The sequence below is a fragment of the Phyllobates terribilis genome, unplaced genomic scaffold, assembly GCF_046119375.1.
Source record: "Phyllobates terribilis strain yellow unplaced genomic scaffold, ASM4611937v1 Scaffold_366__1_contigs__length_1906876, whole genome shotgun sequence".
In the NCBI taxonomy this organism is placed as follows: Eukaryota; Metazoa; Chordata; class Amphibia; order Anura; family Dendrobatidae; genus Phyllobates; species Phyllobates terribilis.
Genome location: NW_027363126.1, coordinates 1,281,094 through 1,353,182, shown reverse-complemented (window position 1 = coordinate 1,353,182; position 72,089 = coordinate 1,281,094). Strand labels below are relative to the sequence as shown.

At 47.9% G+C, this 72,089-nt stretch overlaps 2 long non-coding RNA genes across 2 annotated transcripts; one reads left to right on the top strand and one right to left on the bottom strand.

The window, feature by feature from the left end:
* Nucleotides 1-48,542: 48,542 nt before the first annotated feature.
* On the bottom strand, nt 48,543-48,911 carry LOC141222900 (uncharacterized). Its single transcript, XR_012290617.1, has 3 exons — nt 48,856-48,911; nt 48,688-48,782; nt 48,543-48,588 (listed from the first exon to the last, which is right to left on the bottom strand). It is a non-coding gene; the product is annotated as an uncharacterized lncRNA (long non-coding RNA).
* Nucleotides 48,912-50,752: 1,841 nt separating this feature from the next.
* LOC141222902 (uncharacterized) lies at nt 50,753-51,121 on the top strand. The gene is made up of 3 exons (XR_012290618.1): nt 50,753-50,808; nt 50,882-50,976; nt 51,076-51,121. It is a non-coding gene; the product is annotated as an uncharacterized lncRNA (long non-coding RNA).
* The last annotated feature ends 20,968 nt before the right edge of the window (nt 51,122-72,089 follow it).

The window sequence follows — 72,089 nt, the reverse complement described above, 5'->3', positions numbered from 1 at the left end:
CTCTGCATGATGGACCACAGCAGGAGAACTACAGAAGCACAGATCTAAATGCAATACAGCCTGCAGGCACCGCAGAGCTATGATAGAAGAAACCAGCTGAGGGACCCTGCACTCTGCATGATGGACCACAGCAGGAGAACTACAGAAGCACAGATCTAAAGGCAATACAGCCTGCAGGCACCGCAGAGCTATGATAGAAGAAAACCAGCTGAGGGACCCTGCACTCTGCATGATTGACCACAGCAGGAGAAATACAGAAGCACAGATCTAAATGCAATACAGCCTGCAGGCACCGCAGAGCTATGATAGAAGAAACCAGCTGAGAGACGCTGCATTCTGCATGATTGACCACAGCAGGAGAACTACAGAAGCACAGATCTAAATGCAATACAGCCTGCAGGCACCGCAGAGCTATGATAGAAGAAAACCAGCTGAGGGACCCTGCACTCTGCATGATTGACCAGAGCAGGAGAACTACAGAAGCACAGATCTAAATGCAATACAGCCTGGAGGCACCGCAGAGCTATGATAGAAGAAACCAGCTGAGAGACCCTGCACTCTGCATCATTGACCAGAGCAGGAGAACTACAGATGCACAGATCTAAATGCAATACAGCCTGGAGGCACCGCAGAGCTATGATAGAAGAAACCAGCTGAGAGACCCTGCACTCTGCATGATTGACCACAGCAGGAGAACTACAGAAGCACAGATCTAAAGGCAATACAGCCTGCAGGCACTGCAGAGCTATGATAGAAGAAACCAGCTGAGAGACCCTGCACTCTGCATGATTGACCAGAGCAGGAGAACTACAGAAGCACAGATCTAAAGGCAATACAGCCTGGAGGCACCGCAGAGCTATGATAGAAGAAACCAGCCGAGAGACCCTGCACTCTGCATGATTGACCAGAGCAGGAGAACTACAGAAGCACAGATCTAAATGCAATACAGCCTGCAGGCACCGCAGAGCTATGATAGAAGAAAACCAGCTGAGGGACCCTGCACTCTGCATGATTGACCAGAGCAGGAGAACTACAGAAGCACAGATCTAAAGGCAATACAGCCTGCAAGCACCACAGAGCTATGATAGAAGAAAACCAGCTGAGAGACCCTGCACTCTGCATGATTGACCACAGCAGGAGAACTACAGAAGCACAGATCTAAAGGCAATACAGCCTGCAGGCACCGCAGAGCTATGACAGAAGAAAACCAGCTGAGAGAACCTGCACTCTGCATGATTGACCACAGCAGGAGAACTACAGAAGCACAGATCTAAAGGCAATACAGCCTGGAGGCACCGCAGAGCTATGATAGAAGAAACCAGCTGAGAGACCCTGCACTCTGCATGACTGACCACAGCAGGAGAACTACAGAAGCACAGATCTAAATGCAATACAGCCTGCAGGCACCGCAGAGCTATGATAGAAGAAACCAGCTGAGGGACCCTGCACTCTGCATGATGGACCAGAGCAGGAGAACTACAGAAGCACAGATCTAAATGCAATACAGCCTGCAGGCACCGCAGAGCTATGATAGAAGAAAACCAGCTGAGAGACCCTGCACTCTGCATGATGGACCAGAGCAGGAGAACTACAGAAGCACAGATCTAAAGGCAATACAGCCTGCAGGCACCGCAGAGCTATGATAGAAGAAACCAGCTGAGAGACCCTGCACTCTGCATGATGGACCAGAGCAGGAGAACTACAGAAGCACAGATCTAAATGCAATACAGCCTGGAGGCACCGCAGAGCTATGATAGAAGAAAACCAGCTGAGAGACCCTGCACTCTGCATGATTGACCACAGCAGGAGAACTACAGAAGCACAGATCTAAATGCAATACAGCCTGCAGGCACCGCAGAGCTATGATAGAAGAAACCAGCTGAGAGACCCTGCACTCTGCATGATTGACCACAGCAGGAGAACTACAGAAGCACAGATCTAAATGCAATACAGCCTGGAGGCACCGCAGAGCTATGATAGAAGAAACCAGCTGAGGGACCCTGCACTCTGCATGATGGACCAGAGCAGGAGAACTACAGAAGCACAGATCTAAATGCAATACAGCCTAGATGCACCGCAGAGCTATAATAGAAGAAAACCAGCTGAGAGACCCTGCACTCTGCATGATTGACCACAGCAGGAGAACTACAGAAGCACAGATCTAAATGCAATACAGCCTGCAGGCACCGGGGAGCTATGATAGAAGAAACCAGCTGAGAGACCCTGCACTCTGCATGATTGACCAGAGCAGGAGAACTACAGAAGCACAGATCTAAATGCAATACAGCCTGGAGGCACCGCAGAGCTATGATAGAAGAAACCAGCTGAGACCCTGCACTCTGCATGATGGACCAGAGCAGGAGAACTACAGAAGCACAGATCTAAAGGCAATACAGCCTGCAGGCACCGCAGAGCTATGATAGAAGAAACCAGCTGAGAGACCCTGCACTTTGCATGATTGACCAGAGCAGGAGAACTACAGAAGCTCAGATCTAAAGGCAATACAGCCTGGAGGCACCGCAGAGCTATGATAGAAGAAACCAGCTGAGAGGCAGTGCACTCTGCATGATTGACCAGAGCAGGAGAACTACAGAAGCACAGATCTAAAGGCAATACAGCCTGGAGGCATCGCAGAGCTATGATAGAAGAAACCAGCTGAGAGACCCTGCACTCTGCATGACTGACCACAGCAGGAGAACTACAGAAGCACAGATCTAAATGCAATACAGCCTGCAGGCACCGCAGAGCTATGATAGAAGAAAACCAGCTGAGAGACCTTGCACTCTGCATGATTGACCAGAGCAGGAGAACTACAGAAGCACAGATCTAAATGCAATACAGCCTGGAGGCACCGCAGAGCTATGATAGAAGAAACCAGCTGAGAGACCCTGCACTCTGCATGATTGACCACAGCAGGAGAACTACAGAAGCTCAGATCTAAAGGCAATACAGCCTGGAGGCACCGCAGAGCTATAATAGAAGAAACCAGCTGAGAGGCCCTGCACTCTGCATGATTGACCAGAGCAGGAGAACTACAGAAGCACAGATCTAAAGGCAATACAGCCTGCAGGCACCGCAGAGCTATGATAGAAGAAACCAGCTGAGAGACCCTACACTCTGCATGACTGACCACAGCAGGAGAACTACAGAAGCACAGATCTAAATGCAATACAGCCTGCAGGCACCGCAGAGCTATGATAGAAGAAAACCAGCTGAGAGACCCTGCACTCTGCATGATTGACCAGAGCAGGAGAACTACAGAAGCACAGATCTAAATGCAATACAGCCTGGAGGCACCGCAGAGCTATGATAGAAGAAACCAGCTGAGAGACCCTGCACTCTGCATGATGGACCAGAGCAGGAGAACTACAGAAGCACAGATCTAAATGCAATACAGCCTGCAGGCACCGCAGAGCTATGATAGAAGAAAACCAGCTGAGGGACCCTGCACTCTGCATGACTGACCAGAGCAGGAGAACTACAGAAGCACAGATCTAAAGGCAATACAGCCTGGAGGCACCGCAGAGCTATGATAGAAGAAACCAGCTGAGAGACCCTGCACTCTGCATGATTGACCACAGCAGGAGAACTACAGAAGCACAGATCTAAAGGCAATACAGCCTGCAGGCACCGCAGAGCTATGATAGAAGAAACCCGCTGAGAGACCCTGCACTCTGCATGATTGACCAGAGCAGGAGAACTACAGAAGCACAGATCTAAAGGCAATACAGCCTGCAGGCACCGCAGAGCTATGATAGAAGAAACCAGCTGAGAGACCCTGCACTCTGCATGATTGACCACAGCAGGAGAACTAGAGAAGCACAGATCTAAATGCAATACAGCCTGGAGGCACCGCAGAGCTATGATAGAAGAAACCAGCTGAGAGACCCTGCACTATGCATGATTGACCAGAGCAGGAGAACTACAGAAGCACAGATCTAAATGCAATACAGCCTGGAGGCACCGCAGAGCTATGATAGAAGAAACCAGCTGAGAGACGCTGCACTCTGCATGATTGACCAGAGCAGGAGAACTACAGAAGCACAGATCTAAATGCAATACAGCCTGGAGGCACCGCAGAGCTATGATAGAAGAAAACCAGCTGAGAGACCCTGCACTCTGCATGATTGACCAGAGCAGGAGAACTACAGAAGCACAGATCTAAATGCAATACAGCCTGGAGGCACCGCAGAGCTATGATAGAAGAAACCAGCTGAGAGACCCTGCACTCTGCATGATTGACCAGAGCAGGAGAACTACAGAAGCACAGATCTAAATGCAATACAGCCTGCAGGCACCGCAGAGCTATGATAGAAGAAAACCAGCTGAGAGACCCTGCACTCTGCATAACTGACCAGAGCAGGAGAACTACAGAAGCACAGATCTAAAGGCAATACAGCCTGCAGGCACCGCAGAGCTATGATAGAAGAAACCAGCTGAGAGACCCTGCACTCTGCATGATTGACCACAGCAGGAGAACTACAGAAGCACAGATCTAAATGCAATACAGCCTGGAGGCACCGCAGAGCTATGATAGAAGAAAACCAGCTGAGAGACCCTGCACTCTGCATGATGGACCAGAGCAGGAGAACTACAGAAGCACAGATCAAATGCAATACAGCCTGCAGGCACCGTAGAGCTATGATAGAAGAAACCAGCTGAGAGACCCTGCACTCTGCATGATGGACCACAGCAGGAGAACTACAGAAGCACAGATCTAAAGGCAATACAGCCTGCAGGCACCGCAGAGCTATGATAGAAGAAACCAGCTGAGGGACCCTGCACTCTGCATGATTGACCACAGCAGGAGAACTACAGAAGCACAGATCTAAAGGCAATACAGCCTGCAGGCACCGCAGAGCTATGATAGAAGAAACCAGCTGAGAGACCCTGCACTCTGCATGATTGACCACAGCAGGAGAACTACAGAAGCACAGATCTAAAGGCAATACAGCCTGGAGGCACCGCAGAGCTATGATAGAAGAAACCAGCTGAGAGACCCTGCACTCTGCATGATTGACCAGAGCAGGAGAACTACAGAAGCACAGATCTAAAGGCAATACAGCCTGCAGGCACCGCAGAGCTATGATAGAAGAAACCAGCTGAGAGACCCTGCACTCTGCATGATGGACCAGAGCAGGAGAACTACAGAAGCACAGATCTAAATGCAATACAGCCTGGAGGCACCGCAGAGCTATGATAGAAGAAAACCAGCTGAGAGACCCTGCACTCTGCATGATTGACCACAGCAGGAGAACTACAGAAGCACAGATCTAAATGCAATACAGCCTGCAGGCACCGCAGAGCTATGATAGAAGAAACCAGCTGAGAGACCCTGCACTCTGCATGATTGACCACAGCAGGAGAACTACAGAAGCACAGATCTAAATGCAATACAGCCTGGAGGCACCGCAGAGCTATGATAGAAGAAACCAGCTGAGGGACCCTGCACTCTGCATGATGGACCAGAGCAGGAGAACTACAGAAGCACAGATCTAAATGCAATACAGCCTAGATGCACCGCAGAGCTATAATAGAAGAAAACCAGCTGAGGGACCCTGCACTCTGCATGATTGACCAGAGCAGGAGAACTACAGAAGCACAGATCTAAATGCAATACAGCCTGCAGGCACAGCAGAGCTATGATAGAAGAAAACCAGCTGAGAGACCCTGCACTCTGCATGATTGACCACAGCAGGAGAACTACAGAAGCACAGATCTAAATGCAATACAGCCTGCAGGCACCGGGGAGCTATGATAGAAGAAACCAGCTGAGAGACCCTGCACTCTGCATGATTGACCAGAGCAGGAGAACTACAGAAGCACAGATCTAAATGCAATACAGCCTGGAGGCACCGCAGAGCTATGATAGAAGAAACCAGCTGAGACCCTGCACTCTGCATGATGGACCAGAGCAGGAGAACTACAGAAGCACAGATCTAAAGGCAATACAGCCTGCAGGCACCGCAGAGCTATGATAGAAGAAACCAGCTGAGAGACCCTGCACTTTGCATGATTGACCAGAGCAGGAGAACTACAGAAGCTCAGATCTAAAGGCAATACAGCCTGGAGGCACCGCAGAGCTATGATAGAAGAAACCAGCTGAGAGGCAGTGCACTCTGCATGATTGACCAGAGCAGGAGAACTACAGAAGCACAGATCTAAAGGCAATACAGCCTGGAGGCATCGCAGAGCTATGATAGAAGAAACCAGCTGAGAGACCCTGCACTCTGCATGACTGACCACAGCAGGAGAACTACAGAAGCACAGATCTAAATGCAATACAGCCTGCAGGCACCGCAGAGCTATGATAGAAGAAAACCAGCTGAGAGACCTTGCACTCTGCATGATTGACCAGAGCAGGAGAACTACAGAAGCACAGATCTAAATGCAATACAGCCTGGAGGCACCGCAGAGCTATGATAGAAGAAACCAGCTGAGAGACCCTGCACTCTGCATGATTGACCACAGCAGGAGAACTACAGAAGCTCAGATCTAAAGGCAATACAGCCTGGAGGCACCGCAGAGCTATAATAGAAGAAACCAGCTGAGAGGCCCTGCACTCTGCATGATTGACCAGAGCAGGAGAACTACAGAAGCACAGATCTAAAGGCAATACAGCCTGGAGGCACCGCAGAGCTATGATAGAAGAAACCAGCTGAGAGACCCTGCACTCTGCATGACTGACCACAGCAGGAGAACTACAGAAGCACAGATCTAAATGCAATACAGCCTGCAGGCACCGCAGAGCTATGATAGAAGAAAACCAGCTGAGAGACCCTGCACTCTGCATGATTGACCAGAGCAGGAGAACTACAGAAGCACAGATCTAAATGCAATACAGCCTGGAGGCACCGCAGAGCTATGATAGAAGAAACCAGCTGAGAGACCCTGCACTCTGCATGATGGACCAGAGCAGGAGAACTACAGAAGCACAGATCTAAATGCAATACAGCCTGCAGGCACCGCAGAGCTATGATAGAAGAAAACCAGCTGAGGGACCCTGCACTCTGCATGACTGACCAGAGCAGGAGAACTACAGAAGCACAGATCTAAAGGCAATACAGCCTGGAGGCACCGCAGAGCTATGATAGAAGAAACCAGCTGAGAGACCCTGCACTCTGCATGATTGACCACAGCAGGAGAACTACAGAAGCACAGATCTAAAGGCAATACAGCCTGCAGGCACCGCAGAGCTATGATAGAAGAAACCCGCTGAGAGACCCTGCACTCTGCATGATTGACCAGAGCAGGAGAACTACAGAAGCACAGATCTAAAGGCAATACAGCCTGCAGGCACCGCAGAGCTATGATAGAAGAAACCAGCTGAGAGACCCTGCACTCTGCATGATTGACCACAGCAGGAGAACTAGAGAAGCACAGATCTAAATGCAATACAGCCTGGAGGCACCGCAGAGCTATGATAGAAGAAACCAGCTGAGAGACCCTGCACTATGCATGATTGACCAGAGCAGGAGAACTACAGAAGCACAGATCTAAATGCAATACAGCCTGGAGGCACCGCAGAGCTATGATAGAAGAAACCAGCTGAGAGACGCTGCACTCTGCATGATTGACCAGAGCAGGAGAACTACAGAAGCACAGATCTAAATGCAATACAGCCTGGAGGCACCGCAGAGCTATGATAGAAGAAAACCAGCTGAGAGACCCTGCACTCTGCATGATTGACCAGAGCAGGAGAACTACAGAAGCACAGATCTAAATGCAATACAGCCTGGAGGCACCGCAGAGCTATGATAGAAGAAACCAGCTGAGAGACCCTGCACTCTGCATGATTGACCAGAGCAGGAGAACTACAGAAGCACAGATCTAAATGCAATACAGCCTGCAGGCACCGCAGAGCTATGATAGAAGAAAACCAGCTGAGAGACCCTGCACTCTGCATAACTGACCAGAGCAGGAGAACTACAGAAGCACAGATCTAAAGGCAATACAGCCTGCAGGCACCGCAGAGCTATGATAGAAGAAACCAGCTGAGAGACCCTGCACTCTGCATGATTGACCACAGCAGGAGAACTACAGAAGCACAGATCTAAATGCAATACAGCCTGGAGGCACCGCAGAGCTATGATAGAAGAAAACCAGCTGAGAGACCCTGCACTCTGCATGATGGACCAGAGCAGGAGAACTACAGAAGCACAGATCAAATGCAATACAGCCTGCAGGCACCGTAGAGCTATGATAGAAGAAACCAGCTGAGAGACCCTGCACTCTGCATGATGGACCACAGCAGGAGAACTACAGAAGCACAGATCTAAAGGCAATACAGCCTGCAGGCACCGCAGAGCTATGATAGAAGAAACCAGCTGAGGGACCCTGCACTCTGCATGATTGACCACAGCAGGAGAACTACAGAAGCACAGATCTAAAGGCAATACAGCCTGCAGGCACCGCAGAGCTATGATAGAAGAAACCAGCTGAGAGACCCTGCACTCTGCATGATTGACCACAGCAGGAGAACTACAGAAGCACAGATCTAAAGGCAATACAGCCTGGAGGCACCGCAGAGCTATGATAGAAGAAACCAGCTGAGAGACCCTGCACTCTGCATGATTGACCAGAGCAGGAGAACTACAGAAGCACAGATCTAAATGCAATACAGCCTGGAGGCACCGCAGAGCTATGATAGAAGAAACCAGCTGAGGGACCCTGCACTCTGCATGATTGACCACAGCAGGAGAACTACAGAAGCACAGATCTAAATGCAATACAGCCTGGAGGCACCGCAGAGCTATGATAGAAGAAACCAGCTGAGAGACCCTGCACTCTGCATGATTGACCAGAGCAGGAGAACTACAGAAGCACAGATCTAAAGGCAATACAGCCTGCAGGCACCGCAGAGCTATGATAGAAGAAACCAGCTGAGAGACCCTGCACTCTGCATGATTGACCAGAGCAGGAGAACTACAGAAGCACAGATCTAAATGCAATACAGCCTGGAGGCACCGCAGAGCTATGATAGAAGAAACCAGCTGAGGGACCCTGCACTCTGCATGATTGACCACAGCAGGAGAACTACAGAAGCACAGATCTAAATGCAATACAGCCTGGAGGCACCGCAGAGCTATGATAGAAGAAACCAGCTGAGAGACCCTACACTCTGCATGATTGACCACAGCAGGAGAACTACAGAAGCACAGATCTAAAGGCAATACAGCCTGGAGGCACCGAAGAGCTATGATAGAAGAAACCAGCTGAGAGACCCTGCATTCTGCATGATGGACCACAGCAGGAGAACTACAGAAGCACAGATCTAAAGGCAATACAGCCTGGAGGCACCGCAGAGCTATGATAGAAGAAAACCAGCTGAGAGACCCTGCACTCTGCATGACTGACCACTGCAGGAGAACTACAGAAGCACAGATCTAAATGCAATACAGCCTGGAGGCACCGCAGAGCTATGATAGAAGAAAATCAGCTGAGAGACCCTGCATTCTGCATGATGGACCAGAGCAGGAGAACTACAGAAGCACAGATCTAAATGCAATACAGCCTGGAGGCACCGAAGAGCTATGATAGAAGAAACCAGCTGAGAGACCCTGCACTCTGCATGATTGACCAGAGCAGGAGAACTACAGAAGCACAGATCTAAATGCAATACAGCCTGGAGGCACCGAAGAGCTATGATAGAAGAAACCAGCTGAGAGACCCTGCAATCTGCATGACTGACCAGAACAGGAGAACTACAGAAGCTCAGATCTAAAGGCAATACAGCCTGGAGGCACCGCAGAGCTATGATAGAAGAAACCAGCCGAGAGACCCTGCACTCTGCATGATTGACCAGAGCAGGAGAACTACAGAAGCACAGATCTAAATGCAATACAGCCTGGAGGCACCGCAGAGCTATGATAGAAGAAACCAGCTGAGAGACCCTGCACTCTGCATGATTGACCACAGCAGGAGAACTACAGAAGCACAGATCTAAAGGCAATACAGCCTGGAGGCACCGCAGAGCTATGATAGAAGAAAACCAGCTGAGAGACCCTGCACTCTGCATGATTGACCACAGCAGGAGAACTACAGAAGCACAGATCTAAAGGCAATACAGCCAGGAGGCACCGCAGAGCTATGATAGAAGAAGCCAACTGAGAGACCCTGCACTCTGCATGACTGACCACAGCAGGAGAACTACAGAAGCACAGATCTAAAGGCAATACAGCCTGGAGGCACCGCAGAGCTATGATAGAAGAAAACCAGCTGAGAGACCCTGCACTCTGCATGATTGACCACAGCAGGAGAACTACAGAAGCACAGATCTAAATGCAATACAGCCTGGAGGCACCGCAGAGCTATGATAGAAGAAAACCAGCCGAGAGACCCTGCACTCTGCATGATTGACCAGAGCAGGAGAACTACAGAAGCACAGATCTAAATGCAATACAGCCTGGAGGCACCGCAGAGCTATGATAGAAGAAACCAGCTGAGAGACCCTGCACTCTGCATGATTGACCAGAGCAGGAGAACTACAGAAGCTCAGATCTAAATGCAATACAGCCTGGAGGCACCGCAGAGCTATGATAGAAGAAACCAGCCGAGAGACCCTGCACTCTGTATGATTGACCAGAGCAGGAGAACTACAGAAGCACAGATCTAAAGGCAATACAGCCTGGAGGCACCGCAGAGCTATGATAGAAGAAACCAGCTGAGAGACCCTGCACTCTGCATGATTGACCACAGCAGGAGAGCTACAGAAGCTCAGATCTAAATGCAATACAGCCTGGAGGCACCGCAGAGCTATGATAGAAGAAACCAGCCGAGAGACCCTGCACTCTGTATGATTGACCAGAGCAGGAGAACTACAGAAGCACAGATCTAAAGGCAATACAGCCTGGAGGCACCGCAGAGCTATGATAGAAGAAACCAGCTGAGAGACCCTGCACTCTGCATGATTGACCACAGCAGGAGAGCTACAGAAGCACAGATCTAAATGCAATACAGCCTGGAGGCACCTCAGAGCTATGATAGAAGAAAACCAGCTGAGAGACCCTGCACTCTGCATGATTGACCAGAGCAGGAGAACTACAGAAGCACAGATCTAATGGCAATACAGCCTGCAGGCACTGCAGAGCTATGATGGAAGGAACCAGCTGAGAGACCCTGCACTCTGCATGATGGACCAGAGCAGGAGAATTAAGAAGCACAGATCTAAAGGCAATACAGCCTGCAGGCACCGCAGAGCTATGATAGAAGAAAACCAGCTGAGAGAACCTGCACTCTGCATGATTGACCACAGCAGGAGAACTACAGAAGCACAGATCTAAATGCAATACAGCCTGCAGGCACCGCAGAGCTATGATAGAAGAAAACCAGCTGAGAGACCCTGCACTCTGCATGATTGACCACAGCAGGAGAACTACAGAAGCACAGATCTAAATGCAATACAGCCTGCAGGCACCGCAGAGCTATGATGGAAGAAAACCAGCTGAGAGACCCTGCACTCTGCATGATTGACCACAGCAGGAGAACTACAGAAGCACAGATCTAAAGGCAATACAGCCTGGAGGCACCGCAGAGCTATGATAGAAGAAACCAGCTGAGAGACCCTGCACTCTGCATCACTGACCAGAGTAGGAGAACTACAGAAGCACAGATCTAAATGCAATACAGCCTGCAGGCACCGCAGAGCTATGATAGAAGAAACCAGCTGAGAGACCCTGCACTCGGCATGATTGACCAGAGCAGGAGAACTACAGAAGCACAGATCTAAAGGCAATACAGCCTGCAGGCACCGCAGAGCTGTGATAGAAGAAAACCAGCTGAGGGACCCTGCACTCTGCATGATTGACCAGAGCAGGAGAACTACAGAAGCACAGATCTAAATGCAATACAGCCTGGAGGCACCGCAGAGCTATGATAGAAGAAAACCAGCTGAGAGAACCTGCACTCTGCATGATTGACCACAGCAGGAGAACTACAGAATCGCAGATCTAAATGCAATACAGCCTGGAGGCACCGCAGAGCTATGATAGAAGAAACCAGCTGAGAGACCCTGCACTCTGCATCACTGACCAGAGTAGGAGAACTACAGAAGCACAGATCTAAAGGCAATACAGCCTGCAAGCACCACAGAGCTATGATAGAAGAAAACCAGCTGAGAGACCCTGCACTCTGCATGATTGACCAGAGCAGGAGAACTACAGAAGCACAGATCTAAAGGCAATACAGCCTGGAGGCACCGCAGAGCTATGATAGAAGAAAACCAGCTGAGAGACCCTGCACTCTGCATGATGGACCACAGCAGGAGAACTACAGAAGCACAGATCTAAAGGCAATACAGCCTGCAAGCACCACAGAGCTATGATAGAAGAAAACCAGCTGAGAGACCCTGCACTCTGCATGATTGACCAGAGCAGGAGAACTACAGAAGCACAGATCTAAAGGCAATACAGCCTGGAGGCACCGCAGAGCTATGATAGAAGAAAAGCAGCTGAGAGACCCTGCACTCTGCATGATTGACCACAGCAGGAGAACTACAGAAGCACAGATCTAAATGCAATACAGCCTGGAGGCACCGCAGAGCTATGATAGAAGAAACCAGCTGAGAGACCCTGCACTCTGCATGACTGACCACAGCAGGAGAACTACAGAAGCACAGATCTAAATGCAATACAGCCTGGAGGCACCGCAGAGCTATGATAGAAGAAAACCAGCTGAGGGACCCTGCACTCTGCATGACTGACCAGAGCAGGAGAACTACAGAAGCACAGATCTAAATGCAATACAGCCTGCAGGCACCGCAGAGCTATGATAGAAGAAACCAGCTGAGAGACCCTACACTCTGCATGACTGACCAGAGCAGGAGATCTACAGAAGCACAGATCTAAATGCAATACAGCCTGCAGGCACCGCAGAGCTATGATAGAAGAAAACCAGCTGAGAGACCCTGCACTCTGCATGATGGACCAGAGCAGGAGAACTACAGAAGCACAGATCTAAAGGCAATACAGCCTGGAGGCACCGCAGAGCTATGATAGAAGAAACCAGCTGAGAGACCCTGCACTCTGCATGATGGACCAGAGCAGGAGAACTACAGAAGCACAGATCTAAATGCAATACAGCCTGCAGGCACCGCAGAGCTATGATAGAAGAAAACCAGCTGAGAGACCCTGCACTCTGCATGATGGACCAGAGCAGGAGAACTACAGAAGCACAGATCTAAAGGCAATACAGCCTGCAGGCACCGCAGAGCTATGATAGAAGAAACCAGCTGAGAGACCCTGCACTCTGCATGATTGACCAGAGCAGGAGAACTACAGAAGCACAGATCTAAAGGCAATACAGCCTGGAGGCATCGCAGAGCTATGATAGAAGAAACCAGCTGAGAGACCCTGCACTCTGCATGATTGACCAGAGCAGGAGAACTACAGAAGCACAGATCTAAATGCAATACAGCCTGCAGGCACCGCAGAGCTATGATAGAAGAAACCAGCCGAGAGACCCTGCACTCTGCATGATTGACCAGAGCAGGAGAACTACAGAAGCACAGATCTAAAGACAATACAGACTGCAGGCACCGCAGAGCTATGATAGAAGAAACCAGCTGAGAGACCCTGCACTCTGCATGATTGACCAGAGCAGGAGAACTACAGAAGCACAGATCTAAAGACAATACAGACTGCAGGCACCGCAGAGCTATCATAGAAGAAACCAGCTGAGAGACCCTGCACTCTGCATGATTGACCAGAGCAGGAGAACTACAGAAGCACAGATCTAAAGGCAATACAGCCTGCAGGCACCGCAGAGCTATGATAGAAGAAACCAGCTGAGAGACGCTGCACTCTGCATGATTGACCAGAGCAGGAGAACTACAGAAGCACAGATCTAAAGGCAATACAGCCTGGAGGCACCGCAGAGCTATGATAGAAGAAAACCAGCTGAGAGACCCTGCACTCTGCATGATTGACCAGAGCAGGAGAACTACAGAAGCACAGATCTAAATGCAATACAGCCTGGAGGCACCGCAGAGCTATGATAGAAGAAACCAGCTGAGAGACCCTGCACTCTGCATGATTGACCAGAGCAGGAGAACTACAGAAGCACAGATCTAAATGCAATACAGCCTGGAGGCACCGCAGAGCTATGATAGAAGAAACCAGCTGAGAGACCCTGCACTCTGCATGATGGACCAGAGCAGGAGAACTACAGAAGCACAGATCTAAATGCAATACAGCCTGGAGGCACCGCAGAGCTATGATAGAAGAAACCAGCTGAGAGACCCTGTACTCTGCATGATTGACCAGAGCAGGAGAACTACAGAAGCACAGATCTAAATGCAATACAGCCTGGAGGCACCGCAGAGCTATGATAGAAGAAACCAGCTGAGGGACCCTGCACTCTGCATGATGGACCAGAGCAGGAGAACTACAGAAGCACAGATCTAAATGCAATACAGCCTGCAGGCACCGCAGAGCTATGATAGAAGAAAACCAGCTGAGAAACCCTGCACTCTGCATGATTGACCACAGCAGGAGAACTACAGAAGCACAGATCTAAAGGCAATACAGCCTGCAGGCACCGCAGAGCTATGATAGAAGAAACCAGCTGAGAGACCCTGCACTCTGCATGATTGACCACAGCAGGAGAACTACAGAAGCACAGATCTAAAGGCAATACAGCCTGGAGGCACCGCAGAGCTATGATAGAAGAAACCAGCTGAGGGACCCTGCACTCTGCATGATTGACCAGAGCAGGAGAACTACAGAAGCACAGATCTAAATGCAATACAGCCTGCAGGCACCGCAGAGCTATGATAGAAGAAACCAGCTGAGACACCCTGCACTCTGCATGATTGACCACAGCAGGAGAACTACAGAAGCACAGATCTAAATGCAATACAGCCTGGAGGCACCGCAGAGCTATGATAGAAGAAAACCAGCTGAGAGACCCTGCACTCTGCATGATGGACCAGAGCAGGAGAACTACAGAAGCACAGATCTAAATGCAATACAGCCTGCAGGCACCGCAGAGCTATGATAGAAGAAACCAGCTGAGGGACCCTGCACTCTGCATGATTGACCACAGCAGGAGAGCTACAGAAGCACAGATCTAAATGCAATACAGCCTGGAGGCACCGCAGAGCTATGATAGAAGAAACCCAGCTGAGAGACCCTGCACTCTGCATGATTGACCAGAGCAGGAGAACTACAGAAGCACAGATCTAAAGGCAATACAGCCTGCAGGCACCGCAGAGCTATGATAGAAGAAACCAGCTGAGAGACCCTGCACTCTGCATGATTGACCACAGCAGGAGAACTACAGAAGCACAGATCTAAATGCAATACAGCCTGCAGGCACCGCAGAGCTATGATAGAAGAAACCAGCTGAGAGACCCTGCACCCTGCATGATTGACCACAGCAGGAGAACTACAGAAGCACAGATCTAAATGCAATACAGCCTGGAGGCACCACAGAGCTATGATAGAAGAAACCAGCTGAGAGACCCTGCACTCTGCATGACTGACCACAGCAGGAGAACTACAGAAGCACAGATCTAAAGGCAATACAGCCTGGAGGCACCGCAGAGCTATAATAGAAGAAACCAGCTGAGAGACCCTGCACTCTGCATGATTGACCACAGCAGGAGAACTACAGAAGCACAGATCTAAATGCAATACAGCCTAGAGGCACCGCAGAGCTATGATAGAAGAAAACCAGCTGAGAGACCCTGCACTCTGCATGATTGACCAGAGCAGGAGAACTACAGAAGCACAGATCTAAATGCAATACAGCCTGCAGGCACCGCAGAGCTATGATAGAAGAAACCAGCTGAGGGACCCTGCACTCTGCATGATTGACCAGAGCAGGAGAACTACAGAAGCACAGATCTAAAGGCAATACAGCCTGCAGGCACCGCAGAGCTATGATAGAAGAAACCAGCTGAGAGACCCTGCACTCTGCATGATTGACCACAGCAGAACTACAGAAGCACAGATCTAAATGCAATACAGCCTGGAGGCACCGCAGAGCTATGATAGAAGAAACCAGCTGAGAGACCCTGCACTCTGCATGATTGACCACAGCAGGAGAACTACAGAAGCACAGATCTAAAGACAATACAGCCTGCAGGCACCGCAGAGCTATGATAGAAGAAAACCAGCTGAGGGACCCTGCACTCTGCATGATTGACCAGAGCAGGAGAACTACAGAAGCACAGATCTAAATGCAATACAGCCTGGAGGCACCGCAGAGCTATGATAGAAGAAAACCAGCTGAGGGACCCTGCACTCTGCATGATTGACCACAGCAGGAGAACTACAGAAGCACAGATCTAAAGGCAATACAGCCTGCAGGCACCGCAGATCTATGACAGAAGAAAACCAGCTGAGAGACCCTGCACTCTGCATGATTGACCACAGCAGGAGAACTACAGAAGCACAGATCTAAATGCAATACAGCCTGGAGGCACCGCAGAGCTATGATAGAAGAAAACCAGCTGAGAGACCCTGCACTCTGCATGATTGACCACAGCAGGAGAACTACAGAAGCACAGATCTAAATGCAATACAGCCTGGAGGCACCGCAGAGCTATGATAGAAGAAAACCAGCTGAGAGACCCTGCACTCTGCATGATGGACCAGAGCAGGAGAACTACAGAAGCACAGATCTAAATGCAATACAGCCTGGAGGCACCGCAGAGCTATGATAGAAGAAACCAGCTGAGAGACCCTGCACTCTGCATGATGGACCAGAGCAGGAGAACTACAGAAGCACAGATCTAAATGCAATACAGCCTGGAGGCACTGCAGAGCTATGATAGAAGAAACCAGCTGAGGGACCCTGCACTCTGCATGATGGACCAGAGCAGGAGAACTACAGAAGCACAGATCTAAATGCAATACAGCCTGCAGGCACCGCAGAGCTATGATAGAAGAAACCAGCTGAGAGACCCTGCACTCTGCATGATGGACCACAGCAGGAGAACTACAGAAGCACAGATCTAAATGCAATACAGCCTGCAGGCACCGCAGAGCTATGATAGAAGAAAATCAGCTGAGAGACCCTGCACTCTGCATGATTGACCAGAGTAAGAGAGCTACAGAAGCACAGATCTAAATGCAATACAGCCTGGAGGCACCGCAGAGCTATGATAGAAGAAAACCAGCTGAGAGACCCTGCACTCTGCATGATGGACCAGAGCAGGAGAACTACAGAAGCACAGATCTAAATGCAATACAGCCTGGAGGCACCGCAGAGCTATGATAGAAGAAACCCAGCTGAGAGACCCTGCACTCTGCATGATTGACCAGAGCAGGAGAACTACAGAAGCACAGATCTAAATGCAATACAGCCTGGAGGCACCGCAGAGCTATAATAGAAGAAACCAGCTGAGAGACCCTGCACTCTGCATGACTGACCAGAGCAGGAGAACTACAGAAGCACAGATCTAAATGCAATACAGCCTGAAGGCACCGCAGAGCTATAATAGAAGAAACCAGCTGAGAGACCCTGCACTCTGCATGATTGACCACAGCAGGAGAACTACAGAAGCACAGATCTAAATGCAATACAGCCTAGAGGCACCGCAGAGCTATGATAGAAGAAAACCAGCTGAGAGACCCTGCACTCTGCATGATTGACCAGAGCAGGAGAACTACAGAAGCACAGATCTAAATGCAATACAGCCTGCAGGCACCGCAGAGCTATGATAGAAGAAACCAGCTGAGGGACCCTGCACTCTGCATGATTGACCACAGCAGGAGAACTACAGAAGCACAGATCTAAAGACAATACAGCCTGCAGGCACCGCAGAGCTATGATAGAAGAAACCAGCTGAGAGACCCTGCACTCTGCATGATTGACCACAGCAGAACTACAGAAGCACAGATCTAAATGCAATACAGCCTGGAGGCACCGCAGAGCTATGATAGAAGAAAACCAGCTGAGAGACCCTGCACTCTGCATGATGGACCACAGCAGGAGAACTACAGAAGCACAGATCTAAATGCAATACAGCCTGGAGGCACCGCAGAGCTATGACAGAAGAAACCAGCTGAGAGACCCTGCACTCTGCATGATTGACCACAGCAGGAGAACTACAGAAGCACAGATCTAAAGGCAATACAGCCTGGAGGCACCGCAGAGCTATGATAGAAGAAAACCAGCTGAGAGACCCTGCACTCTGCATGATTGACCACAGCAGGAGAACTACAGAAGCACAGATCTAAATGCAATACAGCCTGGAGGCACCGCAGAGCTATGATAGAAGAAACCAGCTGAGGGACCCTGCACTCTGCATGATGGACCAGAGCAGGAGAACTACAGAAGCACAGATCTAAATGCAATACAGCCTGGATGCACCGCAGAGCTATAATAGAAGAAAACCAGCTGAGGGACCCTGCACTCTGCATGATTGAACAGAGCAGGAGAACTACAGAAGCACAGATCTAAATGCAATACAGCCTGCAGGCACCGCAGAGCTATGATAGAAGAAACCAGCTGAGAGACCCTGCACTCTGCATGACTGACCACAGCAGGAGAACTACAGAAGCACAGATCTAAAGGCAATACAGCCTGCAGGCACCGCAGAGCTATGATAGAAGAAAACCAGCTGAGAGACCCTGCACTCTGCATGATTGACCACAGCAGGAGAACTACAGAAGCACAGATCTAAATGCAATACAGCCTGGAGGCACCGCAGAGCTATGATAGAAGAAAACCAGCCGAGAGACCCTGCACTCTGCATGATTGACCACAGCAGGAGAACTACAGAAGCACAGATCTAAAGGCAATACAGCCTGCAAGCACCGCAGAGCTATGATAGAAGAAAACCAGCTGAGAGACCCTGCACTCTGCATGATTGACCACAGCAGGAGAACTACAGAAGCACAGATCTAAAGGCAATACAGCCTGCAGGCACCGCAGAGCTATGATAGAAGAAACCAGCTGAGAGACCCTGCACTCTGCATGATTGACCACAGCAGGAGAACTACAGAAGCACAGATCTAAAGGCAATACAGCCTGCAGGCACCGCAGAGCTATGATAGACGAAACCAGCTGAGAGACCCTGCACTCTGCATGATTGACCACAGCAGGAGAACTACAGAAGCACAGATCTAAAGGCAATACAGCCTGCAAGCACCGCAGAGCTATGATAGAAGAAAACCAGCTGAGGGACCCTGCACTCTGCATGATTGACCAGAGCAGGAGAACTACAGAAGCACAGATCTAAAGGCAATACAGCCTGCAAGCACCGCAGAGCTATGATAGAAGAAAACCAGCTGAGGGACCCTGCACTCTGCATGATTGACCACAGCAGGAGAACTACAGAAGCACAGATCTAAATGCAATACAGCCTGCAGGCACCGCAGAGCTATGATAGAAGAAACCAGCTGAGGGACCCTGCACTCTGCATGATTGACCAGAGCAGGAGAACTACAGAAGCACAGATCTAAAGGCAATATAGCCTGCAGGCACCGCAGAGCTATGATAGAAGAAACCAGCTGAGAGACCCTGCACTCTGCATGACTGACCACAGCAGGAGAACTACAGAAGCACAGATCTAAAGGCAATACAGCCTGGAGGCACCGCAGAGCTATGATAGAAGAAACCAGCTGAGAGACCCTACACTCTGCATGATGGACCAGAGCAGGAGAACTACAGAAGCATAGATCTAAAGGCAATACAGCCTGGAGGCACCGCAGAGCTATGATAGAAGAAACCAGCTGAGAGACCCTACACTCTGCATGACTGACCAGAGCAGGAGAACTACAGAAGCACAGATCTAAAGGCAATATAGCCTGCAGGCACCGCAGAGCTATGATAGAAGAAACCAGCTGAGAGACCCTACACTCTGCATGACTGACCAGAGCAGGAGAACTACAGAAGCACAGATCTAAAGGCAATATAGCCTGCAGGCACCGCAGAGCTATGATAGAAGAAACCAGCTGAGAGACCCTGCACTCTGCATGATGGACCAGAGCAGGAGAACTACAGAAGCATAGATCTAAAGGCAATACAGCCTGGAGGCACCGCAGAGCTATGATAGAAGAAACCAGCTGAGAGACCCTGCACTCTGCATGATTGACCACAGCAGGAGAACTACAGAAGCACAGATCTAAAGGCAATACAGCCTGGAGGCACAGCAAAGCTATGATAGAAGAAACCAGCTGAGGGACCCTGCACTCTGCATGATGGACCAGAGCAGGAGAACTACAGAAGCACAGATCTAAATGCAATACAGCCTGCAGGCACCGCAGAGCTATGATAGAAGAAACCAGCTGAGAGACCCTGCACTCTGCATGATGGACCAGAGCAGGAGAACTACAGAAGCACAGATCTAAATGCAATACAGCCTGCAGGCACCGCAGAGCTATGATAGAAGAAACCAGCTGAGAGACCCTGCACTCTGCATGATTGACCAGAGCAGGAGAACTACAGAAGCACAGATCTAAAGGCAATACAGCCTGCAGGCACCGCAGAGCTATGATAGAAGAAACCAGCTGAGAGACCCTGCACTCTGCATGATTGACCACAGCAGGAGAACTACAGAAGCACAGATCTAAATGCAATACAGCCTGGAGGCACCGCAGAGCTATGATAGAAGAAACCAGCTGAGGGACCCTGCACTCTGCATGATGGACCAGAGCAGGAGAACTACAGAAGCACAGATCTAAATGCAATACAGCCTGGATGCACCGCAGAGCTATAATAGAAGAAAACCAGCTGAGAGACCCTGCACTCTGCATGATTGACCACAGCAGGAGAACTACAGAAGCACAGATCTAAAGGCAATACAGCCTGGAGGCACCGCAGAGCTATGATAGAAGAAACCAGCTGAGAGACCCTGCACTCTGCATGATTGACCAGAGCAGGAGAACTACAGAAGCACAGATCTGAATGCAATACAGCCTGGAGGCACCGCAGAGCTATGATAGAAGAAAACCAGCTGAGAGACCCTGCACTCTGCATGATGGACCAGAGCAGGAGAACTACAGAAGCACAGATCTAAATGTAATACAGCCTGGAGGCACCGCAGAGCTATGATAGAAGAAACCAGCTGAGGGACCCTGCACTCTGCATGATGGACCAGAGCAGGAGAACTACAGAAGCACAGATCTAAATGCAATACAGCCTAGATGCACCGCAGAGCTATAATAGAAGAAAACCAGTTGAGGGACCCTGCACTCTGCATGATTGACCAGAGCAGGAGAACTACAGAAGCACAGATCTAAATGCAATACAGCCTGCAGGCACCGCAGAGCTATGATAGAAGAAACCAGCTGAGAGACCCTGCACTCTGCATGATGGACCACAGCAGGAGAACTACAGAAGCACAGATCTAAATGCAATACATCCTGCAGGCACCGCAGAGCTATGATAGAAGAAAACCAGCTGAGAGACCCTGCACTCTGCATGATTGACCAGAGCAGGAGAACTACAGAAGCACAGATCTAAATGCAATACAGCCTGCAGGCACCGCAGAGCTATGATAGAAGAAACCAGCTGAGAGACCCTGCACTCTGCATGATTGACCAGAGCAGGAGAACTACAGAAGCTCAGATCTAAAGGCAATACAGCCTGGAGGCACCGCAGAGCTATGATAGAAGAAAACCAGCTGAGAGACCCTGCACTCTGCATGATTGACCAGAGCAGGAGAACTACAGAAGCACAGATCTAAATGCAATACAGCCTGGAGGCACCGCAGAGCTATCATAGAAGAAACCAGCTGAGAGGCCCTGCACTCTGCATGATTGACCAGAGCAGGAGAACTACAGAAGCACAGATCTAAATGCAATACAGCCTGCAGGCACCGCAGAGCTATGATAGAAGAAAACCAGCTGAGGGACCCTGCACTCTGCATGACTGACCAGAGCAGGAGAACTACAGAAGCACAGATCTAAATGCAATACAGCCTGCAGGCACCGCAGAGCTATGATAGAAGAAAACCAGCTGAGGGACCCTGCACTCTGCATGACTGACCAGAGCAGGAGAACTACAGAAGCACAGATCTAAATGCAATACAGCCTGCAGGCACCGCAGAGCTATGATAGAAGAAACCAGCTGAGGCTGAGAGACCCTGCACTCTGCATGATTGACCACAGCAGGAGAACTACAGAAGCACAGATCTAAAGGCAATACAGCCTGCAGGCACCGCAGAGCTATGATAGAAGAAACCAGCTGAGAGACCCTGCACTCTGCATGATTGACCAGAGCAGGAGAACTACAGAAGCACAGATCTAAAGGCAATACAGCCTGGAGGCACCGCAGAGCTATGATAGAAGAAACCAGCTGAGAGACCCTGCACTCTGCATGATTGACCAGAGCAGGAGAACTACAGAAGCACAGATCTAAAGGCAATACAGCCTGCAGGCACCGCAGAGCTATGATAGAAGAAACCAGGTGAGAGACCCTGCACTCTGCATGATTGACCACAGCAGGAGAACTACAGAAGCACAGATCTAAATGCAATACAGCCTGGAGGCACAGCAGAGCTATGATAGAAGAAAACCAGCTGAGAGACCCTGCACTCTGCATGATGGACCAGAGCAGAAGAACTACAGAATCACAGATCTAAATGCAATACAGCCTGCAGGCACCGCAGAGCTATGATAGAAGAAACCCAGCTGAGAGACCCTGCACTCTGCATGATTGACCAGAGCAGGAGAACTACAGAAGCACAGATCTAAATGCAATACAGTCTGCAGGTACCGCAGAGCTATGATAGAGGAAACCAGCTGAGAGACCCTGCACTCTGCATGATGGACCAGAGCAAGAGAACTACAGAAGCTCAGATCTAAATGCAATACAGCCTGGAGGCACCGCAGAGCTATGATAGAAGAAACCAGCTGAGAGACCCTGCACTCTGCATGATTGACCACAGCAGGAGAACTACAGAAGCACAGATCTAAATGCAATACAGCCTGGAGGCACCGCAGAGCTATGATAGAAGAAACCAGCTGAGAGACCCTGCACTCTGCATGATGGACCAGAGCAGGAGAACTACAGAAGCACAGATCTAAAGGCAATACAGCCTGGAGGCACCGCAGAGCTATGATAGAAGAAACCAGCTGAGAGACCCTGCACTCTGCATGATTGACCACAGCAGGAGAGCTACAGAAGCACAGATCTAAATGCAATACAGCCTGGAGGCACCGCAGAGCTATGATAGAAGGAACCAGCTGAGGGACCCTGCACTCTGCATGATTGACCAGAGTAGGAGAACTACAGAAGCACAGATCTAAAGGCAATACAGCCTGCAAGCACCACAGAGCTATGATAGAAGAAAACCAGCTGAGAGACCCTGCACTCTGCATGATTGACCACAGCAGGAGAGCTACAGAAGCACAGATCTAAAGGCAATACAGCCTGCAGGCACCGCAGAGCTATGATAGAAGAAAACCAGCTGAGAGAACCTGCACTCTGCATGATTGACCACAGCAGGAGAACTACAGAAGCACAGATCTAAAGGCAATACAGCCTGCAGGCACCGCATAGCTATGATAGAAGAAAACCAGCTGAGAGACCCTGCACTCTGCATGATTGACCAGAGCAGGAGAACTACAGAAGCACAGATCTAAATGCAATACAGCCTGGAGGCACCGCAGAGCTATGATAGAAGAAACCAGCTGAGAGACCCTGCACTCTGCATGACTGACCAGAGCAGGAGAACTACAGAAGCACAGATCTAAATGCAATACAGCCTGGAGGCACCGCAGAGCTATGATAGAAGAAACCAGCTGAGAGACCCTGCACTCTGCATGATTGACCACAGCAGGAGAACTACAGAAGCACAGATCTAAATGCAATACAGCCTGGAGGCACCGCAGAGCTATGATAGAAGAAAACCAGCCGAGAGACCCTGCACTCTGCATGATTGACCACAGCAGGAGAACTACAGAAGCACAGATCTAAAGGCAATACAGCCTGCAAGCACCGCAGAGCTATGATAGAAGAAAACCAGCTGAGAGACCCTGCACTCTGCATGATTGACCACAGCAGGAGAACTACAGAAGCACAGATCTAAAGGCAATACAGCCTGCAAGCACCGCAGAGCTATGATAGAAGAAACCAGCTGAGAGACCCTGCACTCTGCATGATTGACCACAGCAGGAGAACTACAGAAGCACAGATCTAAAGGCAATACAGCCTGCAGGCACCGCAGAGCTATGATAGACGAAACCAGCTGAGAGACCCTGCACTCTGCATGATTGACCACAGCAGGAGAACTACAGAAGCACAGATCTAAAGGCAATACAGCCTGCAAGCACCGCAGAGCTATGATAGAAGAAAACCAGCTGAGGGACCCTGCACTCTGCATGATTGACCAGAGCAGGAGAACTACAGAAGCACAGATCTAAAGGCAATACAGCCTGCAAGCACCGCAGAGCTATGATAGAAGAAAACCAGCTGAGGGACCCTGCACTCTGCATGATTGACCACAGCAGGAGAACTACAGAAGCACAGATCTAAAGGCAATACAGCCTGGAGGCACCGCAGAGCTACGATAGAAGAAACCAGCTGAGAGACCCTACACTCTGCATGACTGACCAGAGCAGGAGAACTACAGAAGCACAGATCTAAAGGCAATACAGCCTGCAGGCACCGCAGAGCTATGATAGAAGAAACCAGCTGAGAGACCCTGCACTCTGCATGACTGACCACAGCAGGAGAACTACAGAAGCACAGATCTAAAGGCAATACAGCCTGGAGGCACCGCAGAGCTACGATAGAAGAAACCAGCTGAGAGACCCTACACTCTGCATGACTGACCAGAGCAGGAGAACTACAGAAGCACAGATCTAAAGGCAATATAGCCTGCAGGCACCGCAGAGCTATGATAGAAGAAACCAGCTGAGAGACCCTGCACTCTGCATGATTGACCACAGCAGGAGAACTACAGAAGCACAGATCTAAAGGCAATACAGCCTGGAGGCACCGCAGAGCTATGATAGAAGAAACCAGCTGAGAGACCCTACACTCTGCATGATGGACCAGAGCAGGAGAACTACAGAAGCATAGATCTAAAGGCAATACAGCCTGGAGGCACCGCAGAGCTATGATAGAAGAAACCAGCTGAGAGACCCTGCACTCTGCATGATTGACCACAGCAGGAGAACTACAGAAGCACAGATCTAAAGGCAATACAGCCTGGAGGCACAGCAAAGCTATGATAGAAGAAACCAGCTGAGGGACCCTGCACTCTGCATGATGGACCAGAGCAGGAGAACTACAGAAGCACAGATCTAAATGCAATACAGCCTGGAGGCACCGCAGAGCTATGATAGAAGAAACCCAGCTGAGAGACCCTGCACTCTGCATGATTGACCAGAGCAGGAGAACTACAGAAGCACAGATCTAAAGGCAATACAGCCTGCAGGCACCGCAGAGCTATGATAGAAGAAACCAGCTGAGAGACCCTGCACTCTGCATGATTGACCACAGCAGGAGAACTACAGAAGCACAGATCTAAATGCAATACAGCCTGCAGGCACCGCAGAGCTATGATAGAAGAAACCAGCTGAGAGACCCTGCACCCTGCATGATTGACCACAGCAGGAGAACTACAGAAGCACAGATCTAAATGCAATACAGCCTGGAGGCACCGCAGAGCTATGATAGAAGAAACCAGCTGAGAGACCCTGCACTCTGCATGACTGACCACAGCAGGAGAACTACAGAAGCACAGATCTAAAGGCAATACAGCCTGGAGGCACCGCAGAGCTATAATAGAAGAAACCAGCTGAGAGACCCTGCACTCTGCATGATTGACCACAGCAGGAGAACTACAGAAGCACAGATCTAAAGGCAATACAGCCTGGAGGCACCGCAGAGCTATGATAGAAGAAACCAGCTGAGAGACCCTGCACTCTGCATGACTGACCACAGCAGGAGAACTACAGAAGCACAGATCTAAAGGCAATACAGCCTGGAGGCACCGCAGAGCTATAATAGAAGAAACCAGCTGAGAGACCCTGCACTCTGCATGATTGACCACAGCAGGAGAACTACAGAAGCACAGATCTAAATGCAATACAGCCTAGAGGCACCGCAGAGCTATGATAGAAGAAAACCAGCTGAGAGACCCTGCACTCTGCATGATTGACCAGAGCAGGAGAACTACAGAAGCACAGATCTAAATGCAATACAGCCTGCAGGCACCGCAGAGCTATGATAGAAGAAACCAGCTGAGGGACCCTGCACTCTGCATGATTGACCAGAGCAGGAGAACTACAGAAGCACAGATCTAAAGGCAATACAGCCTGCAGGCACCGCAGAGCTATGATAGAAGAAACCAGCTGAGAGACCCTGCACTCTGCATGATTGACCACAGCAGAACTACAGAAGCACAGATCTAAATGCAATACAGCCTGGAGGCACCGCAGAGCTATGATAGAAGAAACCAGCTGAGACACCCTGCACTCTGCATGATTGACCACAGCAGGAGAACTACAGAAGCACAGATCTAAAGACAATACAGCCTGCAGGCACCGCAGAGCTATGATAGAAGAAACCAGCTGAGAGACGCTGCACTCTGCATGATTGACCAGAGCAGGAGAACTACAGAAGCACAGATCTAAAGGCAATACAGCCTGCAGGCACCGCAGATCTATGACAGAAGAAAACCAGCTGAGAGACCCTGCACTCTGCATGATTGACCACAGCAGGAGAACTACAGAAGCACAGATCTAAATGCAATACAGCCTGGAGGCACCGCAGAGCTATGATAGAAGAAAACCAGCTGAGAGACCCTGCACTCTGCATGATGGACCAGAGCAGGAGAACTACAGAAGCACATATCTAAATGCAATACAGCCTGGAGGCACCGCAGAGCTATGATAGAAGAAACCAGCTGAGAGACCCTGCACTCTGCATGATGGACCAGAGCAGGAGAACTACAGAAGCACAGATCTAAATGCAATACAGCCTGGAGGCACTGCAGAGCTATGATAGAAGAAACCAGCTGAGGGACCCTGCACTCTGCATGATGGACCAGAGCAGGAGAACTACAGAAGCACAGATCTAAATGCAATACAGCCTGCAGGCACCGCAGAGCTATGATAGAAGAAACCAGCTGAGAGACCCTGCACTCTGCATGATGGACCACAGCAGGAGAACTACAGAAGCACAGATCTAAATGCAATACAGCCTGCAGGCACCGCAGAGCTATGATAGAAGAAAACCAGCTGAGAGACCCTGCACTCTGCATGATTGACCAGAGTAAGAGAGCTACAGAAGCACAGATCTAAATGCAATACAGCCTGGAGGCACCGCAGAGCTATGATAGAAGAAAACCAGCTGAGAGACCCTGCACTCTGCATGATGGACCAGAGCAGGAGAACTACAGAAGCACAGATCTAAATGCAATACAGCCTGGAGGCACCGCAGAGCTATGATAGAAGAAACCCAGCTGAGAGACCCTGCACTCTGCATGATTGACCAGAGCAGGAGAACTACAGAAGCACAGATCTAAATGCAATACAGCCTGGAGGCACCGCAGAGCTATAATAGAAGAAACCAGCTGAGAGACCCTGCACTCTGCATGATGGACCACAGCAGGAGAACTACAGAAGCACAGATCTAAAGGCAATACAGCCTGGAGGCACCGCAGAGCTATGATAGAAGAAACCAGCTGAGAGACCCTGCACTCTGCATGATGGACCAGAGCAGGAGAACTACAGAAGCACAGATCTAAATGCAATACAGCCTGCAGGCACCGCAGAGCTATGATAGAAGAAAACCAGCTGAGAGACCCTGCACTCTGCATGATTGACCACAGCAGGAGAACTACAGAAGCACAGATCTAAATGCAATACAGCCTAGAGGCACCGCAGAGCTATGATAGAAGAAAACCAGCTGAGAGACCCTGCACTCTGCATGATTGACCAGAGCAGGAGAACTACAGAAGCACAGATCTAAATGCAATACAGCCTGCAGGCACCGCAGAGCTATGATAGAAGAAACCAGCTGAGGGACACTGCACTCTGCATGATTGACCACAGCAGGAGAACTACAGAAGCACAGATCTAAAGGCAATACAGCCTGCAGGCACCGCAGAGCTATGATAGAAGAAACCAGCTGAGAGACCCTGCACTCTGCATGATTGACCACAGCAGAACTACAGAAGCACAGATCTAAATGCAATACAGCCTGGAGGCACCGCAGAGCTATGATAGAAGAAAACCAGCTGAGAGACCCTGCACTCTGCATGATGGACCACAGCAGGAGAACTACAGAAGCACAGATCTAAATGCAATACAGCCTGGAGGCACCGCAGAGCTATGACAGAAGAAACCAGCTGAGAGACCCTGCACTCTGCATGATTGACCACAGCAGGAGAACTACAGAAGCACAGATCTAAAGGCAATACAGCCTGGAGGCACCGCAGAGCTATGATAGAAGAAACCAGCTGAGAGACCCTGCACTCTGCATGACTGACCAGAGCAGGAGAACTACAGAAGCACAGATCTAAATGCAATACAGCCTGGAGGCACCGCAGAGCTATAATAGAAGAAACCAGCTGAGAGACCCTGCACTCTGCATGATTGACCACAGCAGGAGAACTACAGAAGCACAGATCTAAATGCAATACAGCCTAGAGGCACCGCAGAGCTATGATAGAAGAAAACCAGCTGAGAGACCCTGCACTCTGCATGATTGACCAGAGCAGGAGAACTACAGAAGCACAGATCTAAATGCAATACAGCCTGCAGGCACCGCAGAGCTATGATAGAAGAAACCAGCTGAGGGACACTGCACTCTGCATGATTGACCACAGCAGGAGAACTACAGAAGCACAGATCTAAAGGCAATACAGCCTGCAGGCACCGCAGAGCTATGATAGAAGAAACCAGCTGAGAGACCCTGCACTCTGCATGATTGACCACAGCAGAACTACAGAAGCACAGATCTAAATGCAATACAGCCTGGAGGCACCGCAGAGCTATGATAGAAGAAAACCAGCTGAGAGACCCTGCACTCTGCATGATGGACCACAGCAGGAGAACTACAGAAGCACAGATCTAAATGCAATACAGCCTGGAGGCACCGCAGAGCTATGACAGAAGAAACCAGCTGAGAGACCCTGCACTCTGCATGATTGACCACAGCAGGAGAACTACAGAAGCACAGATCTAAAGGCAATACAGCCTGGAGGCACCGCAGAGCTATGATAGAAGAAAACCAGCTGAGAGACCCTGCACTCTGCATGATTGACCACAGCAGGAGAACTACAGAAGCACAGATCTAAATGCAATACAGCCTGGAGGCACCGCAGAGCTATGATAGAAGAAACCAGCTGAGGGACCCTGCACTCTGCATGATGGACCAGAGCAGGAGAACTACAGAAGCACAGATCTAAATGCAATACAGCCTGGATGCACCGCAGAGCAATGATAGAAGAAACCAGCTGAGAGACCCTGCACTCTGCATGATTGACCACAGCAGGAGAACTACAGAAGCACAGATCTAAATGCAATACAGCCTGGAGGCACCGCAGAGCTATGATAGAAGAAACCAGCTGAGAGACCCTGCACTCTGCATGATTGACCACAGCAGGAAAACTACAGAAGCACAGATCTAAAGGCAATACAGCCTGGAGGCACCGCAGAGCTATGATAGAAGAAACCAGCTGAGGGACCCTGCACTCTGCATGATTGAACAGAGCAGGAGAACTACAGAAGCACAGATCTAAATGCAATACAGCCTGCAGGCACCGCAGAGCTATGATAGAAGAAACCAGCTGAGGGACCCTGCACTCTGCATGACTGACCACAGCAGGAGAACTACAGAAGCACAGATCTAAAGGCAATACAGCCTGCAGGCACCGCAGAGCTATGATAGAAGAAAACCAGCTGAGAGACCCTGCACTCTGCATGATTGACCACAGCAGGAGAACTACAGAAGCACAGATCTAAATGCAATACAGCCTGGAGGCACCGCAGAGCTATGATAGAAGAAAACCAGCCGAGAGACCCTGCACTCTGCATGATTGACCACAGCAGGAGAACTACAGAAGCACAGATCTAAAGGCAATACAGCCTGCAAGCACCGCAGAGCTATGATAGAAGAAAACCAGCTGAGAGACCCTGCACTCTGCATGATTGACCACAGCAGGAGAACTACAGAAGCACAGATCTAAAGGCAATACAGCCTGCAAGCACCGCAGAGCTATGATAGAAGAAACCAGCTGAGAGACCCTGCACTCTGCATGATTGACCACAGCAGGAGTACTACAGAAGCACAGATCTAAAGGCAATACAGCCTGCAGGCACCGCAGAGCTATGATAGACGAAACCAGCTGAGAGACCCTGCACTCTGCATGATTGACCACAGCAGGAGAACTACAGAAGCACAGATCTAAAGGCAATACAGCCTGCAAGCACCGCAGAGCTATGATAGAAGAAAACCAGCTGAGGGACCCTGCACTCTGCATGATTGACCAGAGCAGGAGAACTACAGAAGCACAGATCTAAAGGCAATACAGCCTGCAAGCACCGCAGAGCTATGATAGAAGAAAACCAGCTGAGGGACCCTGCACTCTGCATGATTGACCACAGCAGGAGAACTACAGAAGCACAGATCTAAAGGCAATACAGCCTGGAGGCACCGCAGAGCTACGATAGAAGAAACCAGCTGAGAGACCCTACACTCTGCATGACTGACCAGAGCAGGAGAACTACAGAAGCACAGATCTAAAGGCAATATAGCCTGCAGGCACCGCAGAGCTATGATAGAAGAAACCAGCTGAGAGACCCTGCACTCTGCATGACTGACCACAGCAGGAGAACTACAGAAGCACAGATCTAAAGGCAATACAGCCTGGAGGCACCGCAGAGCTATGATAGAAGAAACCAGCTGAGAGACCCTACACTCTGCATGACTGACCAGAGCAGGAGAACTACAGAAGCACAGATCTAAAGGCAATACAGCCTGCAGGCACCGCAGAGCTATGATAGAAGAAACCAGCTGAGAGATCCTGCACTCTGCATGATTGACCACAGCAGGAGAACTACAGAAGCACAGATCTAAAGGCAATACAGCCTGGAGGCACCGCAGAGCTATGATAGAAGAAACCAGCTGAGAGACCCTACACTCTGCATGATGGACCAGAGCAGGAGAACTACAGAAGCATAGATCTAAAGGCAATACAGCCTGGAGGCACCGCAGAGCTATGATAGAAGAAACCAGCTGAGAGACCCTGCACTCTGCATGATTGACCACAGCAGGAGAACTACAGAAGCACAGATCTAAAGGCAATACAGCCTGGAGGCACAGCAAAGCTATGATAGAAGAAACCAGCTGAGGGACCCTGCACTCTGCATGATGGACCAGAGCAGGAGAACTACAGAAGCACAGATCTAAATGCAATACAGCCTGCAGGCACCGCAGAGCTATGATAGAAGAAACCAGCTGAGAGACCCTGCACTCTGCATGATTGACCACAGCAGGAGAACTACAGAAGCACAGATCTAAAGGCAATACAGCCTGGAGGCACCGCAGAGCTATGATAGAAGAAACCAGCTGAGGGACCCTGCACTCTGCATGATGGACCAGAGCAGGAGAACTACAGAAGCACAGATCTAAATGCAATACAGCCTGGATGCACCGCAGAGCTATAATAGAAGAAAACCAGCTGAGAGACCCTGCACTCTGCATGATTGACCACAGCAGGAGAACTACAGAAGCACAGATCTAAAGGCAATACAGCCTGGAGGCACCGCAGAGCTATGATAGAAGAAACCAGCTGAGAGACCCTGCACTCTGCATGATTGACCAGAGCAGGAGAACTACAGAAGCACAGATCTGAATGCAATACAGCCTGGAGGCACCGCAGAGCTATGATAGAAGAAAACCAGCTGAGAGACCCTGCACTCTGCATGATGGACCAGAGCAGGAGAACTACAGAAGCACAGATCTAAATGTAATACAGCCTGGAGGCACCGCAGAGCTATGATAGAAGAAACCAGCTGAGGGACCCTGCACTCTGCATGATGGACCAGAGCAGGAGAACTACAGAAGCACAGATCTAAATGCAATACAGCCTAGATGCACCGCAGAGCTATAATAGAAGAAAACCAGTTGAGGGACCCTGCACTCTGCATGATTGACCAGAGCAGGAGAACTACAGAAGCACAGATCTAAATGCAATACAGCCTGCAGGCACCGCAGAGCTATGATAGAAGAAACCAGCTGAGAGACCCTGCACTCTGCATGATGGACCACAGCAGGAGAACTACAGAAGCACAGATCTAAATGCAATACATCCTGCAGGCACCGCAGAGCTATGATAGAAGAAAACCAGCTGAGAGACCCTGCACTCTGCATGATTGACCAGAGCAGGAGAACTACAGAAGCACAGATCTAAAGGCAATACAGCCTGGAGGCACCGCAGAGCTATGATAGAAGAAACCAGCTGAGAGACCCTGCACTCTGCATGATTGACCAGAGCAGGAGAACTACAGAAGCTCAGATCTAAAGGCAATACAGCCTGGAGGCACCGCAGAGCTATGATAGAAGAAAACCAGCTGAGAGACCCTGCACTCTGCATGATTGACCAGAGCAGGAGAACTACAGAAGCACAGATCTAAATGCAATACAGCCTGGAGGCACCGCAGAGCTATCATAGAAGAAACCAGCTGAGAGGCCCTGCACTCTGCATGATTGACCAGAGCAGGAGAACTACAGAAGCACAGATCTAAATGCAATACAGCCTGCAGGCACCGCAGAGCTATGATAGAAGAAAACCAGCTGAGGGACCCTGCACTCTGCATGACTGACCAGAGCAGGAGAACTACAGAAGCACAGATCTAAATGCAATACAGCCTGGAGGCACCGCAGAGCTATGATAGAAGAAACCAGCTGAGGCTGAGAGACCCTGCACTCTGCATGATTGACCACAGCAGGAGAACTACAGAAGCACAGATCTAAAGGCAATACAGCCTGCAGGCACCGCAGAGCTATGATAGAAGAAACCAGCTGAGAGACCCTGCACTCTGCATGATTGACCAGAGCAGGAGAACTACAGAAGCACAGATCTAAAGGCAATACAGCCTGGAGGCACCGCAGAGCTATGATAGAAGAAACCAGCTGAGAGACCCTGCACTCTGCATGATTGACCAGAGCAGGAGAACTACAGAAGCACAGATCTAAAGGCAATACAGCCTGGAGGCACCGCAGAGCTATGATAGAAGAAAACCAGCTGAGAGACCCTGCACTCTGCATGATTGACCACAGCAGGAGAACTACAGAAGCTCAGATCTAAAGGCAATACAGCCTGCAGGCACCGCAGAGCTATGATAGAAGAAACCAGCTGAGAGACCCTGCACTCTGCATGATGGACCAGAGCAGGAGAACTACAGAAGCACAGATCTAAAGGCAATACAGCCTGGAGGCACCGCAGAGCTATGATAGAAGAAACCAGCTGAGAGACCCTGCACTCTGCATGATTGACCAGAGCAGGAGAACTACAGAAGCACAGATCTAAAGGCAATACAGCCTGCAGGCACCGCAGAGCTATGATAGAAGAAACCAGGTGAGAGACCCTGCACTCTGCATGATTGACCACAGCAGGAGAACTACAGAAGCACAGATCTAAATGCAATACAGCCTGGAGGCACAGCAGAGCTATGATAGAAGAAAACCAGCTGAGAGACCCTGCACTCTGCATGATGGACCAGAGCAGAAGAACTACAGAATCACAGATCTAAATGCAATACAGCCTGCAGGCACCGCAGAGCTATGATAGAAGAAACCCAGCTGAGAGACCCTGCACTCTGCATGATTGACCAGAGCAGGAGAACTACAGAAGCACAGATCTAAATGCAATACAGTCTGCAGGTACCGCAGAGCTATGATAGAGGAAACCAGCTGAGAGACCCTGCACTCTGCATGATGGACCAGAGCAAGAGAACTACAGAAGCTCAGATCTAAATGCAATACAGCCTGGAGGCACTGCAGAGCTATGATAGAAGAAACCAGCTGAGAGACCCTGCACTCTGCATGATTGACCACAGCAGGAGAACTACAGAAGCACAGATCTAAATGCAATACAGCCTGGAGGCACCGCAGAGCTATGATAGAAGAAACCAGCTGAGAGACCCTGCACTCTGCATGATGGACCAGAGCAGGAGAACTACAGAAGCACAGATCTAAAGGCAATACAGCCTGGAGGCACCGCAGAGCTATGATAGAAGAAACCAGCTGAGAGACCCTGCACTCTGCATGATTGACCACAGCAGGAGAGCTACAGAAGCACAGATCTAAATGCAATACAGCCTGGAGGCACCGCAGAGCTATGATAGAAGGAACCAGCTGAGGGACCCTGCACTCTGCATGATTGACCAGAGTAGGAGAACTACAGAAGCACAGATCTAAAGGCAATACAGCCTGCAAGCACCACAGAGCTATGATAGAAGAAAACCAGCTGAGAGACCCTGCACTCTGCATGATTGACCACAGCAGGAGAGCTACAGAAGCACAGATCTAAAGGCAATACAGCCTGCAGGCACCGCAGAGCTATGATAGAAGAAAACCAGCTGAGAGAACCTGCACTCTGCATGATTGACCACAGCAGGAGAACTACAGAAGCACAGATCTAAAGGCAATACAGCCTGCAGGCACCGCAGAGCTATGATAGAAGAAAACCAGCTGAGAGACCCTGCACTCTGCATGATTGCCCACAGCAGGAGAACTACAGAAGCACAGATCTAAAGGCAATACAGCCTGCAAGCACCGCAGAGCTATGATAGAAGAAACCAGCTGAGAGACCCTGCACTCTGCATGATTGACCACAGCAGGAGTACTACAGAAGCACAGATCTAAAGGCAATACAGCCTGCAGGCACCGCAGAGCTATGATAGACGAAACCAGCTGAGAGACCCTGCACTCTGCATGATTGACCACAGCAGGAGAACTACAGAAGCACAGATCTAAAGGCAATACAGCCTGCAAGCACCGCAGAGCTATGATAGAAGAAAACCAGCTGAGGGACCCTGCACTCTGCATGATTGACCAGAGCAGGAGAACTACAGAAGCACAGATCTAAAGGCAATACAGCCTGCAAGCACCGCAGAGCTATGATAGAAGAAAACCAGCTGAGGGACCCTGCACTCTGCATGATTGACCACAGCAGGAGAACTACAGAAGCACAGATCTAAAGGCAATACAGCCTGGAGGCACCGCAGAGCTACGATAGAAGAAACCAGCTGAGAGACCCTACACTCTGCATGACTGACCAGAGCAGGAGAACTACAGAAGCACAGATCTAAAGGCAATATAGCCTGCAGGCACCGCAGAGCTATGATAGAAGAAACCAGCTGAGAGACCCTGCACTCTGCATGACTGACCACAGCAGGAGAACTACAGAAGCACAGATCTAAAGGCAATACAGCCTGGAGGCACCGCAGAGCTACGATAGAAGAAACCAGCTGAGAGACCCTACACTCTGCATGACTGACCAGAGCAGGAGAACTACAGAAGCACAGATCTAAAGGCAATACAGCCTGCAGGCACCGCAGAGCTATGATAGAAGAAACCAGCTGAGAGATCCTGCACTCTGCATGATTGACCACAGCAGGAGAACTACAGAAGCACAGATCTAAAGGCAATACAGCCTGGAGGCACCGCAGAGCTATGATAGAAGAAACCAGCTGAGAGACCCTACACTCTGCATGATGGACCAGAGCAGGAGAACTACAGAAGCATAGATCTAAAGGCAATACAGCCTGGAGGCACCGCAGAGCTATGATAGAAGAAACCAGCTGAGAGACCCTGCACTCTGCATGATTGACCACAGCAGGAGAACTACAGAAGCACAGATCTAAAGGCAATACAGCCTGGAGGCACAGCAAAGCTATGATAGAAGAAACCAGCTGAGGGACCCTGCACTCTGCATGATGGACCAGAGCAGGAGAACTACAGAAGCACAGATCTAAATGCAATACAGCCTGCAGGCACCGCAGAGCTATGATAGAAGAAACCAGCTGAGAGACCCTGCACTCTGCATGATGGACCAGAGCAGGAGAACTACAGAAGCACAGATCTAAATGCAATACAGCCTGCAGGCACCGCAGAGCTATGATAGAAGAAACCAGCTGAGAGACCCTGCACTCTGCATGATTGACCAGAGCAGGAGAACTACAGAAGCACAGATCTAAAGGCAATACAGCCTGCAGGCACCGCAGAGCTATGATAGAAGAAACCAGCTGAGAGACCCTGCACTCTGCATGATTGACCACAGCAGGAGAACTACAGAAGCACAGATCTAAATGCAATACAGCCTGGAGGCACCGCAGAGCTATGATAGAAGAAACCAGCTGAGGGACCCTGCACTCTGCATGATGGACCAGAGCAGGAGAACTACAGAAGCACAGATCTAAATGCAATACAGCCTGGATGCACCGCAGAGCTATAATAGAAGAAAACCAGCTGAGAGACCCTGCACTCTGCATGATTGACCACAGCAGGAGAACTACAGAAGCACAGATCTAAAGGCAATACAGCCTGGAGGCACCGCAGAGCTATGATAGAAGAAACCAGCTGAGAGACCCTGCACTCTGCATGATTGACCAGAGCAGGAGAACTACAGAAGCACAGATCTGAATGCAATACAGCCTGGAGGCACCGCAGAGCTATGATAGAAGAAAACCAGCTGAGAGACCCTGCACTCTGCATGATGGACCAGAGCAGGAGAACTACAGAAGCACAGATCTAAATGTAATACAGCCTGGAGGCACCGCAGAGCTATGATAGAAGAAACCAGCTGAGGGACCCTGCACTCTGCATGATGGACCAGAGCAGGAGAACTACAGAAGCACAGATCTAAATGCAATACAGCCTAGATGCACCGCAGAGCTATAATAGAAGAAAACCAGTTGAGGGACCCTGCACTCTGCATGATTGACCAGAGCAGGAGAACTACAGAAGCACAGATCTAAATGCAATACAGCCTGCAGGCACCGCAGAGCTATGATAGAAGAAACCAGCTGAGAGACCCTGCACTCTGCATGATGGACCACAGCAGGAGAACTACAGAAGCACAGATCTAAATGCAATACATCCTGCAGGCACCGCAGAGCTATGATAGAAGAAAACCAGCTGAGAGACCCTGCACTCTGCATGATTGACCAGAGCAGGAGAACTACAGAAGCACAGATCTAAATGCAATACAGCCTGCAGGCACCGCAGAGCTATGATAGAAGAAACCAGCTGAGAGACCCTGCACTCTGCATGATTGACCAGAGCAGGAGAACTACAGAAGCTCAGATCTAAAGGCAATACAGCCTGGAGGCACCGCAGAGCTATGATAGAAGAAAACCAGCTGAGAGACCCTGCACTCTGCATGATTGACCAGAGCAGGAGAACTACAGAAGCACAGATCTAAATGCAATACAGCCTGGAGGCACCGCAGAGCTATCATAGAAGAAACCAGCTGAGAGGCCCTGCACTCTGCATGATTGACCAGAGCAGGAGAACTACAGAAGCACAGATCTAAATGCAATACAGCCTGCAGGCACCGCAGAGCTATGATAGAAGAAAACCAGCTGAGGGACCCTGCACTCTGCATGACTGACCAGAGCAGGAGAACTACAGAAGCACAGATCTAAATGCAATACAGCCTGCAGGCACCGCAGAGCTATGATAGAAGAAAACCAGCTGAGGGACCCTGCACTCTGCATGACTGACCAGAGCAGGAGAACTACAGAAGCACAGATCTAAATGCAATACAGCCTGCAGGCACCGCAGAGCTATGATAGAAGAAACCAGCTGAGGCTGAGAGACCCTGCACTCTGCATGATTGACCACAGCAGGAGAACTACAGAAGCACAGATCTAAAGGCAATACAGCCTGCAGGCACCGCAGAGCTATGATAGAAGAAACCAGCTGAGAGACCCTGCACTCTGCATGATTGACCAGAGCAGGAGAACTACAGAAGCACAGATCTAAAGGCAATACAGCCTGGAGGCACCGCAGAGCTATGATAGAAGAAACCAGCTGAGAGACCCTGCACTCTGCATGATTGACCAGAGCAGGAGAACTACAGAAGCACAGATCTAAAGGCAATACAGCCTGGAGGCACCGCAGAGCTATGATAGAAGAAAACCAGCTGAGAGACCCTGCACTCTGCATGATTGACCACAGCAGGAGAACTACAGAAGCTCAGATCTAAAGGCAATACAGCCTGCAGGCACCGCAGAGCTATGATAGAAGAAACCAGCTGAGAGACCCTGCACTCTGCATGATGGACCAGAGCAGGAGAACTACAGAAGCACAGATCTAAAGGCAATACAGCCTGGAGGCACCGCAGAGCTATGATAGAAGAAACCAGCTGAGAGACCCTGCACTCTGCATGATTGACCAGAGCAGGAGAACTACAGAAGCACAGATCTAAAGGCAATACAGCCTGCAGGCACCGCAGAGCTATGATAGAAGAAACCAGGTGAGAGACCCTGCACTCTGCATGATTGACCACAGCAGGAGAACTACAGAAGCACAGATCTAAATGCAATACAGCCTGGAGGCACAGCAGAGCTATGATAGAAGAAAACCAGCTGAGAGACCCTGCACTCTGCATGATGGACCAGAGCAGAAGAACTACAGAATCACAGATCTAAATGCAATACAGCCTGCAGGCACCGCAGAGCTATGATAGAAGAAACCCAGCTGAGAGACCCTGCACTCTGCATGATTGACCAGAGCAGGAGAACTACAGAAGCACAGATCTAAATGCAATACAGTCTGCAGGTACCGCAGAGCTATGATAGAGGAAACCAGCTGAGAGACCCTGCACTCTGCATGATGGACCAGAGCAAGAGAACTACAGAAGCTCAGATCTAAATGCAATACAGCCTGGAGGCACCGCAGAGCTATGATAGAAGAAACCAGCTGAGAGACCCTGCACTCTGCATGATTGACCACAGCAGGAGAACTACAGAAGCACAGATCTAAATGCAATACAGCCTGGAGGCACCGCAGAGCTATGATAGAAGAAACCAGCTGAGAGACCCTGCACTCTGCATGATGGACCAGAGCAGGAGAACTACAGAAGCACAGATCTAAAGGCAATACAGCCTGGAGGCACCGCAGAGCTATGATAGAAGAAACCAGCTGAGAGACCCTGCACTCTGCATGATTGACCACAGCAGGAGAGCTACAGAAGCACAGATCTAAATGCAATACAGCCTGGAGGCACCGCAGAGCTATGATAGAAGGAACCAGCTGAGGGACCCTGCACTCTGCATGATTGACCAGAGTAGGAGAACTACAGAAGCACAGATCTAAAGGCAATACAGCCTGCAAGCACCACAGAGCTATGATAGAAGAAAACCAGCTGAGAGACCCTGCACTCTGCATGATTGACCACAGCAGGAGAGCTACAGAAGCACAGATCTAAAGGCAATACAGCCTGCAGGCACCGCAGAGCTATGATAGAAGAAAACCAGCTGAGAGAACCTGCACTCTGCATGATTGACCACAGCAGGAGAACTACAGAAGCACAGATCTAAAGGCAATACAGCCTGCAGGCACCGCAGAGCTATGATAGAAGAAAACCAGCTGAGAGACCCTGCACTCTGCATGATTGCCCACAGCAGGAGAACTACAGAAGCACAGATCTAAATGCAATACAGCCTGGAGGCACCGCAGAGCTATGATAGAAGAAAACCAGCCGAGAGACCCTGCACTCTGCATGATTGACCACAGCAGGAGAACTACAGAAGCACAGATCTAAAGGCAATACAGCCTGCAAGCACCGCAGAGCTATGATAGAAGAAAACCAGCTGAGAGACCCTGCACTCTGCATGATTGACCACAGCAGGAGAACTACAGAAGCACAGATCTAAAGGCAATACAGCCTGCAAGCACCGCAGAGCTATGATAGAAGAAACCAGCTGAGAGACCCTGCACTCTGCATGATTGACCACAGCAGGAGAACTACAGAAGCACAGATCTAAAGGCAATACAGCCTGCAGGCACCGCAGAGCTATGATAGACGAAACCAGCTGAGAGACCCTGCACTCTGCATGATTGACCACAGCAGGAGAACTACAGAAGCACAGATCTAAAGGCAATACAGCCTGCAAGCACCGCAGAGCTATGATAGAAGAAAACCAGCTGAGGGACCCTGCACTCTGCATGATTGACCAGAGCAGGAGAACTACAGAAGCACAGATCTAAAGGCAATACAGCCTGCAAGCACCGCAGAGCTATGATAGAAGAAAACCAGCTGAGGGACCCTGCACTCTGCATGATTGACCACAGCAGGAGAACTACAGAAGCACAGATCTAAAGGCAATACAGCCTGGAGGCACCGCAGAGCTACGATAGAAGAAACCAGCTGAGAGACCCTACACTCTGCATGACTGACCAGTGCAGGAGAACTACAGAAGCACAGATCTAAAGGCAATATAGCCTGCAGGCACCGCAGAGCTATGATAGAAGAAACCAGCTGAGAGACCCTGCACTCTGCATGACTGACCAGAGCAGGAGAACTACAGAAGCACAGATCTAAAGGCAATACAGCCTGGAGGCACCGCAGAGCTACGATAGAAGAAACCAGCTGAGAGACCCTACACTCTGCATGACTGACCAGAGCAGGAGAACTACAGAAGCACAGATCTAAAGGCAATATAGCCTGCAGGCACCGCAGAGCTATGATAGAAGAAACCAGCTGAGAGACCCTGCACTCTGCATGATTGACCACAGCAGGAGAACTACAGAAGCACAGATCTAAAGGCAATACAGCCTGGAGGCACCGCAGAGCTATGATAGAAGAAACCAGCTGAGAGACCCTACACTCTGCATGATGGACCAGAGCAGGAGAACTACAGAAGCATAGATCTAAAGGCAATACAGCCTGGAGGCACCGCAGAGCTATGATAGAAGAAACCAGCTGAGAGACCCTGCACTCTGCATGATTGACCACAGCAGGAGAACTACAGAAGCACAGATCTAAAGGCAATACAGCCTGGAGGCACAGCAAAGCTATGATAGAAGAAACCAGCTGAGGGACCCTGCACTCTGCATGATGGACCAGAGCAGGAGAACTACAGAAGCACAGATCTAAATGCAATACAGCCTGCAGGCACCGCAGAGCTATGATAGAAGAAACCAGCTGAGAGACCCTGCACTCTGCATGATGGACCAGAGCAGGAGAACTACAGAAGCACAGATCTAAATGCAATACAGCCTGCAGGCACCGCAGAGCTATGATAGAAGAAACCAGCTGAGAGACCCTGCACTCTGCATGATTGACCAGAGCAGGAGAACTACAGAAGCACAGATCTAAAGGCAATACAGCCTGGAGGCACCGCAGAGCTATGATAGAAGAAAACCAGCTGAGAGACCCTGCACTCTGCATGATTGACCAGAGCATGAGAACTACAGAAGCACAGATCTAAAGGCAATACAGCCTGCAGGCACCGCAGAGCTATGATAGAAGAAACCAGCTGAGAGACCCTGCACTCTGCATGATTGACCACAGCAGGAGAACTACAGAAGCACAGATCTAAATGCAATACAGCCTGGAGGCACCGCAGAGCTATGATAGAAGAAACCAGCTGAGGGACCCTGCACTCTGCATGATGGACCAGAGCAGGAGAACTACAGAAGCACAGATCTAAATGCAATACAGCCTGGATGCACCGCAGAGCTATAATAGAAGAAAACCAGCTGAGAGACCCTGCACTCTGCATGATTGACCACAGCAGGAGAACTACAGAAGCACAGATCTAAAGGCAATACAGCCTGGAGGCACCGCAGAGCTATGATAGAAGAAACCAGCTGAGAGACCCTGCACTCTGCATGATTGACCAGAGCAGGAGAACTACAGAAGCACAGATCTGAATGCAATACAGCCTGGAGGCACCGCAGAGCTATGATAGAAGAAAACCAGCTGAGAGACCCTGCACTCTGCATGATGGACCAGAGCAGGAGAACTACAGAAGCACAGATCTAAATGTAATACAGCCTGGAGGCACCGCAGAGCTATGATAGAAGAAACCAGCTGAGGGACCCTGCACTCTGCATGATGGACCAGAGCAGGAGAACTACAGAAGCACAGATCTAAATGCAATACAGCCTAGATGCACCGCAGAGCTATAATAGAAGAAAACCAGTTGAGGGACCCTGCACTCTGCATGATTGACCAGAGCAGGAGAACTACAGAAGCACAGATCTAAATGCAATACAGCCTGCAGGCACCGCAGAGCTATGATAGAAGAAACCAGCTGAGAGACCCTGCACTCTGCATGATGGACCACAGCAGGAGAACTACAGAAGCACAGATCTAAATGCAATACATCCTGCAGGCACCGCAGAGCTATGATAGAAGAAAACCAGCTGAGAGACCCTGCACTCTGCATGATTGACCAGAGCAGGAGAACTACAGAAGCACAGATCTAAATGCAATACAGCCTGCAGGCACCGCAGAGCTATGATAGAAGAAACCAGCTGAGAGACCCTGCACTCTGCATGATTGACCAGAGCAGGAGAACTACAGAAGCTCAGATCTAAAGGCAATACAGCCTGGAGGCACCGCAGAGCTATCATAGAAGAAACCAGCTGAGAGGCCCTGCACTCTGCATGATTGACCAGAGCAGGAGAACTACAGAAGCACAGATCTAAATGCAATACAGCCTGCAGGCACCGCAGAGCTATGATAGAAGAAAACCAGCTGAGGGACCCTGCACTCTGCATGACTGACCAGAGCAGGAGAACTACAGAAGCACAGATCTAAATGCAATACAGCCTGCAGGCACCGCAGAGCTATGATAGAAGAAAACCAGCTGAGGGACCCTGCACTCTGCATGACTGACCAGAGCAGGAGAACTACAGAAGCACAGATCTAAATGCAATACAGCCTGCAGGCACCGCAGAGCTATGATAGAAGAAACCAGCTGAGGCTGAGAGACCCTGCACTCTGCATGATTGACCACAGCAGGAGAACTACAGAAGCACAGATCTAAAGGCAATACAGCCTGCAAGCACCGCAGAGCTATGATAGAAGAAACCAGCTGAGAGACCCTGCACTCTGCATGACTGACCACAGCAGGAGAACTACAGAAGCACAGATCTAAATGCAATACAGCCTGCAGGCACCGCAGAGCTATGATAGAAGAAACCAGCTGAGAGACCCTGCACTCTGCATGATTGACCAGAGCAGGAGAACTACAGAAGCACAGATCTAAAGGCAATACAGCCTGGAGGCACCGCAGAGCTATGATAGAAGAAACCAGCTGAGAGACCCTGCACTCTGCATGATTGACCAGAGCAGGAGAACTACAGAAGCACAGATCTAAAGGCAATACAGCCTGGAGGCACCGCAGAGCTATGATAGAAGAAAACCAGCTGAGAGACCCTGCACTCTGCATGATTGACCACAGCAGGAGAACTACAGAAGCTCAGATCTAAAGGCAATACAGCCTGCAGGCACCGCAGAGCTATGATAGAAGAAACCAGCTGAGAGACCCTGCACTCTGCATGATGGACCAGAGCAGGAGAACTACAGAAGCACAGATCTAAAGGCAATACAGCCTGGAGGCACCGCAGAGCTATGATAGAAGAAACCAGCTGAGAGACCCTGCACTCTGCATGATTGACCAGAGCAGGAGAACTACAGAAGCACAGATCTAAAGGCAATACAGCCTGCAGGCACCGCAGAGCTATGATAGAAGAAACCAGGTGAGAGACCCTGCACTCTGCATGATTGACCACAGCAGGAGAACTACAGAAGCACAGATCTAAATGCAATACAGCCTGGAGGCACAGCAGAGCTATGATAGAAGAAAACCAGCTGAGAGACCCTGCACTCTGCATGATGGACCAGAGCAGAAGAACTACAGAATCACAGATCTAAATGCAATACAGCCTGCAGGCACCGCAGAGCTATGATAGAAGAAACCCAGCTGAGAGACCCTGCACTCTGCATGACTGACCAGAGCAGGAGAACTACAGAAGCTCAGATCTAAATGCAATACAGCCTGGAGGCACCGCAGAGCTATGATAGAAGAAACCAGCTGAGAGACCCTGCACTCTGCATGATTGACCACAGCAGGAGAACTACAGAAGCACAGATCTAAATGCAATACAGCCTGGAGGCACCGCAGAGCTATGATAGAAGAAACCAGCTGAGAGACCCTGCACTCTGCATGATGGACCAGAGCAGGAGAACTACAGAAGCACAGATCTAAAGGCAATACAGCCTGGAGGCACCGCAGAGCTATGATAGAAGAAACCAGCTGAGAGACCCTGCACTCTGCATGACTGACCAGAGCAGGAGAACTACAGAAGCACAGATCTAAATGCAATACAGCCTGGAGGCACCGCAGAGCTATGATAGAAGAAAACCAGCTGAGAGACCCTGCACTCTGCATGATTGACCACAGCAGGAGAACTACAGAAGCACAGATCTAAATGCAATACAGCCTGCAGGCACCGCAGAGGTATGATAGAAGAAACCAGCTGAGAGACCCTGCACTCTGCATGATTGACCACAGCAGGAGAACTACAGAAGCACAGATCTAAATGCAATACAGCCTGGAGGCACCGCAGAGCTATGATAGAAGAAACCAGCTGAGAGACCCTGCACTCTGCATGATGGACCAGAGCAGGAGAACTACAGAAGCACAGATCTAAATGCAATACAGCCTGCAGGCACCGCAGAGCTATGATAGAAGAAACCAGCCGAGAAACCCTGCACTCTGCATGATTGACCACAGCAGGAGAACTACAGAAGCACAGATCTAAATGCAATACAGCCTAGATGCACCGCAGAGGTATAATAGAAGAAAACCAGCTGAGGGACCCTGCACTCTGCATGATTGACCAGAGCAGGAGAACTACAGAAGCACAGATCTAAATGCAATACAGCCTGCAGGCACCGCAGAGCTATGATAGAAGAAAACCAGCTGAGAGACCCTGCACTCTGCATGATTGACCACAGCAGGAGAACTACAGAAGCACAGATCTGAAGGCAATGCAGCCTGCAGGCACCGCAGAGCTATGATAGAAGAAACCAGCTGAGAGACCCTGCACTCTGCATGATTGACCAGAGCAGGAGAACTACAGAAGCACAGATCTAAATGCAATACAGCCTGCAGGCACCGCAGAGCTATGATAGAAGAAACCAGCTGAGAGACCCTGCACTCTGCATGATTGACCAGAGCAGGAGAACTACAGAAGCTCAGATCTAAAGGCAATACAGCCTGGAGGCACCGCAGAGCTATAATAGAAGAAACCAGCTGAGAGACCCTGCACTCTGCATGATTGACCAGAGCAGGAGAACTACAGAAGCACAGATCTAAATGCAATACAGCCTGCAGGCACCGCAGAGCTATGATAGAAGAAACCAGCTGAGAGACCCTGCACTCTGCATGATTGACCAGAGCAGGAGAACTACAGAAGCACAGATCTAAATGCAATACAGCCTGGAGGCACCGCAGAGCTATGATAGAAGAAACCAGCTGAGAGACCCTGCACTCTGCATGACTGACCACAGCAGGAGAACTACAGAAGCACAGATCTAAATGCAATACAGCCTGCAGGCACCGCAGAGCTATGATAGAAGAAACCAGCCGAGAAACCCTGCACTCTGCATGATTGACCACAGCAGGAGAACTACAGAAGCACAGATCTAAATGCAATACAGCCTGGAGGCACCGCAGAGCTATAACAGAAGAAAACCAGCTGAGAGACCCTGCACTCTGCATGATTGACCACAGCAGGAGAACTACAGAAGCACAGATCTAAAGGCAATACAGCCTGGAGGCACCGCAGAGCTATGATAGAAGAAACCAGCTGAGAGACCCTGCACTCTGCATGATTGACCACAGCAGGAGAACTACAGAAGCACAGATCTAAATGCAATACAGCCTGGAGGCACCGCAGAGCTATAACAGAAGAAAACCAGCTGAGAGACCCTGCACTCTGCATGATTGACCACAGCAGGAGAACTACAGAAGCTCAGATCTAAAGGCAATACAGCCTGGAGGCACCGCAGAGCTATGATAGAAGAAACCAGCTGAGAGACCCTGCACTCTGCATGATTGACCAGAGCAGGAGAACTACAGAAGCACAGATCTAAATGCAATACAGCCTGGAGGCACCGCAGAGCTATAATAGAAGAAACCAGCTGAGAGGCCCTGCACTCTGCATGATTGACCAGAGCAGGAGAACTACAGAAGCACAGATCTAAAGGCAATACAGCCTGGAGGCACCGCAGAGCTATGATAGAAGAAACCAGCTGAGAGACCCTGCACTCTGCATGACTGACCACAGCAGGAGAACTACAGAAGCACAGATCTAAATGCAATACAGCCTGCAGGCACCGCAGAGCTATGATAGAAGAAAACCAGCTGAGAGACCCTGCACTCTGCATGATTGACCAGAGCAGGAGAACTACAGAAGCACAGATCTAAATGCAATACAGCCTGGAGGCACCGCAGAGCTATGATAGAAGAAACGAGCTGAGAGACCCTGCACTCTGCATGATTGACCAGAGCAGGAGAACTACAGAAGCACAGATCTAAATGCAATACAGCCTGCAGGCACCGCAGAGCTATGATAGAAGAAAACCAGCTGAGAGACCCTGCACTCTGCATGATTGACCACAGCAGGAGAACTACAGAAGCACAGATCTAAAGGCAATACAGCCTGGAGGCACCGCAGAGCTATGATAGAAGAAACCAGCTGAGAGACCCTGCACTCTGCATGATGGACCAGAGCAGGAGAACTACAGAAGCACAGATCTAAAGGCAATACAGCCTGGAGGCACCGCAGAGCTATGATAGAAGAAACCAGCTGAGAGACCCTGCACTCTACATGATTGACCACAGCAGGAGAACTACAGAAGCACAGATCTAAATGCAATACAGCCTGGAGGCACCGCAGAGCTATGATAGAAGAAACCAGCTGAGAGACCCTGCACTCTGCATGACTGACCAGAGCAGGAGAACTACAGAAGCACAGATCTAAAGGCAATACAGCCTGCAGGCACCGCAGAGCTATGATAGAAGAAACCAGCTGAGAGACCCTGCACTCTGCATGATTGACCACAGCAGGAGAACTACAGAAGCACAGATCTAAAGGCAATACAGCCTGCAGGCACCGCAGAGCTATGATAGAAGAAACCAGCTGAGAGACCCTGCACTCTGCATGATTGACCAGAGCAGGAGAACTACAGAAGCACAGATCTAAATGCAATACAGCCTGGAGGCACCGCAGAGCTATGATAGAAGAAACCAGCTGAGGGACCCTGCACTCTGCATGATTGACCACAGCAGGAGAACTACAGAAGCACAGATCTAAATGCAATACAGCCTGGAGGCACCGCAGAGCTATGATAGAAGAAAACCAGCTGAGAGACCCTGCACTCTGCATGATGGACCAGAGCAGGAGAACTACAGAAGCACAGATCTAAATGCAATACAGCCTGCAGGCACCGCAGAGCTATGATAGAAGAAACCAGCTGAGAGACCCTGCACTCTGCATGATTGACCAGAGCAGGAGAACTACAGAAGCACAGATCTAAAGGCAATACAGCCTGGAGGCACCGCAGAGCTATGATAGAAGAAACCAGCTGAGAGACGCTGCACTCTGCATGATTGACCACAGCAGGAGAACTACAGAAGCACAGATCTAAAGGCAATACAGCCTGGAGGCACCGCAGAGCTATAATAGAAGAAAACCAGCTGAGAGACCCTGCACTCTGCATGATGGACCACAGCAGGAGAACTACAGAAGCACAGATCTAAATGCAATACAGCCTGCAGGCACCGCAGAGCTATGATAGAAGAAACCAGCTGAGAGACCCTGCACTCTGCATGATGGACCAGAGCAGGAGAACTACAGAAGCACAGATCTAAAGGCAATACAGCCTGGAGGCACCGCAGAGCTATGATAGAAGAAACCAGCTGAGAGATCCTGCACTCTGCATGATTGACCACATTTGACCACATTTTGGGGTGTAATAAGTGCAAAACAGCTCAGATTTAATCATGAGTTATACTGATACAACTAAATAAATATATGTGTACACTAATATGAGACAACATTGTGATTTGGGGAATTAACAATTTAAATATTAACTAGTGCATGCCTCATCCAATAGCTGTATATATAGAAATCATTGGGCTCTAAACCATTATAGAGAATTTAGCCACGTACACTACAACTAAAATGCGTTGAATGATTACATATTTCTACACTGTTTTTCACATTTGATAGATGATATTATTGTGGTTGAGTGCAGCTGATACTAATGAAAATGAATTGTACAAGTATTTATAATGTGTTGTAGGTATTGGAGGCGCTATTAGGCTACTCACTATCAAAGGCAGCAAATTTTTGGACAGGGAACCACTAAGTGTCCATAGTAGATGTACTGGATAAAATAACCTATGGTTTAAAATTCGCGCTAGTGGTAGTGAATGAAGGATTTCGGGAGAGTAAATAACTAAAATGTACTTTATTGATACAGGTGTTTAAAAAGATTTTTTCTAAAAAGCTAAAATAGACAATATAAGAGATTGGTAAAAATGAGTAAATAAATAAATAAATATGGTTCTGAATTAATGGATAGAACGGCTTTCCATAGAGTCTTGAGGTAGTCGATGCTTGGGAGGCAGAAGGGTGGACCTGGTAAAAGAGGAACCGTGTTACGGTATAGTAGTATGGTGTGGTATTACGGTACTTAGAGTATCGATTCTTGGTAGGTTTGGTATTTGTATGGGTTACCTGTTATGATTAGTCTGTATCTCCTTGTGGCAACCCTGAGGGCCTTTTGACGGTGGACTCTAGTGTCAGTAGGAGGCTTCACATACTCTAGATACCTGAGGTGCAGGAAAAGTACATTAGAACTTAGGAGTAATTGACTAGAGGTTACTAGTGGGAGTTGTACTTTACCTGCTGTTGTTGTGGCAATCGGTGGGCAACAAGAACAGAGACGTGCGGATGTGTTTCTTGGACCGTGATCCACAGGGAGCCACCTATAGAGGTGGACGGGTCCGGGATGGTTATCTGAAAAGGGGGCTCGAGGTCCTAAGGTCGTAGAAGAAATAGGTTTGATATTGTAGGTACTTGGTTCTCAGGTGGTACGATAAGATTAGGACTTACCCTAAGGTAGATAAGTTCTATTTGGGTTTAATAATCATAGTTGTCCTTATAAGAGATGCAGCAGGTGGGTCTGGTTTGTCCCTGTCCCTGTAGGAGAGGTGCAGCAAGGTGCTTCTGGCGGTACTGACGATGTGGCGTCTATGTTGTACCCTTTGTCCTGTTTGAGAATTTAAGGGAGGGTTAGTGTTAGAGGTATAGTGGAATAAGTCTGCAGTTACTATGCTTATTATTTACCTTATTTCATATATTGCAGACATAAGAGGACAGGTGCATCAGGTGTTCCGGTGGTACGGAAGGTGCAGCAGGAGGCTCTGGATGAATTATGCAGCAATAGTTCTATAGCAGGAGGCTCTGATCCTGGATACCAATGAGGTACAGTAGGAGGCTCTGACTGGGTGATCAGTCGGTCAGGCAGTAGTCAGAAAATGCTGTCACGATGTAGCAGAAGGCTATGGTTGCAAGGTGAGTATAAGGCAGACCGCGTGGTCTGTGAGTCTGCCAAGGATAGAATAGTGAAAGTTAGGGTATCTGCTCCTGGCAGTTTCGTGTGATAGCAAGCGGTGGGGGCCGAGGCCCGAGATTACTTATAGTCTGCAGTCCCGCGATATGTCAACAGGTGATGGAGCCCGGAGCGAGAGCGGAGTCCCGGCCGGTGACCGCCGCAGCTCGCGTGCTTCCGGGTAGGCAGAGCGGGAGAGAGAGAGAGAGAGGGGGGAGAGAGAGGAGGCGCGCTTTCGATTGAAAGTGCGCGAGAGGGGCAGAGTGACGCGCTGTCACGTGGTAAGCGGCGTGCACTCAGTACGGAGGCCTGTAGGTGCCTTCTCAGCTGGGTCAAAGACGTTCCAACGCGTTTCGACAGCTACGGCTGTCTTCATCAGGGATAGTCTGGCCCAGTGGGTGGTGTCCTTTATATACCTGAGGGTGCTGACGTCATGGCAGCTGTCAATCATTAAAGGCAAACAATTCTATTTCACTGTTGAGTCCCCGTGGTCTCAACGTGTTTAATTTAAAGATCCATTCACTTTCTTTTTTTGGCAGACTCACAGACCACGCGGTCTGCCCTATACTCACCTTGCAACCATAGCCTTCTGCTACATCGTGACAGCATTTTCTGACTACTGCCTGACCGACTGATCACCCAGTCAGAGCCTCCTACTGTACCTAATTGGTATCCAGGATCAGAGCCTCCTACTATAGAACTATTGCTGCATAATTCATCCAGAGCCTCCTGCTGCACCTTCCGTACCACCGGAACACCTGATGCACCTGTCCTCTTATGTCTGCAATATATGAAATAAGGTAAATAATAAGCATAGTAACTGCAGACTTATTCCACTATACCTCTAACACTAACCCTCCCTTAAATTCTCAAACAGGACAAAGGGTACAACATAGACGCCACATCGTCAGTACCGCCAGAAGCACCTTGCTGCACCTCTCCTACAGGGACAGGGACAAACCAGACCCACCTGCTGCATCTCTTATAAGGACAACTATGATTATTAAACCCAAATAGAACTTATCTACCTTAGGGTAAGTCCTAATCTTATCGTACCACCTGAGAACCAAGTACCTACAATATCAAACCTATTTCTTCTACGACCTTAGGACCTCGAGCCCCCTTTTCAGATAACCATCCCGGACCAGTCCACCTCTATAGGTGGCTCCCTGTGGATCACGGTCCAAGAAACACATCCGCACGTCTCTGTTCTTGTTGCCCACCGATTGCCACAACAACAGCAGGTAAAGTACAACTCCCACTAGTAACCTCTAGTCAATTACTCCTAAGTTCTAATGTACTTTTCCTGCACCTCAGGTATCTAGAGTATGTGAAGCCTCCTACTGACACTAGAGTCCACCGTCAAAAGGCCCTCAGGGTTGCCACAAGGAGATACAGACTAATCATAACAGGTAACCCATACAAATACCAAACCTACCAAGAATCGATACTCTAAGTACCGTAATACCACACCATACTACTATACCGTAACACGGTTCCTCTTTTACCAGGTCCACCCTTCTGCCTCCCAAGCATCGACTACCTCAAGACTCTATGGAAAGCCGTTCTATCCATTAATTCAGAACCATATTTATTTATTTATTTACTCATTTTTACCAATCTCTTATATTGTCTATTTTAGCTTTTTAGAAAAAATCTTTTTAAACACCTGTATCAATAAAGTACATTTTAGTTATTTACTCTCCCGAAATCCTTCATTCACTACCACTAGCGCGAATTTTAAACCATAAAGTATTTATAATGGCCTCGGTATAAATCTGTCCACATTGAGTGTGGGCTTTATCTATGAACTATGATAGCGTTATGGCAGCAAGAGAAGTTTATTTCCACTATGGTTTCCATAGCTGCCATGTCCCCATCCTTTATGGTAAGTATCCAGGCTCAAATCTGCCTGAGCGAGATTTTACTGCTTTTTAGGCTCTGTTCACATCTACACTACAATGGGGAAAAAAAGTATTTAGTCAGCCACCAATTGTGCAAGTTCTCCCACTTTAAAAGATGAGCGAGGCCTGTAATTGACATCATAGGTCGACCTCAACTATGAGAGACAAAATGAGAAAACAAATCCTGAAAATCACATTGTCTGATTTGGAAAGAATTTTTTTTCCGATTTTGGTGGAAAATAAGTATTTAGTCAATTACAAACAAGCAAGATTTCTGCCTCTCACAGACCTGTAAGTTCTTCTTTAAGAGGCTCCTCTTTCCTCCACTCATTACCTGTAGTACTGGCTCCTCAATCCCCCACTCATTACCTGTAGTACTGGCTCCTCAATCCCCCACTCATTACCTGTAGTACTGGCTCCTCAATCCCCCACTCATTACCTGTAGTACTGGCTCCTCTTTCCTCCACTCATTACCTGTAGTACTGGCTCCTCAATCCCCCACTCATTACCTGTAGTACTGGCTCCTCTGTCCTCCACTCATTACCTGTAGTACTGGCTCCTCTGTCCTCCACTCATTACCTGTAGTACTGGCTCCTCTGTCCTCCACTCATTACCTGTAGTACTGGCTCCTCTTTCCTCCACTCATTACCTGTAGTACTGGCTCCTCTGTCCTCCACTCATTACCTGTAGTACTGGCTCCTCTGTCCTCCACTCATTACCTGTAGTACTGGCTCCTCTTTCCTCCACTCATTACCTGTAGTACTGGCTCCTCTGTCCTCCACTCATTACCTGTAGTACTGGCTCCTCTGTCCTCCACTCATTACCTGTAGTACTGGCTCCTCTGTCCTCCACTCATTACCTGTAGTACTGGCTCCTCTGTCCTCCACTCATTACCTGTAGTACTGGCTCCTCTTTCCTCCACTCATTACCTGTAGTACTGGCTCCTCTGTCCTCCACTCATTACCTGTAGTACTGGCTCCTCTGTCCTCCACTCATTACCTGTAGTACTGGCTCCTCTGTCCTCCACTCATTACCTGTAGTACTGGCTCCTCTGTCCTCCACTCATTACCTGTAGTACTGGCTCCTCTGTCCTCCACTCATTACCTGTACTACTGGCTCCTCTTTCCTCCACTCATTACCTGTACTACTGGCTCCTGTTTGAACTTGTTATCAGTATAAAAGACGCCTGTCCGCAACCTCAAACAGTCACACTCCAAACTCCACTATGGTGAAGACCAAAGAGCTGTCAAAGGACACCAAAAACAAAATTGTAGCCCTGCACCAGGCTGACTAAATACTTTTTTTTCCCCACTATGTTGTGATTTCCATATTATTGTTCTATGATAAAAAAAGAAAAGATGAAGATAACGGAAGCGCCGGACTCCCTGCATATCGGACACTGAGGTTTGTCTAGTGTCCACTGGAACATCCAATATTTTACTGGACAGAATGGTGCAGCATGCTGCTATACATGCAACTCTTGGGGCCGACTGTGCAGTGAATATTGTGTGACAAGGAGCAAGGACCTAGTAGGAATTTGCCTCAAGTTCTAAAATGGTTTGAAACCACTTTAGTAAAGTCTGATGGTTTACAGGTCTATATATTGCACAGTTTTATTGTTTAAAAATACTTAGTTTAACCCCAGATTTCATCTCTAAGAAACAAGTTCAATGGCATTTACCATATGGCGTTTAGATTTGTGTCAGGGGTTTCTCACTTACAGAATACAAGCTGACACTTTCTCATCATGTCCTTTTGCTACAAATAGGGCAATGTAATAAGGAGCATCTGACAGATACAGCAAATCTTCCTAAGAGTGAATTAAAAAACGACTGGCATTTATATGGAACATATTCAATACAAGCCATGTATAAAAATGATGATATACAGTACAGACCAAAAGTTTGGACACACCTTCTCATTTAAAGATTTTTCTGTATTTTCCTGACTATGAAAATTGTACATTCACACTGAATTATATACTTAACAACACATGTGTTAATTCATAGTTTTGATGCCTTCAGTGTGAATGTACAATTTTCATAGTCAGGAAAATACAGAAAAATCTTTAAATGAGAAGGTGTGTCCAAACTTTTGGTCTGTACTGTATATGCTTATATAGAATATACTAAATAAAGCTATTGGTCAGTTACTGGTCACATGGCCAGCCGTGCGGCCAGGCCAAGTGTGTATATAATATTTGAACGGAAGTTGACAGTTGAGAGTGACAGTTGGAGTTGACTTGCGACGGTGGAGGAGATATCTGCCAACCCTGAACTGAGTAGCAAAAATATGGAGATGAATGAAGACAAAGGACAACCGAGGAAGGGAAAGAAGAGGACAAATGCCACATTGATCTCATCAAATGAAGATAAGAAGACATCGAAGAACAGCAGCCAAGAGAGGAAGAAGAGAAGGACAAGCTCAAGGCCAGCTGAGAAGATGTCTTCCAATCTGAAGATGAATCAAGTGGATGAAGAGAGGAAAAAAAGTGCCAAGAAGAGAAAACACACCATAAACTCTTCAGGAGAAAAAAATCCGCTGCCCAAAAGAGCCAAAGGGGTCCTGAAAACAGAAGACCAGCAGGGACTCCAGAGAGGCTCAGGTAGATTAATACATACATTTATGGGTTTTTTTAAAACAAGTCATACCTACCATTGTGGAGGGTTTTCTTCACTATTTAGTGAGCAGACTATTTTGGGCCCTATTCTAATTTTTATTTTTTTTTGTTTTTTTTTCATTGTAGAACATCAAAAGGCATGACTTTTTTTATATCTTCATTGACACAGTTATAAAAGACTTACTTCTTCTGGGACAAATTGTATTTTTAAGTCATAATTTGGGATACTGTATATTTAATGCATTGATTTCATTTACATTTAAATAACTTCTTGAGGGAAATCTAAAAAAACAGTTGCAATTCTGTCATTTATTCTTTTTTTTCATCATTCACTTTACAATATACATTACAAATCTCAAGATAATGTTACTCTCTGGGTCAATGATGTATTCAGCTGATATCTATGGAAATCGAGGTCTGGGGGTGGGCTGCTTATATGTGGTGCACAATAAAGCATTGAAAATCGGTGCGGTGAGGCCTTGGACTCTTGTGTCTTTATTATCGGGGTCAGGACAATTATGGTGATTCCAACTTAATAAAGTTTATTGAAGTTCTACTGTTATTGCCATAAAAACACAAACACTTTAAAAAATTATTTTTTTCTGCCATCATATTTCAAGACTAATAACAGTCTTTTATTTTTCCAGTGACAGTGGCGTCCATTGGTCACCAAAGAATGTGGTTGTGGAGTGCTGATGGGATGTCATGGCAGCCAGGGGACAGATCATTATCCCCATGGCTGCCATATTGGTACCCCGGTGAAGCCCCGTCAATGGCTGGGGTTCATAGGAGACAGTGATTTAGCTAAATATTACATTACAAGACAAAAAATAAATAAATTATATATATATATATATAAATATTTATAGTTGTGTGCACAGTATATATATATATATATATATATATATATATATATATATGTATATACATATATATGTCTTTATTTTATTGGAAAAGATGGGGTGATATGAATTTTCATGTTTTTTATTGTTACTGTATACATGTGGTATTGCTGCAACCATTAAAGTCAATTAAGTCCAATTAATGTGGTATGCTGCCAGTATTCATTACTATTTTAATGGTGGATGTGTGATACTAAGACCCTAATGATTGTAAGAATGGGGGTTCAATGAATCTTTTGCCAATAGACAATGAACTACTATTCTAAAACTTGGGTGCGTGACCTAGCAGACGCCCACCTCAGACTTTAAAGGATATTAGAAGATTATTTTTTTTATTCCAAATGCTTGGCTGCTATAACAATGATAAATGAAGCTGTCCTCCTCATCCTCCTCATCCTCCTCATCCTCCTCATCCTTCCTAGGTTGGGCAATGTCTCTCCGCTGTCTCGGTCCCTGGTCTTTGGGGGCAGATTATAGCAGAAGCATCATGACCACAGTGCACATTATGGCAGCAGCCAATCATAGGGTTCAGCAATTGTGTTGATACAGTCATCACAATACCATTGAGCCCAGCGATTGGCTGCAGCGGTCAGATATGCTGGAGTTGTGAAGTTATCCCTGTAGCCTATCAACTTTAAAGAGTGGATGAGAATAGCTTTTTTTAATATTTTTATAGTGGGAAAGTATATGGAATAAAATAAATAATGTCTTTGGTATGAAAACTCCTTAATGTCTAATAAAAATGTGGTAAGGTCTATTCACAGTCCAGGTTTTGGCATGATTTTGATTGAGGTTTGGGAGTTTTATTGGGCTAAATGGGCCTGAATTATTTTGTGTTATTGGCATTTTTTGAGCCTCACTATTAAGGGTCTAGAAAAGGGGTTGATATAAAGTAAAGAAGTGTGGCTTAGTGTTCAACAGGTCTAGCAAGATCAAAATGTATCATACAGCATAGATGGGATAGGTCATCAATATAATATAGGTGAGGGACTGCCACCCAGCCCCCGCTGATCGTCTGTTATCCGCCATTGGCAGGATGTAAATAGTGTATGGAGCAGAATAGCACAGCGCTGGACATTGTGTAGTGGCCGCTGCCAGGAACTGCAGATAGGTTTCTAGTGAAGTGACTAGGAGCTGATCGGCAGTACCCCACAGCAGCCATTAAACAATGTCCACTGTGCACATCTAGCTGGTGGCAACTCACATACCAAATGATCGTGGTGGTGCTGGGAGTCCGAGACCGATCACCAACCCCTTGAACATATGGCCTGAACATACAATCCATAAGTGAACATGGGCTATTTATTTTTTAAAGCACATTCTGACATATGCTGATTAAAATACAGGGATGGAAAACCTCTTTATGGTAAGTTTAAGACCTTAAGGCTGTGTGCCCACGTAGCATTTTTCAAGCGTATATGCTGCGGAATTTCCGCAGCGTAAACGCTTGAAAAACGCATGTATATCCGCACCCCATGGTCCCCAATGGCATTCCGCAATGTCAATGCCCATGCTGCGGATTTTTCCGCAGCATATATGCTGCGGTCAAAAATCCGCAGCATGTTCATTAATTTTGCGGAAGCGCAGCGGAATCAATGTGCGGATGGTACCCAAGTCTGGAGGAGAGGAGACTCTCATCCAGACCTGGGTACCAAAGAACCTGTAAAAAAAAGAATAAAATAAAGTTTATACTTATCTTCTGATGTTTTCCCTCCGTCGCGCTGTTGTCTGAAGGACCTGCCACGTCATTGAGTCATGTGACCCACCACATGACTCAATGACGTCACCGCAGGTCCTGCACACAACAGCGTGAGCCGCTCAAGCCTCCGGACGGGGCAGAGAATGCATCGGAAGGTGAGTATAAAGTTTATTTTTTTATTTTTTACCTTTCTGAACAAGTTGTCAAGCACTTTTCCAAGTGATGCTTGGAGAAGTGCTTGATAACCCGCATGCGGAAATGCATGCAAAGACGCCTCACAAACGCTTCTACCTGGGGGGAAAACCGCATGTAATATCCGCATGCGATTTTCCCGCCAGGGAGAAGCGTAAAAAATATGCTTCAGGTCCGCAACGTGGGCACATAGCCTAAAAAGTTTATCCCAAGAACAATTGAACATTTTAATCAATAGATCATGAAAAACGAAGCAGTTGCACAATTGGATATATTTAAAAAAAAATCATATTTTTGAGATAAACTTATAAATGCGCCCCTCATGTATACCGTGTATCTAGCTTTGCCCAAGTATGTAACATAGCAACATACAGTAGTAACATCGTTTTTAAAACCCCTTTACAACCTATGACGTCTTAGTACGTCATAGGCTACCTCCCCCGGTTCAGTGAGGGCTCCGGCGCTGAGCCCGCACTGAACCGAGCACATGTCAGCTGATTCTTACAGCGGACATGTGCGCGCAACAGCCACGGGTGGAATCGCGATCCACCCGCGGCTGTTAACATGTTATATGCCGCTGTCAATCTCCGACAGCGGCATTTAACGCGCGCTTCCGGGAAGCGCGTTCTAAGCCCCGCCCATCGGCGACCCCGTCACGTGATCGCGGGTCACCGATGGGTGGGCATGACAACCCAGGGTCTGCAGCAGACGCCTGCAGTTGTCATGAGCTGGACGCTATGAGCGCCACCTAGTGGTCGGCGCTCATAGCACAGGACCAATTCTGCTATATGCAGGGGATCTGCTGATCCCCTGTATGTAGCAGAGGCGATCGGATAGTTGCTGCTTCTAGTCTCCTATGGAGACTATAGAAGCATGCAAAAAGTGAAAAAAAAACGTTTTTAAAAATATAAAAAAAAATTAAAAAAATATAAAAGTTTAAATCACCCCCCTTTCGCCCCATTCAAAATAAAATATTAAAAAAAAACCCTACATACACATATTTGGTATCGCCGCATTCAGAATCGCCCGATCTATCAATATAAAAAAAGAATTAATCTGAACGGTAAACGGCGTAATGATAAAAAAAATTCTAAACGCCAGAATTACGTTTTTTGGTCGCTGCAAAATTGCAATAAAATGCAATAACAGGCGATCAAAACATCAGATCTACCCCAAAATGTTATCAATAAATACGTCAGTCCGGCGCGCAAAAAATAAGCCCTCACCCAGCCCCAGATCCCGAAAAATGTAGATGCTACAGGTCTTAGAAAATTGCGCTATTTTTTTTTTTTTACCAAATTTTGGAATTTTTTTCACCACTTAAATATAAAAGAACCTATACATGTTTGGTGTCTACGAACTCGTAATGACCTTGAGATTAATGATGGCAGGTCAGTTTTAGCATTCAGTGAACGTGGTAAAAAAAACAAAAAAAAAACAACTGTGGTATTGCACTTTTTTTGCAATTTCACCGCACTTGGAATTTTTTTCCCGTTTTCTCGTACACGATATGGTAAAAAGAAGCAAAACCTACAAAAGACAAAAATATATCTCATACCCTACCATCATTATATATAAATGTAAAGCAAAGTTGCATAATAAATATAGTACCCTATATATACACTAAGTACCCTATATTTATTATGCAACTTTGCTTTACATTTATATATAATGATGGTAGGGTATGAGATATATTTTTGTCTTTTGTAGGTTTTGCTTCTTTTTGCTAGTACGATATGGTAAAAGTAGTAATGGCGTTGAAAAGTAAAACTCGTCCCACAAAAAATAAGCCTTCACATGGCCATATTGACCAAAAAATAAAAACGCTATGGCTCTGGGAACAAGGGGAGCAAAAAACGAAAATGCAAAAACGACAAAACCCAAGGTTGCGAAAGGGTTAAGGTTGAAGGAAGACTAAGTTCATCTAGTTCAACCCATAGCCTAACATTTTAATCCAGAGGAAGGCAAAAAAAAAAACATGTGGCAAACACTAAGCTCCACATTGGGGAAAAAAATTCCTTCCCGACTCCATACGACAATCAGACTAGTTCCCTGGATCAACGCCCTATCAAGGAATCTAGTATTTATAACCTGTAATATTATACTTTTCAAGAAAGGCATCCAGGCCCTTCTTAAATTTTAGTAGTGAATCACTCATTACAACATCATGCGGCAGAGAGTTCCATAGTCTCACTGCTCTTACAGTAAAGAATCCCGTCTGTGATTATGATTAAACCTTTTTCCTCCAGACGTAGAAGATGCCCCCTTGTCCCCGTCTCAGGCATCAGAGTAAAAAGATCAGTAGAAAGGTCTTTGTACTGTCCCCTCATATACTTGTACATAGTAATAAGATCACCCCTAAGCCTTCTTTTTTCCACAGTAAATAACCCCAAGTGTAATAAGTGTAATTACTAATAACCTGTCTTGGTATTGCAGACCCCCCAGTCCTCTAATAACCTGTCTTGGTATTGCAGACCCCCCAGTCCTCTAATAACCTTGGTCGCTCTTCTCTACACCCGCTCTATGTCTTTCTTATACACCGGACACCAGAACTGTACACAGTATTCTAAGTGTGGTGGCACTAATGACTTGTATAGAGGTAAAATTATGTTCTCCTCATGAGCATATATGCCTCTTTTAATGCATCCCACTATTTTATTTGCCTTTGTAGCAGCTGCCTGACACTGGCCATCAAACGTGAGCTTGTCGTCCACCAATACACCCAGGTCTTTTTCAGTGACAGTTTTGCCCAGTGTTTTACAATTAAGCATATAATTATACATTTTATTTCCTCTACATTTATCCCCATTAAAGCTCATTTGCCATTTATCAGCCCAAGCTTCTAGTTTACATACTGTACATTGTGAAAATGTTTGGCCCCCTTGAACTTTTCTACCTTTTGCCACATTTCTGGCTTCAAACATAAAGATATAAAATTCAAATTTTTTTGGGAAGAATCAACAACAAGTGGGACACAATCGTGAAATGGAACAAAATTTATTGGATATTTTAAACTTTTTTAACAAATTAAAAACTGAAAAGTGGGGCGTGCAATATTATTCGACCCCCTTGAGTTAATACTTTGTAGCGCCACCTTTTGCTGCGATTACAGCTGCAAGTCGCTTGGGGAATGTCTCTATCAGTTTTGCACATCGAGAGGCTGAAATTCTTGCCCATTCTTCCTTGCAAAACAGCTCGAGCTCATTGAGGTTGGATGGAGGGCGTTTGTGAACAACAGTTTTAAGCTCTTTCCACAGATTCTCGATTGGATTCAGGTCTGGACTTTGACTTGGCCATTTTAACACCTGGATACGTTTATTTTTGAACCACTCCATTGTAGATTTTGCTTTATGTTTGGGATCATTGTCTTGTTGGAAGATAAATCTCCGTCCCAATCTCAGGTCTTTTGCAGACTCCAGCAGGTTTTCTTTCAGAATGGTCCTGTATTTGGCTCTGTCCATCTTCCCATCAATTTTAACCATCTTCCCTGTCCCTGCTGAAGAAAAGCAGGCCCAAACCATGATGCTGCCACCACCATGTTTGACAGTGGGGAGGGTGTTTTGAGGGTGATGAGCTGTGTTGCTTTTACGCCAAATATATCGTTTTGCATTGTGGCCAAAAGGTTTGATTTTGGTTTCATGTGACCGAGCACCTTATTCCACATGTTTGGTGTGTCTCCCAGGTGGCTTGTGGCAAACTTCAAACAAGACTTTTTATGGATATCTTAGAGAAATGGCTTTCTTCTTGCCACTCTTCCATAAAGGCCAGATTTGTGCAGTGTACGACTGATTGTTGTCCTATGGACAGACTCTCCCACCTCAGCTATAGATCTCTGCAGTTCATCCAGAGTGTACATGGGCCTTTTGGCTGCATGTCTGATCAGTCTTCTCCTTGTTCGAGATGAAAGTTTAGAGGGACGGCCGGGTCTTGGTAGATTTGCAGTGGTCTGATACTCCTTCCATTTCAATATGATCGCTTGCACAGTGCTCCTTGAGATATTTAAAGCTTGGAAAATCTTTTTGTATCCAAATCCGGCTTTAAACTTCGCCACAACAGTATCTCTGACCTGTTCCTTGGTCTTCATGATGCTCTCTGCACTTGAAACAGAACCCTGAGACGATCACAGAGCAGGTGCATTTATACGGAGACTTGATTACACACAGGTGGATTCTATTCATCATTACCAGTCATTTAGGACAACATTGGATCATTCGGAGATCCTCACTGAACTTCTGCACTGAAAGTAAAGGGGCCTAATTATATTGCACGCCCCACTTTTCAGTTTGTAATTTTTTTTTTAGAAAGTTTAAAATATCCAATAAATTTCATTCCACTTCACGATTGTGTCCCACTTGTTGTTGATTCTTCCCCAAAAAATTAGAATTTTATATCTTTATGTTTGAAGCCAGAAATGTGGCAAAAGGTAGAAAAGTTTAGTGTCATCTGCAAATATTGAAATACTACTCTGTATGCCCCCTACAAGGTCATTAACTCCTTCGCAACCTTGGCTTTTGTCATTTTTGCTTTTTCGTTTTTTGCTCCCCTTGTTCCCAGAGCCATAGCGTCTTTATTTTTTGGACAATATGGCCGTGTGAGGGCTTATTTTTTGCGGGACAAGTTGTACTTTTCAACGCCATTACTAGTTTTACCATATCGTGTACGGGAAAACGGGAAAAAAATTCCAAGTGCGGTAAAATTGCAAAAAAAGTGCAATACCACAGTTGTTTTTTATTTATTTTTTTACCACGTTCACTGAATGCTAAAACTGACCTGCCATTCTTATTCTCCAGGTCATTACGAGTTCGTAGACACCAAACATGTATAGGTTATTTTATATTGAAGTGGTGAAAAAAAAATCCAAAATTTGGTAAAAAAAACTAAAAAAAATAGCGCCATTTTCCGAGACCTGTAGCGTCTCCATTTTTCGGGATCTGGGGCTGGGTGAGGGTTTATTTTTTGCGTGCCGGGCTGACGTTTTTATTGATAACATTTTGGGGTAGATCCGATGTTTTGATCGCCCGTTATTGCATTTTATTGCAATTTTGCGGCGACCAAAAAACGTAATTCTGGCGTTTAGAATTTTTTTCTCGTTACACCGTTTACCGATCGGATTAATTCTTTTTTTATATTGATAGATCGGGCGATTCTGAACGCGGCGATACCAAATATGTGTATGTGGGTTTTTTTTTTATATATTTTATTTTGAATGGGGCGAAAGGGGGGTGATTTAAACTTTTATATTTTTTTTATTTTTTTTATATTTTTAAAAACATTTTTTTTTCACTTACTGCATGCTTCAATAGTCTCCATAGGAGACTAGAAGCAGCAGTTGTCTGATCGTCTCTGCTACATACAGGGGACGAGCAGATCCCCTGCATATAGCAGAAATGGTCCTGTGCTATGAGCGCCGACCACTAGGTGGCGCTCATAGTGACGAGATCATGACAACCACATGCGTCTGCTGCAGACCCTGGGTTGTCATGGACGCCCATCGGTGACCCGCGATCACGTGACGGGGTCGCCGGTGGGCGGGGCTTATGACGCACAACCCGGAAGCGCGCGTTAAATGTCGCTGTCGGAGATTGACAGCGGCATTTAACATGTTAACAGCCGCGGGTGGATCGCGATTCCACCCACTGCTTTTGCGGGCACATGTCAGCTGTAAGAATCAGCTGACATGTGCTCGGTTCAGTGAGGGCTCAGCGCAGCAGCCCTCACTGAACGGGGGGGTACGCAAATGTGCGTACTAATACGGCATGGGCTCTAAAGGGGTTAATGAATATGTTAAAAAGGAGCTGGCCCAATACTGACCCCTGTGGTACCCCACTGTTAACTGAGACCCAGTCTGAGTGTGTTCCATTAATAACCACCCTTTGTTTTCTATCATTGAGCCAATTCTTAACCCACATACATATATTTTCCCCTATCCCCATTGTTCTCATTTTATGTATCAACCTTTTGTGTGGAACCGTATCAAAAGCTTTTGAAAAGTCAATATACACAACATCCACTGCATTTCCTTGGTCCAGTCTGGAACTTAAAGTAAATCTTCATAAAAACTGATCAGATTAGTTTGACAGGAACGGTCCCTCGTAAACCCATGTTGATATTGGGTCATGAGGTTATTCTTCTTCAGATACTCTAGTATAGCATCTCTTAGGAAACCCTCCAGGATTTTACCCACAGTAGAGGTTAAGCTTACCGGCTTATATTTTCCAAGTTCGGTTTTTGTCCCCTTTTTGAATATTGGCACCACATTTGCTATACGCCAGTCCTGTGGTACAGACCCTGTTATTATGGAATCTTTAAAGATTAAAAATAATGGTCTATCTATGACGTTACTTAATTCCTGCAGTACTCCAGGGTATATCCCATCCGGGCCCGGGGATTTGTCAACTTTAGTGGTTTTTAGACGCCGCCGTACTTACTGCTGGGTTAAGCAAGTGACATTTAATGGAGAATTTTTCTCATCACTAATCATGTTTTCTGTCATGCAATTTTCTTGGGCAAATGCTGTTGAAAAAAAAATCATTTAGCATATTGGCTTTTTCCTCATCCTCATGCACCATTTCACCCAGACTATTTTTAAGGGGGCCAAGACAATCATTGTTTAGTTTTTTACTATTTATGTAGTTAAAGAATATTTTGGGATTATTTTTACTTTCTCTGGCAATGTGTCTCTCTGCCTCTATCTTTGCTGCCTTGATTTTGTTTTTTACAGAATTTATTTAATTTTCTGTATTTATTTAATGCCTCATCACTACCTACTTGCTTTAGTTCTCTAAATGCTTTTTTTTGGCACTTATTGCGCCCCTTACAGCTTTATTTAGCCATAGTGGTTTCCTCCTATTTCTAGCATGTTTATTCCCATAGGGTATATATTGTGCACACGTCCTATTCAGGATGCTAATAAATGTATCTCATTTGCTTTGTGTAGCTTTATGTCTCAGGATATCATCCTAGCTTATTGCACTAAGATCATCTCTCAACCGTTGAAAATTTGCCTTCCTGAAGTTTAGTGTCCTTGTAACCCTTCTACTACATATCGTATTAAAGGATACATGAAAACGTATTATTTTGTGATCACTATTACCCAAGTGACCCCCATCTCGTATATTTGATATGTGGTCTGGCCTGTTGGTTAGTATTAGGTCTAGCAGTGCCCCTCTTCTTATTGGGTCCTGAACCAGTTGTGAAAGGTAAATGTCTCTCATAGTTGTCAAAAAGCTATTACCTTTGCTGGAACTACAGGTTTCTGTTCCCCAATGTATTTCAGGGTAGTTGAAGTCCCCCATAATAATGACTTCTCTTTGAGTCACTGCTTCATCTATTTGTTTTATGAGGATATTCTCCGCTACTTCCATTATTTTTGGAGACTTATAACAAACCCCTATCAGTAATTTATTATTTTTTTCCCCCTCCCCTTATCGCCACCCATAGGGACTCTCTACATTTTCATTAGACTCACATATATGCTCACGCAAGATGGGTTTTAAGGATGATTTTACATATAAACACCCCCCCCCCCCCTTCACTTGTTTGTACGGTCATTTCTGAACAGACTATAGCCCTGTAAATTAACTGCCCAGTCATGGCTCTCATCCAGCCATGTCTCAGATATCCCCACCATGTCATAATTATTTTCCAACAAAATTAATTCTAATTCCTCCATTTTGTTGGTGAGGCTTCTGGCATTAGTGTACATGCATGTACATGTATCTCTCTGTACCTGTATTCCTTCCTACTATATTGACTGTTCTAAGCCCACCCCCAATTTCTTTATTTGTGCCCAGGTCACTATCTGCATTATCTTCCCCACCTATAAAATGAATACCCTCCCTCCCCAATCCCTAGTTTAAACACTCCTCCAACCTTCTAGCCATTTTCTCCCCCAGCACAGTTGCACCCTCCTCATTGAGATGCAGCCAGTCCCTAGCGTAGAACCTGTAGCCACCTGAGAAGTTGGCCCAGTTCTCCAGGACCCCAAACTCCTCCTTCCTACACCAATTCCTGAGCCACTTATTTATCTCCCTAATCTTCCATTGCCTCTCTGGTGTGGCACGTGGTACAGGCAGTATATCAGAGAATACCACCTTGGGAGTCCTTGCTTTCACCTTGCAGCCTAATTCCCTGAAATCATCTTTAAGGACCTTCCACCAGGACATCTGTCATGGGTTCCCATGATTTCAATGTACGCCCCTGTCCCTGCCTATTTGTTTAATCAAATTAGTGCCCGTATCTTTACACAGCTGTATCTGCTGTGTTCCTGTGAGCTCATCATGAATCAAACCAGTAAAGTATAAGCTCAGCAGACGAACCCCTAAACTGAGCACACAGCTTAGACCACGTCCCCACCTTCAGTATTTGGTCAGTATTTTACATCAGTATTTGTAAGTCAAAACCAGGAGTGGGAGAAAAATACAGAAGTGGTGAGGAGTTTCTATTATACTTTTCCTCTGATTGTTCCACTCTTGGTTTTGGCTTACAAATGCTGGTGTAGAATACTGTCCAAATACTGAAGGTGTGAACGTGGCCTTATCGTTACAAAAAAAACGGAGCTATCACTCAGCCCTAGAGTGAACGACGTTAGTCTTCTCTCTGCTTATTCCTTTCATCTAAGGACTAACAGCATTGCAACACTTACCTCATAGGCCCCTGATGAAGCCACCATGCGTGGCGACACGCGTTGGGCATTGACAGCTCATCCACACCACCCCGGTCCCTGGTATTGGTGATAGGTCTTTGCCTATTTAGGATATGCTAGTGTTATTTTCCTTGAATTTATAATCTACCCTTAAAATCTAATGGCTGAACAGGAAGCCTAAATTTGATCTATTGTCTAGTGACTTTTGTATCTTTATTAGGCTTCATCTGGTCATTGCTGACATTCATCTGGTGTCCTCTTCTTGGGCAATCATTGTTATTGTGGTGTGTGTGACTTTAATATCACACTCTTTATTCATGTACAAGATTAGAGGATTCCTGTTACCATATTATATTTCTGCCCAGGTGGGGTATTGATTATCGGAAATAGTTTTATTCCAGCCGGCTTTCATATAAAACTTTTACCTATCTTATTTATGATGATTTATTTTTGCAGGGTGGTCTTTGTAGTGGGTGGGCTCTCACTCAGTGAGGGATTCCACTGAGTTTTTACTTGTGTTTTAATGGATTTTGTGTCGTTGATGTGTATGTATTTTTCCTAATAAAATTGATATATATTTTTCTATTAATATCAGCTAATGATTTTTTATGCATGGCGATCACTGGTCTAATAGTATGCCCCTATTCTTTTGGGCCTTTCATCTAAGGATACATGCTATTGCATTGGACTTTTTACTAGCTTCTTCATACTAAGACTGCACTGGGCTGGGGGGGAGGGATGTCCCCCCGCGCCGGATCCCATGAAGCTACTCAGGGGGGCTGCCGGGGAGCTGCACTGTAGCTGCTGTCCTGGCCACATCACAGTGATGCAGACATGCCAACTGCATGCTATGTGTGCTGCTCCCAGGGTCGGACTGGGGTGCCTAGGGCCCACCAGGGGAACTGACTCTAGGGGCCCACACTACAGCCCACCAAAACGGTTTTATTACTTGTTATGTTTTTCTATAATGTACTATAATTACATGTTTGGCCGCGCTGTGGAGCACCAAGCGGCAGGACTTTCTTCGAACAGTCATTCCGCACTGCCAGAGTCCCTTTAATGGTAACTTGCCACCTTGAAAAATGCTATTTATCTGCAGATATAGGGGTAATCTGCAGGTAAATAGGGTGTAAAGCCTGGTTAGACGGCTTATTGGAAAAGCATTGGCTACACGGAGAAAATTACATTTTATTCTCCCTGCCGCCACTCGCTTCCTGTCATAGGGTTGGTGAGGGTGCTGCAATAACGTCCGGCACCTTGATTGTGACATCTTCCATGGAGGCCAACCTCAGGCTGAGCTTCATTGAATGACTAACATGGCAGCAGCACCTGGCAACTAGTGCTGAGCGAACGTGGTTGGATAAGGTGTGATCCCAGCGTGCTCGGGTGTTATCCAAGTATCTTGTAGTGCTCTGCTACTATGCTCGAGTCCTCGGGGTAGCATGTTTTACGGAGGTAGACAAACGCAACACATACAGGAATTGCCGGTTTGTTAGGTAATCCCTGCATATGTTGCTTCTGTCTATCACCGCAAAACATGCTACCCCGGGGACTCGAGCATATTAGCAGAGCACTACAAGATACTCGGATAACACCCGAGCATGCTGGGATCACACCTTATCCGACCAAACTTACTCAGCACTAGTTGCCAGGTGCAGCTACCATGTTAGTCATTCAATGAAGCTCAGCCTGAGGTTGGGCTCCATGGAAGTGTCACAATCAAGGTGCCGGAAGTTATTGCAGCACGCTCACTTTGTAGTTCGCGGTGACTGTAATGTCTCTTATCCGACCACGCTCACTCAGCACTACTGGCAACCCATCAGGAACCTGCAACTGCGTCACAGGGGGCTGAAGGGAACAGGTGACTGCATGCACCGGCCATTGTGCTATCTAAATGCCGCTGTCAGTGATTGACAAGGGCACTTAAATACTCAAAACAGCAGCAATCAAGGCGAGCTCTGATCACCGCTGTTACAGGCAGACGCCGGCTATGTAACACAGCCGACATCTGCCCGGTATGGAGCAGGCTCAGCTCCTGAACCCGCTCCATACAAGCACATCCCAATGGTGACAGTTATGACAAGGTTAGCAAATTTCACTTGTCTGTTCCTAAATGTGGAAAGACAAATGGAATTCCCTAACACATGTGAAAGAGACCTAATAGATTTAGTAAAGGTGCCTCAAGCATATGAATGTTATTACACACCACAATGCACAGTTACATACACGCATCTTACAAAAATACATATTATTCCAGATACGCAGGCGTGCACAAACACGCAGACGCGCACAAACACGCAGACGCGCACAAACACATCAGTACATGAATACATCATCGGAACCACCATCATTTGTAATGTCAGGTCAGACCCATATATCTTTGTATCGCATAAACCTACAACTCCCAGTATGTAATTAACAATAGAGATACTGGGAGTTGTTATCAGTCATCATCAGACTGCGGACCATACAGGAACCACAGTACTGATGAGACACAGGCAGGATCACAAATGAACATTTACATCCAGGTATCTTACCTGAGACGTCTTCTCTGATTAGAGTCGTTCTCATTCTTTTCGTCTCCATCTTGTCCAGACCCCTTGAGGACTTTTCTCATCCACAGCTCGTCTCTGCAGACTTCCATCTTCTCCGGTCTTCTGCAGCTCATCCCCACACGATGCCCTTAAAGATAGCAGAGTCATTATAATGCTCCTGAATAAAAATATCTACACTGAGCCCCTGAATAAACCTAACTCTTACAATGCTCCCTGCACAAAACATGACATACACTGTATCCCTCTTATGGTACCTGCTCTCCACACTGTCCTCTCCTGCCCGCTCGCACGGATTACAGTGGGTGACACTTAGGAGAGGTGAGTATAAGGATTTTTTAATTTTATTCCTATTTTTACAGTTGGACATGGCGGGAGTAGACTACTACTCTCATCATTGACCCTGCTGCTGCTGATCGCAGCACCGGCAGGGATCTATGATGAGGGCAGCACCCAGCTCTTGGGAACAGCGCTAACTGTACATTGATTCCCAAGCACTGGTATGTGTCACTTGGATGACACACAGGTGGACACGGATATCTCCAGTCCCGTAAATATCAGGACATGTGAAAGAGCCCTAATATACACACGCAGATACACATACAGAAATGGGGACACGTACACACGCAGGCAAGCACTCACAGAAATGCACACGCAGTCATGCACAGACACACTCAATCACACACAGAAATGCAGACATGCAGGGAAGCACGCACACACGTGTGAAGACACATATACACATGTAGACATGCAGGCACTCAAATACATACACACACAGCATGCAGGCATATACACACACATGCAGGCAGGCATATACACACACACTGTACACACACAGCCATATACACAAACTGTACACACATGCATATACACACAGGCAGGCATATATACACACACACACACACACACACAAGCATATATACACACGCATCGCAGGCATATACACACACACTGTACACACAGGCATATACACACACACACACTGTACACACAGGCATATACACACACACTGTACACACACAGGCATTTACACACACACTGTACACACACACACGCAGGCATATACACGCACGCACCACAGGCATATACACACATGCACCAGCAGGCATATACACGCACGCACCACAGGCATATACACACATGCACCAGCAGGCATATACACACATGCACCAGCAGGCATATACACGCACCAGCAGGCATATACACACACACAGGCATATGACTCACCCATAAAAACGTTATTGAATATTTGGCACGGTGCTCTTGATAGGAAATTGAAGCAGTGGCAGCTGTAGGCCTGCAGCCTTGTTTCCAATTCCAGGCCTGGTTGGAGAGTTGAACTGTAGAGTGCTGCAGGTCACCGTCCACATATCCAGCCCCGGAACCGGTATAAAAAAGCCCAGAGTCAGAGCAGGAGAGAAGGGGGCGGTGCCACCACCTGGTCGGGAGCTGGTATTACTACAGGGGAGCAGGCCAGGGCAGATATGGAGCCGGGATAGGACATATCAGAAGCCCGGGAGCAGGGAGAGCAGAGCGAGACATCAGCTTCGGTGGCGCCGGCGTCTCAGAGGCCGGCCCTGGAGCAGAGAGAGAGCACTGCAGAGCACGGCCGCGGCGTATCACAGGCCAGAAGAGAGCGGCGTCAGCGTCACCTGACACCACACCAGTCTGCCAGCCAGTTGGAGAGCAGAGCGCAGTGCGTGTCACCGCCCAGAAAGAATCCGTCCTCTCAGTGTCAGAGACTCACGTGTTAAGTATGCTGCATGCACGTCACTGCAGGCCCGCTGTCACCAATGAATGTGCCGTGCGCGCGATGGTACATTTGCTTCAGCCGCGCTTTTAAAGAGCCCCCGCCACCAATTTTCTCACTCTCATATCGGGGCCCACCGGGAAATTTCCCGATTTCCCGCCAGGCCAGACCGACCCTGGCTGCGCCTGCAGAAGTGGCGTCACAGCGCGCCTGCAGCTGATTCATTCTGTCGGAGAGGAGCCTGGGGATCGGAGACCTCCGTGGATAAGTGTGACATTAAGAGGTCTGCAGTGAGGAGGCAGCAGGAAGCTGCTCATCTCCTCATAAGCCCACACGGAGGAGGTAGCAGGAAGCTGCTCATCTCCTCATAAGCCCACACGGAGGAGGTAGCAGGAAGCTGCTCATCTCCTCATAAGCCCACACGGAGGAGGTAGCAGAAAGCTGCTCATCTCCTCATAAGCCCACACGGAGGAGGTAGCAGGAAGCTGCTCATCTCCTCATAAGCCCACACGGAGGAGGTAGCAGGAAGCTGCTCATCTCCTCATAAGCCCACACGGAGGAGGTAGCAGGAAGCTGCTCATCTCCTCATAAGCCCACACGGAGGAGGTAGCAGGAAGCTGCTCATCTCCTCATAAGCCCACACGGAGGAGGTAGCAGGAAGCTGCTCATCTCCTCATAAGCCCACACGGAGGAGGTAGCAGGAAGCTGCTCATCTCCTCATAAGCCCACACGGAGGAGGTAGCAGGAAGCTGCTCATCTCCTCATAAGCCCACACGGAGGAGGTAGCAGGAAGCTGCTCATCTCCTCATAAGCCCACACGGAGGAGGTAGCAGGAAGCTGCTCATCTCCTCATAAGCCCACACGGAGGAGGTAGCAGGAAGCTGCTCATCTCCTCATAAGCCCACACGGAGGAGGTAGCAGGAAGCTGCTCATCTCCTCATAAGCCCACACGGAGGAGGTAGCAGGAAGCTGCTCATCTCCTCATAAGCCCACACGGAGGAGGTAGCAGGAAGCTGCTCATCTCCTCATAAGCCCACACGGAGGAGGTAGCAGGAAGCTGCTCATCTCCTCATAAGCCCACACGGAGGAGGTAGCAGGAAGCTGCTCATCTCCTCATAAGCCCACACGGAGGAGGTAGCAGGAAGCTGCTCATCTCCTCATAAACCCACACGGAGGAGGTAGCAGGAAGCTGCTCATCTCCTCATAAGCCCACACGGAGGAGGTAGCAGGAAGCTGCTCATCTCATAAGCCCACACGGAGGAGGTAGCAGGAAGCTGCTCATCTCCTCATAAGCCCACACGGAGGAGGTAGCAGGAAGCTGCTCATCTCCTCATAAGCCCACACGGAGGAGGTAGCAGGAAGCTGCTCATCTCCTCATAAGCCCACACGGAGGAGGTAGCAGGAAGCTGCTCATCTCCTCATAAGCCCACACGGAGGAGGTAGCAGGAAGCTGCTCATCTCCTCATAAGCCCACACGGAGGAGGTAGCAGGAAGCTGCTCATCTCCTCATAAGCCCACACGGAGGAGGTAGCAGGAAGCTGCTCATCTCCTCATAAACCCACACGGAGGAGGTAGCAGGAAGCTGCTCATCTCCTCATAAGCCCACACGGAGGAGGTAGCAGGAAGCTGCTCATCTCATAAGCCCACACGGAGGAGGTAGCAGGAAGCTGCTCATCTCCTCATAAGCCCACACGGAGGAGGTAGCAGGAAGCTGCTCATCTCCTCATAAGCCCACACGGAGGAGGTAGCAGGAAGCTGCTCATCTCCTCATAAGCCCACACGGAGGAGGTAGCAGGAAGCTGCTCATCTCCTCATAAGCCCACACGGAGGAGGTAGCAGGAAGCTGCTCATCTCCTCATAAGCCCACACGGATTTGTGTTTTGTCCTGTCGGTGGTCGCTCTGCTGGTGCTCTGTGTTAGTTTTTGCAGGAGTCTGAACTTCGATGCAGATTAGGGTCGCCCTGTCAATGCAGAAAGTTCAGTCTGGAGCAATAAATCACACTGAGTCCCAGCAGAGAGGCCCACAGACATCACTATACAGGATCCTGGATTGACTGATCACACTTGAACCTACAGCACATGACAGATTGTACTATATGGCCCAATATGTAATATGCTAGGTCCTGTAGGCCGGTCCAGGTGTGATCAGTACAGTGCATTGTATATCTGTGTACATAATATACCACATCTAGTATACAGATTGGTGTATGATCTATTGTGATACAGAAATCAGATGTTTTAAAAAATACACATTGCTATATA